Source organism: Juglans regia, chromosome 14, assembly GCF_001411555.2.
Source record: "Juglans regia cultivar Chandler chromosome 14, Walnut 2.0, whole genome shotgun sequence".
Classification (NCBI taxonomy): domain Eukaryota; kingdom Viridiplantae; phylum Streptophyta; class Magnoliopsida; order Fagales; family Juglandaceae; genus Juglans; species Juglans regia.
In genome coordinates, this window is record NC_049914.1 from 25,167,505 (window position 1) to 25,238,022 (window position 70,518).

The 70,518-nt window shown below is 35.4% G+C and overlaps 8 protein-coding genes across 10 annotated transcripts in view; 6 read left to right on the top strand and 2 right to left on the bottom strand.

The window, feature by feature from the left end:
* Positions 1-1,831: 1,831 nt before the first annotated feature.
* Positions 1,832-8,478, bottom strand: LOC108998727 (calcium-dependent protein kinase 7-like). The gene is made up of 9 exons (XM_018975402.2): positions 8,158-8,478; positions 7,321-7,840; positions 6,146-6,269; positions 5,856-5,999; positions 5,424-5,576; positions 5,186-5,301; positions 4,730-4,897; positions 4,220-4,450; positions 1,832-2,424 (listed from the first exon to the last, which is right to left on the bottom strand). Exons 2-9 carry the CDS (start codon positions 7,828-7,830, stop codon positions 2,272-2,274), a joined length of 1,599 nt encoding a protein of 532 aa, XP_018830947.1. The 5' UTR covers positions 7,831-7,840; positions 8,158-8,478; the 3' UTR covers positions 1,832-2,271.
* A 4,989-nt stretch (positions 8,479-13,467) lies between these two features.
* LOC108998679 lies at positions 13,468-15,166 on the bottom strand. Its single transcript, XM_018975330.2, has 2 exons — positions 14,772-15,166; positions 13,468-14,046 (listed from the first exon to the last, which is right to left on the bottom strand). Exons 1-2 carry the CDS (start codon positions 15,070-15,072, stop codon positions 13,832-13,834), a joined length of 516 nt encoding a protein of 171 aa, XP_018830875.1. The 5' UTR covers positions 15,073-15,166; the 3' UTR covers positions 13,468-13,831.
* Positions 15,167-16,659: 1,493 nt separating this feature from the next.
* Positions 16,660-20,457, top strand: LOC108998739. Its single transcript, XM_018975430.2, has 5 exons — positions 16,660-16,859; positions 17,679-17,993; positions 18,613-18,814; positions 19,744-19,972; positions 20,070-20,457. Exons 1-5 carry the CDS (start codon positions 16,761-16,763, stop codon positions 20,329-20,331), a joined length of 1,107 nt encoding a protein of 368 aa, XP_018830975.1. The 5' UTR covers positions 16,660-16,760; the 3' UTR covers positions 20,332-20,457.
* Positions 20,458-23,992: 3,535 nt separating this feature from the next.
* On the top strand, positions 23,993-24,637 carry LOC108998685 (protein FAR1-RELATED SEQUENCE 8-like). The gene has a single exon (XM_018975337.1). The coding sequence runs from the start codon at positions 23,993-23,995 to the stop codon at positions 24,635-24,637; it is 645 nt and encodes a 214-aa protein (XP_018830882.1).
* A 277-nt stretch (positions 24,638-24,914) lies between these two features.
* Positions 24,915-27,377, top strand: LOC108998686 (protein FAR-RED ELONGATED HYPOCOTYL 3-like). The gene is made up of 4 exons (XM_018975338.2): positions 24,915-25,100; positions 25,191-26,114; positions 26,206-26,345; positions 27,260-27,377. The coding sequence occupies exons 1-4, from the start codon at positions 24,915-24,917 to the stop codon at positions 27,375-27,377; spliced, it is 1,368 nt and encodes a 455-aa protein (XP_018830883.2).
* An 11,072-nt stretch (positions 27,378-38,449) lies between these two features.
* On the top strand, positions 38,450-44,056 carry LOC108998710 (putative disease resistance protein At3g14460). Of its 2 annotated transcripts, none has more exons than XM_035684965.1 (4): positions 38,450-42,503; positions 42,696-42,965; positions 43,296-43,357; positions 43,722-44,056. In XM_035684965.1, exon 1 carries the CDS (start codon positions 38,682-38,684, stop codon positions 42,429-42,431), a length of 3,750 nt encoding a protein of 1,249 aa, XP_035540858.1. In that variant the 5' UTR covers positions 38,450-38,681; the 3' UTR covers positions 42,432-42,503; positions 42,696-42,965; positions 43,296-43,357; positions 43,722-44,056. The 2 variants fall into 2 exon arrangements, with proteins under 2 accessions (XP_035540858.1, XP_018830917.1); XM_018975372.2 differs by having other exon boundaries at positions 42,702-42,965.
* A 15,589-nt stretch (positions 44,057-59,645) lies between these two features.
* On the top strand, positions 59,646-65,443 carry LOC108998711 (putative disease resistance protein At3g14460). The gene is made up of 3 exons (XM_035685622.1): positions 59,646-63,410; positions 63,606-63,864; positions 64,668-65,443. The coding sequence occupies exon 1, from the start codon at positions 59,646-59,648 to the stop codon at positions 63,336-63,338; it is 3,693 nt and encodes a 1,230-aa protein (XP_035541515.1). The 3' UTR covers positions 63,339-63,410; positions 63,606-63,864; positions 64,668-65,443.
* A 4,621-nt stretch (positions 65,444-70,064) lies between these two features.
* Positions 70,065-70,518, top strand: part of LOC108998709 (putative disease resistance RPP13-like protein 1) — a 4,524-nt gene continuing 4,070 nt past the window's right edge. For both annotated transcript variants that reach the window (XM_035685025.1, XM_018975370.2), the window contains exon 1: positions 70,065-70,518. This exon is cut by the window's right edge and continues 3,576 nt beyond it. In XM_035685025.1, coding sequence (XP_035540918.1) covers positions 70,069-70,518 — 450 coding nt within the window. In that variant the 5' untranslated portion in view covers positions 70,065-70,068.

Sequence of the window (70,518 nt, forward strand, 5' to 3'; positions counted from 1 at the left end):
CTTGCATTGCCTTCCCCGACATCCTGTCACTCTTATTTTCGACTTATTCTTCTACAAATTTACTTGTTTTCCAACTACCGAAACTATTTAGGTTCCCCCCACCTCCTTTGGAAGGTTCTTTCTTGCTGGATTTGGCGAAAAGTTCGAGATTTTGGAAATCATATGGAGTTTACTGTTAGAAAAGTGAGAAGTACATTGACAAAGTGTACTTATCATATGCCAAATAACTTCTTTAAAACAATTTATGTTTGTTTATTTTGTAGTATTGTGTTTGTTTATTGTTAGTTTCTATTTTTTTTAAAATACATAAAAACCACTTTAAAAAAATTACACTGTCAATATCGAACTCGATACCTTTTCTCGGTAACTCTAGCACCACCCTTGCTATTACATGTTTTTAATAATTGTTTAGTTTATACTTAACCATTAAGGTTACGATATAAAAGATAATTCTGATATGCTTTCCTATTGCCATATCGTATATAATAAATAGGTCACCCATTTAAAATGCATATTTAATATTAGAAAAGGCAAAATAGGCATACTTCATTGCTTTTCACTGGTAAATATTTTATGGAAGGAAAGATTTTCCCAATTACTATATAAACTTGGGTAAAAAAGTCATTAATTGTTTTGTAAGTGAGAGATACGGATACCCCATCAAGCGAAAGTCACATATGCAATATTTCTCAATTGCTAAAATGTAAAATTGATGAAATTAGATTATCACGTTTGTAACCTTTGAGAAGCAAAAGGATTTTCAAAAGCTGAAAATAAAAGAGAATACTAGGCACAAGTTTAAGTGTGCAAGTCTCATACAAGCCTTTTATAAAAAAATAGACCTTTACATGGCGGTGTTCATTTGTTAGAAACACTAGTAGCAAGGAGGCGTGAGATCCCACAAAAATATCATAAATAGTTTTTATCCGAATAGATAAAGATAAATGATATTTGCGTTCTAAGAATGCACAAGTATTATACAATTTTTAAAAAAATTGAGTAAATATAAAACTCACAAGAAAAAAATTAATTAATTAATAGTTGACCCATCTTTTTCAAAACGATTGATTTGCACACTCCACATTGGTGTAATGATCAATCATTAAATACCATATCGTGAAATGATGTAAATTCTATTTGCCATCATTTTTTTTATTTGTAAATTCTATTTGCCATCATTTTTTTTATTATCCTTTCAACCTGCATTAACATGGAATTAAATTATTAGTCCATAAATAGAATATAATAAATAGTCTCTAATCATTAAATACCACATCATGGAAAGATGATAATAAAAAAGATGGTAGGTAGCATTGGCAAGGTTTGGATACTGAGTTGAGATGAAAATTAAAAATTGAATAAAATGTTATTTAAATATTATTTTTTAATAATATTATTTTTTTAAAATTTGTAAAAATTGAATTGTTTATTAAATTTTATGTAAAAATTTAAAAAAATTATAATGATTATATGAGATGAGTTAAAATCATCTTTATATCCAAACGAGATAACACCTTCAATTTATCGTAATTAAAGTCGAATGATATTGTATAAGATCCCAAAAATATCAAATTAATGTTCAACTTTAAACACAAAATTAAATATTTAAAAAATCATAGATACCCATTTTGTATAGTTAGAAAGAATATAAATATTTAGCAGTATTTGATTTTTTTGTCAATTTATTTTCTTGGCAACATGACAGCACTTCCTCAACAAAATAAAGGAAAAAAAATGTGACAGACGAGAAAATTATTGTGAGGGCCGTGATATTAAAGAGAGACGAAACAAAATGAACAAACAAATATTCACACAATGCAAAAGTAAAAAGGGAAAAAAATGAATAATTGCATGTGACAGCTTCTGCTATTAAACAACATGTCTATAAAGAAAGGGGCCTGAGTCGACATATTTACAACCACGTACATGTTTCACCATAACATTAACAACACTTGCATGAAACTCTCCCCGACGATAACATTAAATTCTTCTTTCTCCTGCAACTACCTCAAAACAAACAAATCCTAAAGATGGCTATTTCAGAAGACATCGAGGCTTAGAAAAGAAAAAGGTTACACCCAAAAAGGAAAAAACATTAAGGGTCCCCTAAAGCCGATCAACCTATTTGAAGGTCTGGAGGAAATAAAATGAAAAAAATAAAATGAAAAACCAAGGATTGCATAAACTCCAACAAAAATAAAGAATATGTTCATTTCCCAAACATCACTATTTATTTCTAGTAATTTCTAATAATCGTTGGTTCATCTACCCTCATTGGCTACCTGTAGGCTGTAAGGACCCATCCCTCATCAACCTCAAGCTGAGACTGTTGAATCTTTCTCGTGAATATTGCCTGGATGCTTTTCTCCAATCTGTACCAGCTTTCATCATTGCAGAAAACTCCTCATAACTTATGCGCCCATCCTGCAAGATTAAATCAGAGTATAGTTGAGACACCCAATACAGCAAATTATTTAAGAATTCTATAAGACAGAGGCTGTATATGAAGTGTTAAGCACTGGTATATTGTTAGAATCAATGACGAGAAGAAGCACAAAACCAGTGGCACAACTGTACATGAGGAACCATTTGTATTGTACTTGTCAGCCATCTATAACGAGAGACAAAAGATGTGGGATATGGAATAATTGATGAAATGAATATATCAAGCACAATAGCTCCAGGGAATAGCAACCCTAGACTACCACGTGATAGGAAAAAAAAGGGAGGCATCACGAGGGGGGAATTTATGAGACGACTAAAAGAAAAGCTCATGCTACAGAAAGAGAACATGATATAGGGTGCTAAAAACAAGCAAGTTATTATTATTATTTTTTATAAGTAACAAGTAAGTTATTAAATTAGCGGTTCCAGTTTTTTAAAAACCAAGGAAAAATGCACCAACGTGGTTATTTGAACCCATAAATTCTCCCATATTTGGCACATATGATGTTACACTTGCAACTACTTCCACAAAGCTGGGATTGAAGCAGTCTCTCGTCATCATCCTTGATTTGTTCACCAGCTGATTAATACAATTCTATTCGTCAAATGGTTCTCAAGCGGTGTGGCTGGGCGTTTTTATGAGGTTTAGGTCATTGATTTGGTTGCATGAGGCCTGCTTTGTTAATGGATGTCAAATCTGGTGCCCGATGCAGTGGTCAGAACAGTCACCAGCTGGGAGTTCAAGAGAATATGTGTGGGTGTTTTGGGAGGTCTTGTGGGTGATGTGTATGCAACTTGGGTGCTGATTGGTATGAATGAGTTCTCCGGGGGTTGTTTGCCACTTGGAGAAGTGGTGAATTGGCACTTTTGGTTGGCAGGAGTACCAAATCTTGGGGTGCATGTCTACGTGAAATGGAGAATGAGGTCTTGACCATGGATGGTTGAGGTTTGGTTTTCAAGTATTCATGGGTTGCAATGGGAAAAGTGGTGGTGATAATTTCTTGCCAAATCTAGAATGATCGTGGAGAAGATGGTGGTGTCACGTGTTGGAGGAAGAGGACCATGAACTCGAATGGGTAAGAATATTGGGCTTGGGTGTGGGCACAATTGGAAAGAAAATTTCAGTTAATAACTTAACAAAGGAGGACAGAAGTATTTGGTTAGAATAAATATTTTTTTATGTAAAAAAAAAAATTCTTTATTAATAAGTGCAAAGGTGCAACCCAAGTACACAAGTAGTATACAAGAGAGACACCTATCCACTAAAAGAGAAGGATACTAAAAAATCGTGTAAATCAAGTACATAGGAGAGACAACCAAAGATAATAGCTATTTGTTTTATTTGTAGAACAAAAAGCTGTGTACGATTAGAAAAATTGGAAACCTATGTGGCAGTAGTACTGAACCAAACCACATACGTGCATTTCACCCTAGAGACAACATAAATTCCATATGAATTCCATGGAAAGGTAGCATCAATAGGAAGCCGAGCTTGGAATGTCCCAATATGATATTATCACCCACAAAAGTAACCACCAATTGACCATAGCAATATATTGGAAGTTTAAGAGCTCTACAATAGCCAAAAGACTAGAGAAGACTTTGTATAAGATATTGAAAGAAGACAGCGTTTACTAATTAGTCCAAGGGTATGGCCCTTATATAGAGTGAATGTCAGAGGAAGAAAAAGGGTTTGTTGCAGCAAAGCTTTTCTAAGTATTAGTAATTCTACACTACGTAGTTTTGATAAATTCACATGCAATTCAACACTAACCTTGTCTGTGTCCACATCATGCATAATGGCAGTGATAACTTCCTCACTGTTAGCTTCCAGTTCATCACTCAAAGCATCCCGCAGCTCTTCAATTTCTATGTAACCACTCTGGTTTCTATCAAAGAATGCAAAAGCTTTGTGCAGATGCTCGTCATTGCCCATCTTTTTAAGGTGAACTGAAACTGCGACAAACTCTCCATAATTGAGAGTTCCATCCCCGTCAAGATCAGCCTGTTGAAACCAAATTTCAAATATTTTACAAAAATAATTTGATCATATTTTGGAAACAAAACATTCCAACCTTTGTTGTTTTTCTTCTTTCTTTTATTTTCTTCTTTTTTGGGGGGCGGGGGGGTGGTAGAGGGGAACATAAACAAATCTATCATAGGTCAGCATCTTCAGTTTCTCAATATTATCTGGAGCTAGATTATAACAGTGAATATACTTCAAAAGGGGGAAGTGGGAGGGGGTGCTGGGATCATGAAGGATAGTTAGTTTTGCAAGGCTTACAGCTTCCATTAGTATTTGAAGATCTACATCAGCAATCTGTTGGCCAAGCTTTTGCAACCCTAATCGAAGCTCCTCAAGGTTTATCTTGCCTCTATTGCCAGCATCCATCATATCAAAGGCTTCCTTTAAGCCAGCCACTTCCTCAACTGACAAATGTTCAGCCACCACCTAGGATAAAAAACTCAAAAAGCTCAGACATCAAATATGAGGAAATCATGATTTTACAATGATAGCAATCTGGAAAGAACACTATTAGATCTTTGAAAGTTCTCTTGATCAAGAAAGATTTATAATAGGTGAAAAAAAAACTAAAAACAAGAAAAGTGTGTAGTCAAACTGAGCATGTGAAAGAGCTGAGCATAAGATTATCTTCACTCTCACACAGCCATATATTTTTACACACTGGCATTTTGTTCTTTCAGTATCCTGTTCTTTCAAGCAAATCAAGATCATTACCCTTAGAGCTCTCTTTTTGAGCTTGTTCATCACTGAAAATTGCTTGAGCCTGGCTTTCACAGTCTCGCCCAGGGGAACATTTGAAGCCTTCTTGGCATTTTGCAGCCAAGGATGATCTGCATTTTAAAGTATTGGGATAGTTATTTAATAGAGCAATAATTTTTTTTTTTGATAAGTATATAGAGCAATAAATTTTAGAATATATGAAACACATAAAGCTTATGAAGCAAAACATTACCAAGCACTTCCTGAGCTGTAAGCCGCCGCTTAGGATCAGGATCAAGCATTTTCTTCACAAGGTCCTTTGCAGTATCTGAGACTTTGGGCCAGGGGTCCCTCTTAAAATCAATAACAGAACGAATAATAGCCTGGGCTACCCCTTGCTCAGTTTCTGCATGAAGGAACACAATCGTGAGAATGGAGCCCAAAACATAAAATAAAAGGAAGTACATTCTTGAGAACATGTGTAAAATGATCTCAACCAAAAATAGAAATTTTGAAACAGTTCAATACTGTAATTGTAATTTACATACATCCTTAATTTTACACAGGCTCTCAAATAAAACATGTATATATTTTTTTCAACTCTAACACTCATATAAAGTCAAAATAACTAATAAGAAAAAGAAACAAAGAAAGACATTAGAATCACTGACAATAGAAAACTAACCTGCCCAGAAAGGCGGAACACCACAAAGTAAAATATACAAAATAACCCCGGCACTCCAGACATCAACCTCTGGGCCATAATTGCGCTTTAGAACCTCAGGAGCCATGTAATAGGGACTGCCCACAATCTCATTGAATTGCTCACCTGAACAAAATGAAATTCTTCAGGTGGAGTAAATTGTAACTGAAAAGAAAAAAAATGACCGTAATGATGACAGTAATACTTAAATATGAAAGTCCATAAGGGAGGGAAAAGGGCATAAAACAGGCAGGACAGATGTGGTGCAATACCAGGTCTGAAGAATACCGACAACCCAAAATCAATTGCCTTCAAGGGGGATGTCTCCTTCTTGTTAGAAAAAAGAAAGTTCTCTGGTTTGAGATCACGATGCATCACTCCTTGCGTATGACACATCTGCAATGATGCATGTAAACATACGAAATTACATCACATGAACATGTTGAACTAAAGCAGGATTATATATTCAACAACAGTAAGTTCATTTAAATTGTACATGTGAGAGTTTACCAGAGGTAACAAATAATTTGGTCCAACATAGGCAAAATTCAGAGACACACAGAAACATGAGAGAGAGAGAGAGAGAGAGAGAGAGAGAGAGAGAGAGTAAACGACATAGAAAGAAAACCTAAGCTTCAAAAAGTACAGAAAGTTCCTTGCATGAAAAACCAATCAGATTGCATCTGTGACATATCTCACAATAAGTTAGTAATTAGTAATTACATGCACCCATTCACACAGAAGTCAGCCAACTTACAATTTAGAAAATGATGAAAGAGTCCAAGCAATGTTCACGAGGAAGAATAAAAATATTCATCAGACAAAACAATGACAATGCTGTTAGTGTCAGCTTTAAAGTGAAGCAGGTATCAGCACTTGATAGCAACATAGTATCAACACCTTGCTCAACCATTAATTCATTGACCAATCAACAAAGACGGTCATGCCCTGCCTACAGAGAACATCGATGAGAATGGGGGATTTAAAACTATGGATAAAAGGGAAAGGAGGAATTTTTTTTATTGGTAGAAAAAATTTTATTGATCATAAGAATAGGCAAGAGCTCAAGTACACGGGATGGGAGAGAAAAATTAAATACTCAAATTTTTTTGAGCTCGTTACTTGGAGTTCTAAAAGCCTAAATAACCAAGAATAAGAATCGCATCGAGTTCAACAAAAAAAGTAATATCAGAACCATAAACGTTGTAAAAAAATCATATAGAATTTCCTTATACGAATTTACCAGCATAAAATCATAACTACAAGAGGAAAATTTCATCTGACTCAGCCAGCATCATTCAAGAAAAACCCAAAGTCTCACATGCTGGTTCAGGGGGAAAGCAAACAATATTCAAGATTCTACATAGATATCAAGGAACATGACAAGCATAAACTCCATAACAATGTCAAACCAAACCAATAACTCAAAAAGTGATCGAAATGCAACCTGAACAACTTCAACAATGGTTTTCATAACACCCGCTGCAGCTCGTTCCGAGTAATGCCCCCTCGCCACAATCCGATCAAACAGCTCACCTCCCTCGCACAATTCCATGACAATGTGAACTGCCTGGTCATCCTCAAAAGTATCCTTCAAGGTTACGATATTCGGATGCTTAGGCAAATGCTTCATAATCTCCACCTCCCTCCTCACGTCCTCAATATCCACCAAAGTCCTAAGCTTCTTCTTCGATATCGATTTGCAGGCGAACTTCTCGCCTGAAGACACATCGGTACACAAGTATGTGACCCCGAATTCACCTCGGCCGAGCTCACGACCGAGGTCATATTGTTCCGTGATGTCACGGCCCGTCGGATTTTTCAAGACCCAAAACTTGTTCCCGCCTCCAGTTCCATTGGACACGGCGTAATCAGCAGAGAAGGGATTGGGTTTTTTCTTCCGCTTCCCGTGTTGCTTCTGAGAAGGAGAACTGGGGTTTGCACAGCAATTTCCCATGGATCAGAGCCTTCAGGAAGACCCAACAAAGCATAGAGGCAAAGAAATCAGAATCCGAGAGCAAAATACTATAGAATACGAGAATAACCTAAACCATCTGGTAAATTCACAATTTCGGATCCATTTTCTACAAAAAGTATAATCTTGAAAGAATCCGCAAATTCTTCTCAAATTTACAAGAAAACCCATGAATCTTTGGCCTTCAAGACATCCATACAACGAAAAAAGGATGAGTTTTTGAGAAATAAAACTAAAAAACAATCTTCAAACCTACGGCACAGGCTAATTCTAGTCACAGATAATTTTGCTCTTAAAAAAAACACATACCTGCAAAGAGAGCAAGAGGGTATTTTTGTTAACAGTACACAAGGCACGGGAGAGAATATCCCAAAATATTATAGAAGCAAAACCCAGCAAGGAATCATGGGGAATTTAGGTTACAAAAGATTTTCAAGGAAGACCAATATGAATTGTAAGATGTGAAGTCCAATTCCGGACTCCTTAATAATGGGGTTTTGGGGAGTGTGGGGAAGAAGAAATGAAGGGCTAGAGAAAGTGCACAATGCGAAAGGATCAGTTTCAAAGTGTGAATGAATATTGAGAGAGAGTCAAAGAAAGCTCCTCTTTTTTTTTTTTTTTTTTTTTTGGTTGAGGCTCAAACTCTCTCTCTCAACTCTCTCTCTCATGTAGTTTCCTTTTTCACTCCCCTTGGATTCAACTTTGAATGAGACGGACGCATGGACCCTTTCTGGCTTTCTCCCAATCCCTTTTCTTTTTCAGTTTTCAAATTTTTTTTTTTTTTTTTTAAATTTTGGCTTTTCTTATTTGTTTTTACAGACAGCTAGAAGGAAAGCGGCATAAATTTTGTTATATCTAACTCATTTTTAGGTGATTTCTGGTTAATTGTTAAAACAATATATTAAAAAAACCAATTCTAGGATGCTTTGATCCGGTAAAAATGGTTAGTTTTTATTCACTCATCATTTTAATTTTTATTATTTTTTAATATGACATTAAATTATTAAAAATTATTTATTATATTTCACTTATAAATTTATCATCTAATATCACATTATAAAATAATAATAAAAAAATAGATAGTGAATAATTTTTTTTTTTTATCTCAACACATGAAGAATAAATTGCACGACTTTACTTTTTTAATCGATCGCCAATCTAAAAGCTAATTAAATTCTAAAGCTGAGTACTAAAGATCGGTATCTGAATTTTGAAATTAAATATTTTATTACTCCGATGATTTTCAATTTTGATCCAATAAGCCCCCTCTCTCTCTCTCTCTTCATTTTAAAAAGCCCAAAACGATTTTTTAAAAATACCAAAAACATTGGATTTGGCATATTGTCTCTACGTTTTACCTTTCGAGTAAAGCAAATTCTACATTTACGTATTTTTATTTTTATTTTTTAAAAATCACTTTTTTCTCATCAAAATATTAGGAAAAAAAAAATTATTTATTTATTATCAAAACGGAGACAAGTAAAAAAGAGTAGAGTAACGCTGCAGTTATGGAAAAGGGTCTCGAATTTGAGTTTTGAATAGTTTTTTTTTATATAATCATTATAAATATTTTTTAAAAAATATAAAAAATTCAAAATATTATTAAAAAATATTTTTTTAATTATTAAGTAAAAAAAATATCATTTGAGACATAAATTTAAATTCTAAATTTGAGATCCAAAACATTTATCAAAAGAATAAACAAAAAGAAACTGCTAAGGAAGAAAAATAAAAAATAGCAAAATCAGCTTTTTGGACGAGTCTTCGTTGAGCTATAGAACCAATGCACTTTATTGACTTCCCATTGGAAATGACATAATTCTCCTTGCCTAATAGCTTCTTCTTTCTATTTATTTATTTATTTATTATTTTTTTCCTGCTTTTAAGAGGGAGGCAAATGGCATATCCCAAGCATCAGCCTTGCAAAGATCCAAATTCAAAAGCATAATTAATTATTAAGACAGGTAAGAAATTGAAACCATTTTGACATGAAATGACAAGGAAAGCCCTATTCAATCCGTGAAAGAAGCCTATACCAAGCCTGCCTACCCATGATTGACTCATCCCACTCCCTTCAAAGATTTTCTTCAACATTCATGAAAAAGTTTGAGATCTTGGTTACCTACAAAATACGTGATATGCATGGGAGTTCACTCCCCTATGTATCAAACTTTCATTGTTTTTTTTTTCCCTCACGAAGATTGCATTTAAGATTAGGTATAAGAATTTGAGAGAAAGGGAATGAGAAGATGTTGGAGTGAGTTTTGTGGAGTTTATCTAAAATGAGTTTAGGCTTCGTTTGGTAAGTAAACTCATCTCAACTCATTATTATAACTTTTTCAAATCCTAACACAAAATATAATAAATAATTCAATTTTTTAAAATCTTAAAATAATAATAATATTAAAAAATAATATTATAACAATATTTTATTATCTCAACTCAACTCAACTCAGTTCAACATTCAAACATAGCCTTAAATGTGTTTAAATGTTAAAATGAGTTTAGATATATTTATGGGAAGTTGAAAAGGGTTGTGGATCCTGCGTATATAAGTGTTGAATTGAAAAATTTTGTAGGTCACACGTGTAAAGAAATTTTGAGTTCAGATGAATATAGTAATTCGAGAGTTGAATGTTCGGATGTTAGATTTAATTTAAAATTAGATTGAACTACGTTGATCTCAATTGAGTCTATATACCAAACGGGGCCTATAATATGTTCAAAGAAAGTTACCAAATCGGGACTCATAAATATGGGCAGCTCAACGTAAAAAAAGAATGCATGACCCTTACCAAATTGGATTGGATCTTGAAATGAAATTGTTGATGGCAAATTTTAAGTCGGCAGTTAATGGTGGTTGAATGGCCCGAGGATAGTGGCAATGGAGGAATCGTGTAATTAATCATCAATTAATATAGAAAAATAAGCCAATATAGATGAGATGGAGAAGAAGAAGATCCTAGGAATGATTATTGATAGAAATGTCTTAGGAACCCCTTCTTATTTCTACGTCTCTTCTTATATACTGAGTTTCTCCTTTGCTTCTGATGATTATTTTTTCTATTACTGGCTTGTGTGCCATATCTCTTTGATTCGTGGCATTGATAAAGCAAGATCGAGCCTCGATTGTAGGCTGTCAGGTCATGACTTTGTTTGCTGCTTTAGTCTTTAGCATATATATATTGTCTTTCGTATGAGGCACAGTTTAATCTCATCCTCTATATAGTTACCTCCCGATTCTTATATATAGTCGACTAGGCTTTACGAAACTCAATAACGTTGCCCTATCGAGGAATTCATCCTCACATAGGAGATCACTTAGTAATGTTATCTTGTCTAGAAGCTAATTACCCTTGAATGGATTTAGGTTTGTGGGCGCCTTGTCAAGGAGCTTGTCCTTGATTGCTGACTTGCCAAGAACCCCGTATTTGAACCGAGATTTAGGTGCAGATTGAATAGTGAGTTGAGATGAAAATTAAAAGTTGAATAAAATATTATTAGAATATTATTTTTTTAATATTATTATTGTTTTAAAATTTGAAAAGGTTGAATTATTTATTATATTTTATATAAAAATTTTAAAAAATTGTAATAATGAGATGAAATGATCATATGAAACACATTTTATATCCGATCCAAACTGCCTAATCTTAGCAATCATCAAGTCATATTGCATGAGGAGCTTATGATGCATCCTCAAACAGAGGCAACAAATTTCACATCTACTAAGGAGTTTATCCTCAAATGGAGACAAATTAGTAACGTCGGTGCCATATAAAAAATCTTGTATATAGGAAGACTTGGCAATATTTATACCCTACCAAGGAGCTTGTTCTCAAGGAGTTGGAGATTTTCACACTTTGTTGAGGAGCTTGTCCTCAAGCAAAACTTAGAAATGATCTTCACATCTAGCTGAGTAGCAAGCCATGCATCAAAATTAAGGAGATTTGGTAATTCACGTACGCGCGTCTTGCGTTGGAGCTTGTCCTAGAAAAGCTTTTTGGTCAGCATTGTTGGGTAGCTAGCTAGGACGTTGGCGCCTTGGAGTTCAAAATAGACGCGCAAATGTACATGCATGGGCGTGCAAATTGGTAACACTCACCAAACTGCTCATCTTTTTAATACAGTACACTAGACACATTGTAAAAAGTGGCTGCACGTACGACATTATAACCAAAGCACATGAGCTTATAATTTATAACGAGTAATAAATGAGCACGTGTCACATTCATCCCTTCCCCTTAATCTGCATGACGATGCTACCTAGCTGTCGATCATTACGTACCCCTCCAAATGCTTCTGGTCATGCCTTTCATTCATGTGTTTGCTCAGTAGCAGGGCCGGCTCAAGGGGTAGGCAACTAAGGCCACCGCCTAAGGCCCCCCACCTTGAGAAGGCCCCCCAAAAGAAAAATATATATATATATATATATATTATGACTTTGAAAAATAAACTATAGAAAAAATATTAATTAGCATAAAAGATGGAAATATTTTTGTCTAAAATAAAATCAATCTTACCTTGTAAAATTTGGTAAAAAAAAAAAAAAAACAGAATATAGAAGTTTTACTAAAAAACATCTTGCTCAAAATGTACAAAATTTCCAGACAATAGTGAAATTAAAATAGAAGTAGCAAAATGATAATATATTACTCTTGAATATATTATAAAATATAATTTTTATATTGATATCAATAGCCTTATTTATTTTTAAAATGAAGTATTTAAAGAAGTATATATATAAATAAGGGATAATATTCTATTTATAGAAAAATTAGATTTTCTTTCAAATTGTTATAGTACTTATAGATATTATTAATCAAAATAATATTAATTTTTTTTTTGCATCTCATAAATTTTCAATAAAAATTTATTATTTAATATTTAAATATTATTATTATTTTTAAATTAAAGCGTCATGTATTTAATAGTCGCCTTAGGCCACAAAATATATTGAGCCGCCCCTGCTCAGTAGTACTTTCATTCATGTGTTTGGGGGCCGGACTGGGGATCACTTGAGGAGTTTTGATCATATATATATGGCCATGTCCCGGCCACCACCCCATTTCATTCCCATCTCCACTTGCTAAACTGGCAAGTGCGTTGTCCACCATGCAGCCCTAAAGAGGATATTAATACAAGTAGACTCATATAAAAATTTTATATGAAGCTCAACCAAGCCATTTTCTTTTATCTCTTCTTCTTTCGTCTTTGTTTTTACTTAGTTATTTGAAATATAATTAAGCTAGAGATCTTATATTTCGCGTTGTAAAGGTTAAATCTTTCTGAGGATAATATATAAATCCCCCTCAACTACTAAAAAATTTGCAATTAATGGACTGTGTTGATCAATAACATTTATAAGCTTTTTCTCCTGAACTTTTTTCTCAATCGAATACTCTATGCTATTTATAATCTTATGATTGTTTATAAGAAAAGTGAAATTTTTTCAACGTACTACATTTTATGATTATTTATTTTTTTCAAATCTGATGTGGCAAGCGTGTCAGATTTGACGTGGCTTGCCAATAATGTGTGGTATGATATGCGTGTATTAGGAATTTTCAATGTACTAGGTTACTTAGCATAATAACATAATGGTGTATCCCCAGTATCTCTTTACTTGGCGAAATATTTGTCGCTTGCTAACATGAGCGTAAGCACACTACCGAATCACGTTTAATTTATATGTCAATTCTCTTTCATGGAGGCCTTTGATAATGAAAGAGAATTGACACATAAATTAAAGTAATATACACCATAGTTCTTGCGCTCAGCAAAAAAAAAAAGTGGTATACACAATAGTTCTTACATCAGAAACTAAATTCTTGTGGAAGTTATAAGAAATTACAGCAAATCAACAAAAGCTTGCCTATGAGTATTGCTTCTAGGAAACCAAAACTGCATGGCTGAATGGAAACCTCAGGTACTAATTTCATGTGGCAGCTGCTTCAAAACTGCTATGCTCTGATTGATGCTTTTAATTATTACTTGTTTGGTCTTTGGAAGCTTCTGTCACTGCTGTAGTAGCAGGTGCTACCAATGGCATATCTACAGCTGGTTTTATTACTGTCTCAAAAAGTATATTATATAAAATGGTGAAAAGTACAAGACCAATAGCTGAATATGCTAGATAAGAATCTGAAAATTCTTCTTCATCAGTCATTTGCTCTTTAGTAAATTTCACATCTGAAGCTGCAACAAGTCAAAAGAAAAGTAAGTATGTATGTTCCTATAACATTCTAAACATGAATATCTAATTGCAATCCTAGACCCAATGGAATTGAAAATCAAGCATTTCGTTTTGGCTCTTAGTCCAATTTACTCAACCAGAAAGAAAGCCTCTGTTTAATTTGCCATTTGGTTCCTATTTTCAAGCAGGTTAAAGGTAGAAGGCTTGGAGGCTGGCTGCAGTGCGTTAACATCATAAAGCCCCTAAATAAAACTATGATGATAGAATGCAGGATAGTATAATTAAAAGATCTGGAATCTCCAGGCAGGCAAGTAAACAATGAATTGAACAAGTCAGAAACATGGCAGCTGATATTTGAGACAAATTAATATGCAGCTAAATTCATGAAATCAAGTCATTTGTCAATATCTGTATGGGTAAAGAACTGATAACGATGTTAATCTGTAGGTCTTAGGGCTTTCAACTAAGCCTCCATAAAACAGAGAAAGGGATTTCATTTTCATCACACACATATCATCAAAGTCGAATCGTTTTTGGTGGAAAAACGTAGAGATGAGAAAAATAATAACAGTACTGAGAGATTCAGAGGGACAGTAACATATTATCAGCATGATCTACAGGTAGGTAGCATAGAAGAATAAATTACGAGTTTTTTTTTTATTTTTCTGTCGAACTTAAGTTGTGATTGGAAACAATAAAGGAGTGCGAGAGCCTCTATATATAGTACCCCTTATCTTTGGAAGGGTGATTTTTTTCTCTGAGAAGGATTGAAGCTGCTGGTCAAGCTCTTGGAGGGCTTCTCTAGCCTTATCTGGGTCTACCTCAAACTGGTGTGAATCTTTCTCCACTGCACGAACGATATAGGATGAAAAAGAAGGTGGGTGTGCTCTTCCTTTCTTAAACGCAACATCATCACCATATGTCAAGGATTGAGAGATGAATGTATTAATGGGCTTGTTGGGGAGAGATACTGGTGGAGGTGACAATGGTGGCTTGTTGAGAAATGAGAGAATTCGCAGAGAAAGCATTTGATTGTTGGAAATGCAACCACAGCCACTTAAACAACACTTGGAAAGATAAAACCTGCACAGAGGGATGAACACTCAGGTCCTTGTCTTGTCTGTTTGTAGGAGTGGTGATCGCTTTCCCAGCTTATCTATTACCAAAGTCTGGGAGATGCTAATCTGAGGGCTTTTTTTTTTAATATTTTGCAATTTATTTACAATCAAGATTTGAACTTATCATGTGACTATTATTGTATAGATCTTTCCGTTTTAAGTTAAATGAATAATGTTGATTTGGGATAAAAGAATTTGGATTTATATTGAGAAATTTAAAATCTTGTTTGGATATTGATTTATTTTGGTTAAGAAAAATACTATTGGAAAGCCATATTTTATTTTATTGATACGTCAAGACTTGATTTGTTAGAAAAATTTAAGATTAAAATTTCTAACAAATCAAATCTTACCATATCAATAAAGAGTGCGATTCGCACACTAATTTTCGAGTAGAAGAACTCGTTATCGGTTGAAATTAGATTCTATAAACACCAATGTGCCATTGGCCATGCTTAGAAAATGGAAACATGCATATATCCTCTTGTGATGCATAGGGAAGAAACAATGAACCCACCCATCAAGACAAACACTCAAATGTAACATTGGCCATGCTTAGAAAATGTATTAGCCTTAACCTAAATGATTCAAAATCATTCTCCATCAACACCTTAATTATGTTGGTGGATTGCTCTTAAAGATGAAAAATGTTTGTAACTTATTTGGTAAGAAGTTAAGAAGACTTGCATGGATGGAGCATTTTTGAGTACATGAATTTGTTAAATTGGTCGTTTCCAATTTTATAATTTAATTACCTTCATCATTCTAATTTATTGGGACTTTAGGCACTGTTTAGATTTAGATATGGTTTTATCTCATTTCATAATTATAATTTTTTTAAATTTTTACACAAAATATAATAAATAATTTAATTTTTTTAAATATTAAAATAATAAAAATATTAAAAAATAATATTTTATTCAACTCATTTTACTATTCAAATTATCAGTTAATTGTTCTATTGAAAATGCTAGAAAAATAAAGAATACACGTGGATCAATATCTAAACTAACATTCATGAAAGAAGGAAATATTATTTTTTTTTTATTTTAAATCATGTTAATTTCCATCACATCAAATAACGTGACCCGTTTTAAATAGTTCGCTTCAACTAGAATAATTGAGAATAATAAATTTCAAAATAAAGACTTAAATATATATAAAAATTAGATAATTATAATGAGCGGTACTAAGTGATCAGGTCAAATTGATTTTTTACTTTTTTTAATTTATATTTTTATTATTATTTTTTTAAAAAATATAAAAATATATCCATACATTAATAATTATTTAAAATAATATTTTCTAATTATAATTACAATTGCACATTTTATTTGTTAATAATAATTAATGAAGACAAATAAATTTATAATATAATAATTTTTTAAAAAATATTTACAAATGAATAATACTAATAATATTTTATTTAAACTTACGGAACCGAAAGCTATTTCAGCAATTTTTCTTTTTCTTTTTCTTTTGATCGGAGTCGTAGTATTTCAGCAAAATTAGACCCACAATTCAATCAATAATCCCTGTTTTCCTTCTCGACCCAGAGACACAAAAAAAGAAAGAAAAAGCCCGTAGTACACAGAGAGATGAAGAAATCGGGAGGCGCGGAGAAGAAAAGGGCGCGACGATCTTTAGGAGCGATCCAAAACGGCGCCAGGGATCCCAACGTTGATACTCCTCCCAGGGTTTGCTCTCTCTTTCTCTGTCTCTCTCTGTGATCTAGGGTTTCATATTTGTATTAAATAGGCGATTTTTTTTTCTGACAATTTCATTTTTTTTTTAGTGTTGCTTATCCGGTAAATATAAATGTATCTGAAAATGTAAATGTTCAAAGAAATGTGACGTCTTGATTTCTGTAATACTCACATTGGTTTGCTCCGTTAAGGTAGGATAGAAAATCGAATAAACAAGTTTGAATGTGACTCTATATTATTATTGGGGGCCTGAATTCTGATAATCCTATACACCCCATTGAGCCTTATATAATTATGGAGCCGGGATCTTTACGATTATTGTTTGCTGCGGTTCAAACTTCGAAGTTTTTGAATCAAGGAAACCCCCACATGTATTGCATTCTAGTGGGCTGAGGTATGATTTCTATGGATGCCAGCACACCTTATGCTAATTGGTTCCCATGTGTTGTGTTTTAGGCCTCGTTTGGGTATTCTCGGGTATACCGCATTATTATTTATTATTTTATTATTATTTTTCACCTATTTTTTACTGCTATCCATTATTATTCAATATTCTATCATTAATTTTTCACTACTATTCACATAATACCTGAGAATACCTCACTACCCAAATGCAACCTTAGTATCTAATCTAGTTTGTTTGCAAGGACTTTTTGACGGTGCATCATTGATCTCTATCTGGTTTATTCTGGCAATTCTTATTGGGAGGACATGCTCTGCTGACAAAATTTTACTGTGGATAATATTTTGTAGACTTGCGTGTTTTTCCCTGTTTTGTTCTGATGGTCTTGTTATTATTCTCCTTTTCAGAAACAGCCTGCTAAGCAGGATGTTTTTCAGTTGTTTGCTGAGAAGGTGAGAGACCATAAGAACTTGGTGTCTAGGTGGGCTGTTTTACAGGAGACTCGTGTGGAGTACTTCAGAGGGAAGGATTTTTCTAGCTTCTTGAGAAATCATCCGGAGCTCAAAGATATTCTAGAATCGGATAAGAACCTAGAGACTGATGATATTGCTAATGCTCTTTTACGAAAGAATCTTTTAGTGCGTTGTGATCGTGTCGTGAAAACAGTTCGTCCTGGGAAGAAAAAGTTGTCTACTTGGCCAGCTCATTTGGAGATTTTTCCAGTATGTAGTTCTGATATCAAATGTTTAAAATTTTCATTGAATCGATTGTTTTACAGTTGGATGTTCTACTTTTTAATTATGCCTCATGCATCACAGCTAGCCTCCTGCTTTAAATATTGTTGATTTAAAATCCTTATCTTCTTGATACTATGAAGGCAAGACTATTTTTGGCCTGGTTAGTTGACTTTTTAGAGCTCAAACCTGTTTTGAACGTTTGTGCATCAAGGCTGAGTAGTTCTAATAAGTCTCCTCCTTTGAGATCACATAAAGTGAGTAGTTGGGAGTTCAGTATATGGGGGGGCCTGTTTTATGTTCTTTATGAAGTGACATGACCTTTTTGTTTTTTGCACTATCTAAATAATCTTTGTAGTTTTTTAAGATAGGATATCTTGTGTAAGTTTTCATGTGCAAGTTGGACATTTGATGAATGTTGGGGAGGAGAAGGGGGATATCACTTGAGAAGACTATCCAGAGTATATTTGAAAGTATACCTTTCAAGTGATATTGATTCAGTTTGAAGAGCATCCCATCATCAGATTGGTCTATTTTGCTTTATATACTGAGTTAGGAGCATATTTGTTTCCGTAAGCACTTCTCAGTTCTTGAATCTGTTTTGCAGGAGCAAGTATTTTCTGAAAATGATGCCTTTTTTGCGTGGACATTTGTGAAACGGCGGCCGCTTTGGCAAACTCTTCTATCATTTTTCTGGCCTGTGTTGACTCTTGCAATTTGCTTGTTTCCTGTGTATCCCCATCGGTGCAAGCTACTAATACTCTACTCTTGCGCAGGAGTCTTGCTACTTATCCTATCGCTGCTTTTGTGTAAGTTCTACTACGCTTAATCATATGAGATTCTTCCCCTTTATCTCGTGTCACTACTAGAACCTTGTTGAAGTGTTATGATCAATGCTTCAAGAAATATAAATTGGGATGTAGGGAGTTATGTTTTGTTAAATGCTGACTTTATTACTGTCCTTATTATGTTGGTAAACTTTACCTCTTCTGACCTTCGCAAGTTCGTTGACTTGAATTAAAGGTGCTTTATGTGCAAGTAGTTGTCCTGAAAGAATATTTTCTATGGTACAGTGATGGTGTAAGGAGGCTTGCATGGGTTTATGGGTCATGTGGTTGTAAGTTTTTTTGTTTGTGAGGAGGCATTTGGCATTTCTCTTTGTATCATCGTTCTTTATGCTGATTGGTTGACCTTTTTCCTATTATGTTGTGGGTCTATTAATCCCCTCTCTACCTCTCTCTATAAGGAGATAAATTTCCTTTCCTTGATCGGTGAATTTGTTTACTGTTTATCCACAAACGGTGCAGTCACCCTGAGTACCTGGATGTGCCTTTTGCACAGTTTAATAAAGGTTTATTACTTAGAAAAAAAAAAAAAGAGTGCACTCACCTGGTTACAGGCTTTTTGAGTTATGTAATATAACTGCCCATATATCTAATGGGGGTTATGTCATAGGAACACCTTTTCCCTTAAAAGGTGTCTTGAAATCCTGGAAGTGCATTTTAAGTATTATTTGTTTCATTACTTATAAAAAAAAAGTATTATTTGTATCATGGTTACGAGTGTATTTCAAGCTTTATTATATGTTGTTTTGTTTCCTAGGTTTTTCTCCTTTTTGCTCGACTCCTGGGTGTTTTGCCGTTTTACTTCTCGCTATGCCATTATATGTACTCTTGAGCCTAAATATTTATTGCATTTTTCTGCTGGATTTCATTGGGAGTTCTTTTTTAATTTGCAGTGAGAGCTACTATATTTGGTACTCTATATATTGTTCTTGGAAAACGTGTTTGGTTCTTCCCTAACATCCTTGCCGAGGAAGCAACATTGAGGGAGTTATTCCGTTTCTGGCCCAAGAAAGATGAGGAGGAGCAACCCAAATGGACAACGAGGCTTTTCTATGCAATAGTAGCTGTCCTTGTCATATTGGTGCTGCGGCACCATGCTCCTGATGAGGCTGCTAGAGCAAGGTTATTTCTGAATATAAAAAACCTAATATATAGAAGGAAAACTACTCTCCCCTGTTTCCTTGCATGGATCTGAAATATCATTCAACTAATCCTGCAGGTATCAAAAGCGGGTCTCCAACATAATTGATGATGTTCTCGAGTGGTCTCCAAGATTAGCCCTCTCTGTAATGATGGAGAAGCAGCAAACTGTCACTAACGCCACAGAACCAAACAGCAGTTTCCCGGATGCCAACCAAAGTCCAGAGGAAACAGCTCAATCCGAAAGCATAGGCGAAGAAACTGTCTCAGACCAAAACGAGGCAGAAGTTTTTGAGAACGTAGAGGATGTTGGTGAACATAAACATGACGATCTTATATGAATAGAACGTGCAGTTCCTAGTGAAGCACCGTCTTCTTTTGTTCTTCCCTTTTGGGTTTTATTTTATGATTTCGAGTGTAAACCTTGTATCAAACAATCACAATAAAGCAGTTTATTTCAAGTCTCAGATTTTTAATATTATTATTATTATATAGATATGTTGCAATGATGTTTGCTTAATGCATTGGATAAATTACTCATTAGGTCTTGTTCATCATTCTTAATCAAAATGTTTCTTCCCGGCTATCGTCAATGACTATTAGCATGTCAATATCAGTAGAATTGTCATGCATCTTCAAGAGAGCCCCCCGAGTCGAGTCTCTCACATGTGAAGTTTGTAAATCTCCTTTTGGATCTTCGTCCTTAATTCCATACGGGGTTCTATTCTCAATAACTGGCGTCATGTGCTTGGAATGAAAGTGTGTATCCCCAGAGGGGGGATTGTGTCTTAAGAAGAGTCCTATCCTCTGTTATTGAACAATGGAAATTCCCCAGAACCTGAACTTGTTGGTAGAACAGAAGACAAACGCCAGTAATTGAATGATTGGCCTCGGGTACTAACTTCTTTGCAATATTTGTTTGATGACTAGCTCATTGTTTCATCAATCCTTTGCCTTGATTTTTGTTCAGAATTGCATAGGCAGCCTCGTTTGTTTTCCAACTGCTCGCAACTCATCTTATTTTATCTCATTTAATCATTATAACTTTTTCAAATTCACATACAAAATAAAATAAAAAATTCAATTTTTTCAAATCTCAAAATAAAAATAATATTAAAAAAATATATTCTAATAATATTTTATTCAATTTTTAATTTTAATTTCAACTCATCTCATCTCATATGTGAAAACAAACGAGGCACTCGTTCAGTATTCCTAACATAATATGAAGCATAAACACTCGACCCTTTTAAATTTTTAGCCAAGATCTTTGCTACCATTGACTTTAGAAATGCTCTGTGCTGTTGTAACCAGTTAGACTTGTGAGGTGTTGTGAATTTCCATTTTAGCACCTTTCTCCTGTAAGCTGCTTTGCTGTAAAGGTATTGAATTCCGATCCTTGTTATGAGGATTGATGGTAAATGTTGACAAAATGGCAAGCTGCATACTCTTCAGTGGGCATTTCACTGTTCCCGCTCTTGAACTTCGGACTAACTTCAGCCATTAGGATTTTGAGACGAGATACTAAAATTGCCGTGTCCCATATCCTTTCATAAGCTCATCTGAAGCTGATCTCCTGCAGTTCTCTCCCGTGCATCAGCAGTATCTGAAGCTCTGGCTTGTAGTTGCAACAAAATCTTGGAAAGGGGTTTTGCAGGTTTTTTGTAGCTTCTCTTGTTCTTATAAAACCTTCTTTTTGACCAACCAATAATGCATTTGATTGTTACATGTTTCAATCAAGACTCGTGCCATTTGTACAGGATCTACCAATGTCATGCCATGCCTAGAAACAGGACTGATTTCATTCGACACGGGGTGATTAGGTACATTAATTGTACATTTTTGCCTGTATTTGTTATTTTTGGAAATTCTCATATGGTTATACATCTGACATTCAACATCACGAACTAAGACTTGGACAAGATTTAATATTCATTCTTAAGCTGAGTTAATAGGAAAAGCAAGGCAAAAATTATTACTTATTTGTGGCGATCACATATTGCCGCAAAACTCTATTCCGGCAAAAATTACCTTGTTGGGAATACATTATGGCAACAATAAATAATTATTAACTAAAAAAAAAAACTAGTCAAATGTGGCGATTTCAAGTGACTAGCTAGCTACCAAATAATACTAGAAAATATCGTGCTGATTATAGGATTCTGATCTGATCACTTGAAATGCCTTTGTAATTCTTATATGAATATGATCTTTAATTGAGTTGTAAAAGTTTATATTAGATTTTTTGGGCTAGCTAGCTAGAGTTCTTTGTATATGTTAGTCAAAAAAATGAAAATGATACCGAACTTATATTTTCTTTTTGAATGTGATCGCAACCGTTAAATATTCTTATGAAATGAAAAATAAGATAATTTGATAGTCATAATAAGAAATTTATTGCCCAAAAAAAAACCCAACTTAGATTATTCGTTGACCCCTTTTCTCTTTTTCCATATATTTGAAAAGAGTAACGATAGTAAAAACAAGCTTCATTTATAATTTGAAAATAAATTTTTAAAATTGAAAAAAAATAGTTGTCTTACATCACTTTTCATCTAAATGAAAAAAAGATTAACTGGCTTGTTGCTCGCATTTACAAGTGGCCTCTTTTATCTTGAATGAGACTACTTTTAGTGACTTTTTATGCAGGTTTTTTCCTGCTCTTAGCTTCTAATTATATGTCTCCCTAATTAATTATGAGGATTAATTATGAGCCTGTATGATCAATGCATAGTTGTTAGATATCTGGAATATTTCCTTCTTCTTTTATGTATATAAACTATACTTTGTGAATGTAGGTTGAGGGATTGTTTATGCTAATACACATTTTGTAATACTCAATAGTTATTGAAGAATAGTGTGATGGGCGAAAAGGAAGATGGACCACCTAGGCCTTCTACATCGATTGGACTCACCCAGGTATGATACATATTGGTTATTTGAAAATATCGTAGCTTCAGATATTGTAAGAGAATAGTTAATCCATTATTTATTTGTATATTATAGGGATATTATAGAACTGTAAATCCATATAACCTGCCATATATGATGCCTCCAAATACATATCCACATCCAAATCCATATGCTTGGGGTAGCCAAGTAAAGTTATTTTAGTATATTATTATTATTATTATTTTTTGTGCGTTGGTTTGAGTCATTCTAACAAAGTGAATTTTTTGCAGCAACTGCCACGGCCACCCCTTCTGGAGAGTAATCCGAGGGAGTTGAATAGATGTGAAGATAGAACTCAGGTAGTTTATTTGAGTCTCTTTTTATGATTTTTTCTTCTACCTTCGTATTTTCCTGAATAGCACGCATAGTTAAAAATGCAGGCTTCGGCGATGCCACCATGTGTGCCAACTATGCCCTATCCATATTGCGCAAGTGAGTCATCAACTATGCCATCCAATGCTGTAGGTGAAAAGTTTTTAGGAGGTACACTTTTAACCATATGGGTTAAAATCCATTGTATATATATATATTAAAAATAGCAATGTTCCTAACCATGCAATCCCTCTTGTCAGAAACATATCCATATCCACATCCATATCCATATGCTTGGAGTAGCCAGGTAAAGTTATTTTAGTATATTGATTTTTTTTAGTGCGTGGGTTTGAGTCATTCTAAGAAAATGGATTTTTTGTAACATTTGCCACATCCACCCTATCTGCCACAGCCACCCTTTGGACCAAACATGCCATCCCCTTTGTCGACTAATCCGGATGAGTTGAGACGAGGTGAAAATACAACTCAGGTAGTTCATTTGAGTCTCTTTTTATGATTTTTTCTTCTACCTCCATATTTTTCTTACGTGCATTCCGGAAAAATCCAGCATTCGGCGATGCCACCATGTGTGCCAAATATCCCCTAGCCACATTGCGCAAGTGAGTCATCAACTCAGCCATCCAATGCTGTAGGTGAAAAGAATTTAGGAGGTACACTTTTTTATTTATATGAGTTAACATCCACGGTATATATAATCATAGGATAATGTTCCTAACCATGCAATCTTCCTTGTCAGAAACTTCGTCCGACATAAATATAGAGCCAGATGCAGAGGGGATGAATGAAGTATCAGATGATGATAACAGAGTCGAGCCTCCAAAATTTGGTATGCAAATTTCTAGTGATAAGGAGGTTTTAGACTATTACAAACGATACGCCAAACAAGAGGGTTTTGGTGTTATCATAAAAAGGACGAAGAGAGATCTGGATGGGGATTCGAAGTATGTGACCATTGGTTGTGCACGTGGCGGCAGGTACTATCCTAGTCACAGTAATTTATCAAAGCCACGACCAACGACAAAAACTGATTGTAAGGCAAAGATAAATGCCCGCTTTGTGAATGGGGTATGGGTGTTGACCAGTGTTGATCTTGTTCATAATCACAATACAGTTAGCCCACAGAAATCTAGATTTTTTAGATCTCACAAATGTTTGGATGAATATAGTCAGAGAATGCTTGATTTGAATGATAGAGCGGGTATTCGGATGAATAAAAATTTTCAAGCACTTGTGACTGATGCGGGGGGCTTTGAGAATTTAGCTTTCCAAGAAAAAGATTGCAGAAATTTTATTGACAAAGCTAGATATTTAAGAATGGGTAAAGGAGGCGGTGAAGCACTAAACGACTACTCAAGAGAATGAGGAAAATTAATGATGAATTTGTTTCCGTCATGGATGTGGATGATGAATCTAGAATTAGGAATGTGTTTTGGGCTGATGCATGAAGTCGGGCGGCATATGAGTATTTTGGGGACGTTATCACGTTCGATACAACGTACCTAACAAATAGGTACGGGATGCCGTTTGCTCCTTTTGTTGGAGTAAACCATCGTGGACAGTCCATACTCTTAGGGGCAGGCTTGATTTCAAGCGAGGACACAAGCACCTTCGTGTGGTTGTTTGAAGCTTGGTTAGAATCATGAATGGTAGGGCACCCGCAGCCATCATAACTGACCAAGACAGGGCAATGAAGAATGCGATTCAAATTGTATTCCCTAATGCAAGAAATAGATATTGTCTCTGGCATATAATGCGGAAACTGCCTGAGAAATTGGGATCCCACTCGGCATATAACGTAGGGTTGAAGACTGCAATTCAGAGTGCAGTCTATGATACACAAACTTTCGAACAATTTTAGGAGAAGTGGGTGCAGTTAATTCATAAGTATGACCTTATTGATAATGCATGGTTGCAGGGGTTGTACACCGAGAGGTCATTTTGGGTACCAGTTTACTTGAAAGGTGTATTCTGGGCTGGTATGAGCACTATCCAACGGTCTGAAAGCATGAACGCCTTCTTTGACGGATATGTGCATTCCGGTACGATATTGAAAGAATTTGTCGATCAATTCGACAATGTCTTGAGGAAGAAGGTGGAGGCAGAGACGACATCTAATTTTCAGTCGTGTAACCAAACCATCCCATGTGTATCCCTATTCAAAATTGAGAGCCAGTTTCAATCAATGTACACAAATGAAAAGTTTAAAGAAGTCCAAGCAGAGGTTTGGGGGATGCTTTTATGTAACCCTTCACTTGTGGGCACTGAAGGGTGCATTTCCACCTTTGATGTTTTCGAAGAAATCTCTACACCTGATGGACAGTCCAAAATTGTCAATTACATAGTTTATTTTAATGAAGACGAATGCGAAGTTAAATGCACGTGTGCCCTGTTTGAGATGAGGGGGATTCTCTGTAGGTATGGATTGAAAGTCTGTCAAATGAAGTACATTCATGTGTTGCCAGATAAATATGTGTTGGATAGATGGAGGAAAGACTTAAAGAGAAGATACACACTTGTTAAGAGTAGCTATGATGATTTACAGGTCAATGCGGATGCACGACGGTATGAGTTTGTCGTTAAAAGATGTCTAAGATTTGCGACGCGTGTATCTCGAAATGATGAGCATGTGAATGCATTCTTTCATATGTTGGATGAGTTTGAGCATAAGTGTGTAGGATTAGAGCCTGAGTTCGGTTCAACAAAGTTAAAAGAGAACGTGGTCATCGATAAGGATAAGAAAATTTTAAGCCCGAACGTTGTTTGGAGGAAAGGGAGACCGCCAACGAGAAGAAAGGTCCCAATGGTTGAGAAGGCTACAAGGAAGAGAAAGAAAACACAGGTATTACATTTTGCATCGTCAGTTGTGTGGATATTGGAAAGACTTACATATATTGTTCCTAATAGATGTAAATTTTTATTTTCCAATTTAGACTTACAGGAATCTATTTGACGACGATTCATATAATGTTGACCTGCCGGTGTCAGAAGTTGGTGCTACTGTTGACGAGATTGTTATCCCAACCCAGTGTAGTACTCTAACACAAGTAAGGCCTTTGGCCGATGACGAGATGTGAGGTTATTCCCACCTTTTGGCATATATATTTTTCTGTTTTTAATGTAATCTGAGAAATAATTTTGATTTTTTTAATATATTCAGGCTACGCTAAGCTTGCCCCATGGAACGTAGCCTAAATAATGTCCTCTTTTTTTGAGTAGCATTGGCCTGCTAATTGTGTATATGTGTTTTGGAGATCTCAGTCTTTTGGGAACTATGGTGGAAGATAGAGTTTGGGCATTTTGTCTGAAAGCGAATATGGTGGAAGCATCCTGAGTTCTGTAGTTTACTGTTTATGGATTTTGACTTGAGCATTGGCCTGCTAATTGTGTATATGTATTTTGGTGATCTCAGTCTTTTGGGAAGTATGGTGGAAGATAGAGTTTGAGCATTTTGTCTGAAAGCGATTATGGTGGTAGTAATAAAGATTTATGTAGTTTATTATTTCCAGCTACATTGCAGGGTAACAGTTTACAAAAGTTACTAGCTTTTTCTGCTGTTGGTAAGTGTGAGACACTACACATAATTTTGTACTTTGGAGTTTAAATAATTCAGACACTAACATTGCTGATTTTGATAACTAATTTGTTAGGCTCTCAAAGTTTATACAATATTGCTGACACCCAATTGTACCTAAGGAGAAACACTTATGTTTCTATCACATAATGACATGGAAGAAGTTCAAGTTTCAGAACTTACAAAAGTAAGTTCCCGGAACCATGCCACCTTGTTTTGTTTATTACTTTCATGTTTTATTTGTTACTTGGGCTGTTCTTCTTGATTTATGCTTCTTTAACTAATTTATTTTGTGTTGCACTATATTCTGTTCAAACTCAGTAGTTACAGGGAGGAACTTCAAAGTTTGTCTGTTATTTCTTCAGTTACTGTATTTCATCTCTTGTTCATTCTGGTTGTTGGCTATTCTGAAGATTGGCTAGAGGTGACTGCCTGATCTCTGCTGATTTTCTTTCAATTCAAGTGCCTTATAGTATCAGCATTATGCCTTACTGTTCTGGTTGTTTGGTCAATTATGGTGTCTTCTTGTAGATGGGCAATCCTTGGGAAATTGTGAGAAATGATGTCTCATATCCTTCAAAATTTTGTTGGAGTGTTTAAAGTGGATCACATGTCACATTGCACTGGATTGGAGGAGAAGATATAAAGGCTGTTGCTTATGATGGGCAACCTTCCAGGATACAAAAAAAAAAAAAAAAAACCCCATATCAACATGCGGCTTTGGTCAGCCAAGGCTCCGTCATCAGATGTGGACTTACATGCTTTTAATACTGGAGAGCACACCAAAGCATACAAGGCCCTAGCAAATGCTGAGAAGGTATGGATGCACTCATCATTGTACAGACTTTTTTTTAATGATCTCAGCTGCTGTCAACCACTATTTTTTTAAAAAAAGTTATGATTTTTAAAATAGTTTGGGGCCATAGATGTTCAGGAGATTCTGAAATCCTCAAGTTGGGTGATAGTGTTGGAATGGACATTAGTAGGTTTATGGATACTGAGCTTGCATTTCTAAATTCTAAGTATCGTCTTTATATGATGGCAACCTTGATCACCATGAGTGCTAATTTTCGGATTTTGTCTTGATCATGTGTAATTTTTTACCACTATGTGAAGTGAAGATGGTAGAAAGGGTTGTTTGTGTTATGATTTGTTTTAATATCAGATTTGTTATGTACTCTACTCTGGGGATGAATCGATGGAGGGGAAAGTCATTCGGATGGGAAAAGGCAAATTACACTTTATGTTCAACTTCCCTACAACCTTCGGATGGGAAAAGGCAAATTACCAAGAATTTTCCTTTTCGGAATTGAAATTTATTATACAGTAGAGTGCATAAGAATATTTGACAATGGTATTAAAAATTCCAAGCAAGCTCTTAGATTGACTTCTTCTCTCAACTCTGATAATTTTAAAAATGATCAGGCATCCTCATTTAGTTTGAGGAATTAATTAAAAGAAAATGTTGATGTAGCTTTATAATATAGACATAGGGTAGATTGAAGGCTTTACAATTGTTTGACCAAGTTAAATCAAAGATACATGGTCCTGTATTGCCATAAATTCTGGGTTAAAGCTATGACTTTTGAAATCAGTTGGTAGTAGTATTCTTTGGAACATTTCAGAACCAACACTGGAAAGTCCTATAGTTAATAGAGACAACAAGTCTGAAAGGTAAAGGCATTTCCATCCTAGATAGATCTGTTTCTGTTCAGGAGATTCTGGTACAAATATTTTCTACAATTCAGAAAGAGAAAAGACAGTTTATGGATACTGTATGGGTTTTACCTCTTTTCACGTATCACAAGGTGAAGCAGTTACTATTTCCAGATTTTGGGAATGTTGTCAATGTCCAAGGGAGGCAATGGTTATTGCTCTATAGGTGTGAATCTCATTTGCATAAAAGAAATGGATCTTCCTAAAGTTGTATAGTCTTTCTACACTAAACAATAATGGTACTTTTTCCTGACATATCTATTGTCCTTTGTAGTAGATGGAGGCATGGCATATCACTTTCAACCTTGTACCGAAGGAGCATGCTTTGGCCCGGGCTCATGGTTGCTGGTAAGTGTATATATCATTGTTTTTTTTGGATATTAACTCTAAGTTTGGGATTATTGGATGTAATACTGCATGGAAAAGATCTCTAGAATTTTGTTTAAAAGTTCAAAGTTTTTAGGGAAAGATGTTTTCCTTGGAATGGAATTCATAGGCAACATTGGATTTTACCATCTCCTGAAAGGTTTTTTTTTTTTTTGAGGTCATTATACTCAATTTGACTATAAGAAGATATGCACGAGAGGTGTGCTTGATTGGAGTAACTGGCATCTTATAGGATGTTTCTTGGATCTGTAGCTCCTAACTAGGTGCATTCTCTTGTATACATTCTATTTACTTGGTTTATGCCTATTTCTCGTATTAATGAAAAAAAACTATTTTCCTTATAAAAAAATCATTAAAAAGAAAAAGTTGTAGTTCTTGGTGGTAGTAATGGTAGTTGTAGTGCTTGGACAGCGGTGAAAATAGGAGAAAGAAACGGTCCTTTTGTACGAGTAAATGATATATCATGTGACATGTAGGAATTATAATCCTCTAACATGAAAGAACCAACACGCCATTCAATGCAAGGGAAAATGACATGTCACTCAGTGCAAGGGGAAATGAAAAAAAATCTGAATGAGTAATATTTTCAGTTTAAAAAATTACCCATCACTAGACATAGTGTTTGCACTAATTATTAGGTAAGATGACTGCTCTACTTGTCTTGTTTATGTGGTATGATTTGCATTGACTAGCTTTAGAACATGATATTTATTAAGTCTAGCTATTGTGTATTGGAGCTATTTGGTTGGATGTCTGATTTAGAAGCCAAAGAGTCACGCCTCAGAAAGAAGTGATCTGCTCAAATGCTCATTGTAAGTACTTATCGTTTCTATATAGAAGGATCATCCTTTCATATGGCCTAAATCAATTCACAACTTGGACTGATTAAATTATAATGAACAGGGCTTGGAGACTCAATCTATAAGAGGATTACAGTAGAGTACTTTGATCCCGGGCAATTCCTACCAATTCCTCTCAACCATGGAGATGTTTATTACAGTAGAGTGCTGTCATAGTTTATATGCATGATCCCGGGCAATTCATGAAACTATACTAATGGAGTAGAGTCTGGAGATGTTTTGGCGAATTTGTAACAAACTCTTGAACATATATTGAGTAATATTGTCAGTTATGTTCTTGAACCTCTAATTGTGTATATGGGTTGTGATTGTACATTGACTATTTCATTTTAATTGTTTTTTACATTTTGAAGTAACTGGAGCAAGTGGATCGTATGTATGTTAGGATCTGGAATCATTTATGTTTACTTGAATAATAGCTATTTTTCTTCAATTAGGTATGTTTACTTGAATGCATTACCAGTGATGGATTATCTTCCATCACTCAAGAGTTATTTTTAGTAGAATCTGCCTTCATGGCTTTATAGCAGTATTGCCACTGTAGAATTCCTTGAACTTGTAGTTATTGTTGTGTGGATGGATGTGGTTTGGCCGTATTTCAAAGACTTTACGGGTGCAGGTTTCGTGATGCTCATGATTTTGATAGGAGAAAAAAAAAAGTAAGAGGATTAATGTATTAGCTTTGTAGTTTGGAGCTTATCCACCAAAGACTACTAAAAAAAGGTCGTGATGATGATGATTCAAGGGTGATCTATCATTACTTTTATAATTACTGAATCGTTAGCAACCAAAGAAGAAAGAAGAAGAAATGGGTGGATTTTATTTTTTGTATTAGTGTTATCTGTATTTTTTTTTTCCAATTCACTTCGTTTACTTTATTATTAACTTGTTAGTGTTGGCATGATTTCTTTATCTGGAGCTATATTCACCAAACCGAAATTGAACATTTTGGCAGGTTTGTCAATGCCAACAAAGGCATAATGTGCTTCAGTTTAAACACAGACGAAGATTATACCTGTAAACATGGATATTTTTGTGCAGTTAATGTCACATGTTTCATGAGTCATTCCAAATCATATACTGTTATTTGTTTTAATTATCATTGCTTGGCTTTTTTCTTTCATTATGTTATTTTATACCATTGATGGAGTAGCTTTCGAAAGCTACACGAAACTAACTATATTCACCTTTGTTTTTACTCAAAAATTATTGCCAACTCTAAATATCTAAACACAAAAAATCTTTCCATTGCAGAAAGTCCATGTAAAAAATGGCTATGCCAACTACACATGCAAAACATTGAACTTCATATACATATAAGCTGTCATTATTATATTCATAGATAATATATCATACATGTTAGGATTCCATCAATCTATTTTCATTTAAAACTAACATGATACATCTACATTCAGAACCAACCAAAAACAATTACAAGTGATACAATCCAATATAGACACAACAAAATATGTACAATCCTATTCTCTACTATCCTTTTATGAAGGTCGTCATCTTGCTTCTGCAGCGTTTTCTCTCTCTCTAATAGTTTGTCTTCTTTTTTTTGAGCTTCATACTCACGCAACAACAAAACATCCTCCCTCTTCCGAATTTCATTCTCTCTTGTCAGGTTTTTCTCAGATAATACTGATTGAAGTATATCTGCCCAAATGAAGAATTGACATCTTGTTTCTCCCTGTGTATAATTCAAGAATTTAAAATTTCATGTAAATAAATATTTTGGTACATTCATTCAACTGCAATACAAAAAATTGGCAAATTATTTACCGTTCCATAAGTAGGACAAGCATAAAATTTTCTTCCAGGGTTTTTGTGGGTGTGGGAGATCTTTAATGGCGCTTTCAAACCACACCAACAACTCGGTGATTCCATTTCACTATCATTAACTACACATGATGATGATTGACTCGATGCCATAGTCGATCTACGTGATGAAAGAGAGATGACTACTTTTAAGTGCAACACTAAGTTATTACCCACACGCTTCATTATCAGAATTATTATGGGGTAGGAGCAGAATATTCCACATCATATAAACCACAATCATATATTATGATAACATTTTGCAGACATTATAGGGGAATGCTAACAACAAATTTGGGTGCTTCTAATGTTTGACATTATTATTTTTTTTCAAACCAAGTATAAATCTATCTAAAAGCAGTTAAGATGCATGTTAATATGCTAACAAGATGAATAGCATTAAAATGCTAACAACAAATCTGTGTGCATCGTCAGTTGTTTGACATTAATTGATTTTTTCCCAACCAAGTATAAATCTATCTAAAAGCAGTTAAGATGCATGTTGGAACATGCAAACAAGTTAAAAATGCTAACAACAAATCCGGGTGCATCTATTGTTCACATCAATATGTCTCCCTATTTTTTCAAACCAAGTATAAATCTATCTAAAAGCAGTTAAGATGCAGTTTAAAATGCTAACAACAAATCTGGCAGCTTCTATTGTTTGACAACATTTAAAAATTTAATCATCTAACATGATGTCAGGTCTGCAGAACTGTAAATTTTAGTGTGACATATAAAGTTCTAGACATTATTTAACATGTCTAAGATACTTGTAGGTGCATTATCTATACATTCCTGTGTAGATATTTGGGCAGCACCCTTATAGCTTTTCTTTAATAATTACATTAACTTACTTATCAAAAAACTGTGACTATTATATGCACAGAAATATAAGTATTTGATGAAAAGGTATGATTTTGATTCTGAAATTACAAAATCAATTCTATTAAAAAGAAAGAAAGCCAGAAATTGAAGAGGTATTCAAAGTTAGAATTTATTAGGTTATTGAGAGTCAGGACTCTTGTTTCTGATCTTTGCCATTAACCATTTTTTACTTAATATATCCCCAGCCTTGCGAAGTAGACATTTTTACACTTTCATGAAGAGAGCTCCAAATTTGTTTTGTTTGTCATTGTTTATATTGATATGCAATCTTGGTAAATGCAGTCTCATTGTCATTTTACAATATAAAACGTATGTGTGTGTATGACATAAATAAATAAAGTAAATATATTCAACTCTATTGACACAGTGCCAAATCTAAAAGGTTGGTTGAAAATACGTTCTTTTGTTCCTATAATGTCATTCATAAATTGTTCATTATTTATAATTTTTTTTCATAGAATTCTGGTCATTGTTTATCTTTGTCTTCATTATTTAAAAAAAAAAAAACAAAATTAAAAAAAAAAAGGTTTTGGTTTTTGTTTGGTAGCTACAATTGAAGTGGAACCCAAGAGTCCTTTGGGAGGTGGAAATCAAAAGGTCCTCTGGGAGTTAAAAACCACAAGTTCTATTATGGAACAAATGATCATTTAAATTGTAGGGGGAGTGTAAGAGATGGGTAAGTGAATGATCACAATGGGTGAAGTGAAAATATGGGCATTGTCGTTAAGCGGATAGTAAAATTAAGTAACCGATATAAGGGTGAAAAAACTAAGGTAATTAGGAAAATGATGAACTGGCTCAACTAGAGTAACAAAAATGCTTCAAAAACTATATAGGTCATAAACTGAAACAGTAAATAAAACCCGGAAATGATTTTTTTACCAAATTACCATTCATTAGTTTTATAGGGACGAGAGTAATTTCTGTGGATACTTGGAGTGCATCTTTATCTGTGATATCTTTCACATGTTTCTTTTAACAATTCCTTCGTTATTTATTTTGGAGTTGATTGAATATTGAATAGATTGAAAATATATGGGCTGTCTACCACAGAGAATTATTTGATTTTTTCATTTCAAAGAATTTATACGATACACCCAAACAATCATTGCGAGGATTTAATGATTCCTAAGAGCAGATTCTTAACTATTTTCGGTCATTTTTTTTTTATTTGGTAATAGTAATAAAGATAATAACAAATAGAATAGAAATAAATTAATGGCTTGAATCATGGATCAATGGCTAATATCTGTTAGAGGTAGAAAAGAAGGTTCCATCGGAACAATTATTTATTTCTATTTCAGGATACCTCGTCTCTTTTTTTTTTTTTTTTAAAAAAAAAGAGAGGAAGTGTGGGGAGAGAAATGACAAGAAGATATTGGAAAATCAATTTGGAAGAGATGATGGAAGCAGGAGTTCATACACTGGTCATGGTATGTTACACAACATAAACAGATCAAAAACTGACATTGTTTTGTACCTATACACCACTTAAGTCTAACTAAATTAGATAAATGAGAAATTCTAAGAAAATACAACTGAGGTTAAGCGTCCTCGACTAGGAAGCACACAAAGTAGAGTCCAAAAGTGTGAGGATAACATATTGGAAACATGGTGCACCAAAGGGAATAACAAGAAAATATTATTACTGGAACCAATTTGGTTTCCAGTTTGACAAGGATTGAATATATCCAAATAGACCATGAAAATATATTGATGAAGTGTCACTAACTCTGAAAGTTAAGTGGATAAGAATAGTTAATTCTAACACTCCCCTTCACATATGGGCAAAAAATCTCCCCTCAATGCTAACATTTCGAAGTTCTTAACCATAACAGAAGCTATTGAACAGAGATAAGGCTCATCAACGATCACATGCTTCATGTGGTCGCAAATTACTATATTTATAAATGCTTAGGTTTATATGAAATAGTCAATTTCTTATTCTAATAAAGCTTCTAATTTATAAATCCTAGCAATGACCAACTCACCTCTATTTTAGGTCACATATTCAAGTTCAAGTTTCAAATGCAAACACAATTGAGATTAAGTACCCCCATACAAATTGGGTATTAGGCAATATCGACATGTCTTAATGGTTTTTATCAATGTGACTTTCTTAATCTACTATGTTGTTCATGCATGAAGAAGAATCAAAAGAACAAAGAAAAACCTATATGGAATTATACATATGAAAAAAAGGGCACTATAACATTGCTCATGTACAAGCTGTGACAGCTATGATTTATGTTGTTTTAAAATCTAAGATGCCAAGTTATCCAAGCCACTATCGAGCACATTAGCTTCTCTGGCATAAAATATTTTGGCAAATTGCTAACTGTTTACTTGGCAATTATTTTACATTCAACATTTAACATAGTTCATAACAGAGATCTTTTACAAAAACAAAATGTAATTTACAAGGGATGTAACCTAATTTCTAAAGGGTTTTTTATTTGGAGTCCAAAAAAGTTTTCAGTCGGCTTTTGCTTTTATGCATTGTACCATAGAAATGATACATGGCCATTAACATTTGAATTCAGACGCAGAGCATAAAAAAAATCCAATGTTTAATGTGTAAACATTTGCGACTGAGAAGTGAGTCCCACTAAAGTGTGTCTCCATAAAAATGCAGCAACTCTGAGCGAACAAAGGAAGACATTTCAAACGAATTGCAAAAAAAAATTACCTTTCACGGAGATTTCTTCAAACTTAAGGGGCTGAGGGAGATGGGTCTTCAAAAGGTTGTGCTGAATCGGTCTGCGTGTACCTAACAAAAAATGCAGAAACTCTGAGAGAGACAGACGTAGCATTGACACAAAGGCAGACATTTAAAATGAATTGGAAAAAAAAAAATACCTTCGTCGAAGATTTCTTCTACTGAAGGGGGTGAGGGAGATGGGTCTTCAGTGGCTTGGCGCTGAACGGGGGAGAGAGAAGGGGTTAAGGAAAGAGAAGGTCTTCGAGTTAGATGTTGCTGCTGAAATTTTCTAGGGTTCGGGATTTTGGGGATTTTCTAGGGTTCGGGAGATTTTGGGGTTAGGGCGTCGGGGTGAGAAAGAAGGGGTGAGAGAGAAGTCTATGAGGTTCGAGATGTCTGATGGAGAACGAGGGTGAGAGGTCTGATGGAGAACGAGGGTGAGAGGTCTGAGGCTCGTAGAAATTTTCTAGGGTTCGGGATTCTAGGGTTCGGGAGATTTTGGGGTTAGGGCGTCGGGGTGAGAAAGAAGACGTGAGAGAGAAGAGTATGAGGTTCTAGATGTCTGAGGGAGAACGAGGGTGAGAGGTCTGAGGCTCGTAGACGATTCAAATCGTTGTGCCAATGTCACTTTGAGGGAGAAGAGGGAGAAGAGGGAGGGAGATGCGTTGCGTCGAGTCACTCTGAGGGAGAAGAGGGAGAGTAAGCAGCTCGGGATCTGAAATGAACCGTGACATTGGCGAGAACCGGGTTCGGCCACGTCAGGAGTGTGCCGTGCGGTTACTGACCCGGAGGTTGAGTAGAGTTTTTGTATATGTATATATAAATATATAGTAAATACCATTACCCACGCCACATGATTTTCGAAGGAAAAGATCTTTTATGTTTCACACCCCCTCGAGACCTTGAAAAATAGAAAAATCCTTCTGTTTCTTATAGGAACACACAAGACTTATCACTATAAGAAAAATAATGGTGATCACACTATTAACTCTTTCATTTGTGAATTTCATAGTAATAGTTAATAGAAATACATGTCCTGCAATTTCAAAGTTTGTAATTTTCTATCCTTTTTCATAGCAGGCCGCAAAGATTTATGTCTTTGGAAAAGATGATCCGTGTCACGGTTTATTCTTTTTTACATAGAAATTGAATAAATAATTAAACTAATAATATTAGAACAAGATTTTTCTTTTATCAAAACTTATAATATCTCTTATAATTTTCGTCCATCTGAATCCATTTCTCTTATTGTCCCTAAAGTTCTCGCCCGAGATATGAGCATTTCACCTCAATTGTGCCTTTGCTTGCCAAAGGGAGAGTTATTATACCCATTATGCTTGTCTGATGGCGAGTACTATGTTGTGGTATTGCTCGCATATCGTATGGCTTATCCATGTAGGTTGCTCGCCGAGATAATGAGCACCATTACCCTTTATGTTACTCGTCGAGATGGTAATTACTATTATAACCTACATTGCTCGCTAAGATGACAAGCACTATTATTCTTTGCGTTGCTTGCAACTAATCCTCATATTGAGGTGGGCACATTACCTGTGGTAATGCTCGCCTACCATACACTTCATATCACTCCCTAAGAGGGTGAGCACCATCATTTACTACATTTCTCGCTATGTGGCGAGCAACTGGGTCTTGTAATGCTGGCCTAACACTCGAGCAACATCCTTCCTTCTTTATGCTACTTCATCGAGCTGGCGAGTAATATCCTTTCTAATTTGTTCACCAAGTGACGAGCACTTACATTCTATAATGCTCATCTCGTTGCGAGTACTTTATACAAATAACTAATGGAAATGAATATGTCAACCATACATAACAAAATAAAGGATGAACAATATATCAAAAAGGTGGATTGCCTTTGAGTGGCTAATGACCAAGAAAAGATAAATTTCTTATATACAAAAGGATTACATCACATAGTTTTTCATCTTGGACAGACGCGAAAATAGTCCTACCATTTCTATGGATAAGTCCCACTCAATCCCATTCTTGGAGGGACAAGTTCTAGCTGTTGGAGGGGTAGGGATTACTATGACAGGGGCAGCTAGTATACAAGAACATTACAAAGCAGCTAGCTGTTGAAGATTCAATTGATCCTCAGAATTGATGGGTTTAGTGAGTGGCAATTAGCAATGTTAATGAACTTGAGATGACAAATCTTTCAATTAATTTACTAATAATTTGGTCAGAACTAAAAATCTCAAATTGTTTTCCAAAGTAGAAACCTTCACATAATTAATATTCGAGTTTGGAGTTTGAGAATTCTCACACACACACACATACATATATATATATATATGTATATATATAAATATGTTAGCCATGCATATAATATTTTTTATAAGATTATAATTCTTGTTCCATAGATCAGCACTGCCATATGGTTTTAATGTCTATAGAAAGGTGAGTAAACACGTTTCTTGTTGCAAGACTCGTTCCATCGAGAATCTCTGTCAAGATTTTCTATCGATAGTGTAAATTGTACTTTGTTTTTTTTTTATAAATATTTTCTAAACATTAAAAAAATTTACAAACTCATTAAAAACACTTTTTTAATCGTTAAGTAAAAAAAAAAAAAAACTGTAGATGTAATCGTTAGAAATTCTCAGTTGTCACTGGCTTTATCATTTTCCATTGCTACCACCAGTCACTTTAAACCAGAAGCCTGCGAAAAGCACTCTTCTTTTTAAGTTAACAAAGCAAAAATAATACTTCAAAAAAAACAAAAAAAAAACAAAAAGAAAGAAATAAACTCAGCTACTGGGAAAAGCTAATCTTCTCGGAGAAGTGAACAAATCAAATACATGAACCTGCCCAAAGGGCAGCCAAATTACGTACAATGATTGAATGGGACACAGTACCCAAGCCTTATGCTGCTTTTAGACATTGAAAAAACATCACTCATTGTTGCAAAACCACACTAATTGTCGTAACAAAAATTCTATACATAAATTTTACATTTTTGTAGTCGCATATTTTAAATTAAATCAAATATTTAAATATTAAATTTTTATATTATTAAATTCATCTCAACTCAAAACTGAATCGATAACTTAACGTTAAGTTTGGTAGGCTGTAAAGTAACATTAAAAACAAAGAAAGAATAGGATGCTCACAATGCCTTTCATTCCAAGTTAAGTTCCGTTTGATTCCTCTACTTTTCTTTGTTCTTTGATTACTTTCAGTCACATGGTAAGGGTCTACACAAAGAAATGAGATGCTCTCCAGTAACACTATGCCTCTCATACCAAGTAATATCTTCAGCCATGTAGGTCCATCACTTCCCTGGAGGCACTTTCTTTCCTGTATGACCAACATAGACCAGTATTTTAGCACACCGTATAAGCAGAAGAGACCTTACCATCTGACTTTACTCTGCTGTTTGTGATCTCTTCCTTCTTTCATTTCATCTCCTTTGATTTCTGCTATTTCATCCCAGAAAATATGGCTGAGGTTGTAAGCCTACTTCTCTCCCCCTTCCTCCAAGTATTCTTTGAAAAAGTTGCTTCTCGTGAGTTTGTTGACTTCTTTCGAAGCCGAAAACTTGATAGTAGACTCTTGAAGAGGCTGGAGATAGTCTTGTTGTCTGCGAATGCAGTGCTCGAGGATGCAGAAGAAATGCAATTTACAAAGCCTATGGTGAGAAAGTGGCTTGACGAGCTGAAAGATGCTGTCTATGATGCAGAAGATATCCTGGACGAGATTCATACTGAAGTCTTGCGATGCAAGTTGGATGCTGAATTTCAAACTACTGCAACTAAGGTACGAAAAACTGTCTCTACTTTTCTTAATCCCTTTGCCAGGGAGATCAAATCAAAGATAAAAGACGTACTTGAGACATTGGATGATCTAGTAAAACAGAAGGATGCTATAGGTTTGAAAGAAGGCGTTGGAGGGAAATCTTCCGGAAGATCGTCCACTACTTCTTTGGTTAAAGAATCTGATATTTTTGGTAGGACTGATGATAAGGAGGCAATAATTAATTTGTTGTTGTCAGATAACGTAAATGTAAATGAGTCATGTGTGATTGCTATTGTTGGCATGGGAGGACTTGGGAAAACAACCCTTGCTCAACTTGTTTACAACGATGACAGGATGGAGGGGCATTTTGATCTTAAAGCTTGGGTTTGTGTTTCTGATGATTTTGATGTGTTAAAGATGACGAAAACAATTTTAGAGAAACTTGGATTGTCAATTAACAGTGATACAAAGAGTCTAGATTGGCTTCAAGTTACACTACAACAGAACCTGACGGGGAAGAGATTTCTTCTTGTTTTAGATGATGTTTGGAATAAGAATTATTCAGAATGGGAGGCCTTAAGCAATCCCTTTAAATCTGGGGCAGAAGGGAGTAGGGTGATTGTAACCACACGGGAGAGACGTGTTGCATCAATCATGCACTCTACTGCAATTTACGATCTAAAGACATTACAAGACGATGATTGCTGGTCACTATTTTCAAAACACGCGTTTCATTCTGGTAACTCGGATGCCCATCCAGAGTTGGAAGTAATTGGTAGACAGATTGTTAAAAGGTGTAAAGGCCTACCTTTGGCAGTCAAGACAATTGGAGCTCTCTTGTGGTCTGAACTAGACATCAGGGAGTGGAATAAGATAATGATGAGCGAAATATGGGACTTGCAGAGTGATATTATTCCTGCTCTAAGATTAAGCTACAAATATTTGCCCTTACATCTAAAGCGTTGCTTTGCTTACTGTTCAATATTTCCTAAAGATCATGATTTCAAAAAAGAAGATTTAATCTTATTGTGGATGGCTGAAGGTTTCTTGCCACAACCAAAAGACAAAGCAATGGAACAAATTGGTGATGATTACTTTGCTGATCTTGTATCAAGATCATTGTTCCAACAATCAAGTGAAGATGCGCTAAAATTCGGAATGCATGATCTTGTCAACGACTTAGCAAGATTTGTGTCTGGACAATTTACCTTCACAATAGAGGGTGAAAATTCTCTCGAAATTGTGAACAAGACACGCCATTTGTCATTTCTCATAGAAAGTAGTGGTAATGTTGAAAAGTTTGGGGCACTTCGTGAGGCAAAGGGGTTGCGAACTTTCCTACCAATAGATTCGTGTAGTATGCCGAGAGCTAAAGAACTTGTGCATGGTTTGCTGCCAATGCTAAGATGCTTACGAGTTCTTATTCTGCCCTCTTGTCTAAATTTGACCAAATTGCCCGATTCAATTGGCAAAATGAATCATCTACGGCATTTGGATGTTTCTTGGACTTCAATTAGGAAACTACCTGATTCCATATGCAAGTTGTGCAATTTGCAGACTTTGAAAATATCGTCATGTCAGAAGCTTACTATATTACCAAGAGATATTTATAAACTCATTAATTTGCGTCATCTTGATTTCCGTTATACTCCCATAAAGGAGATGCCAGTACAATTGGGTAGACTATGTTGTCTTCAGACCTTGACCAAATTTATTGTTAGTAAACAAAGTGGAGCGGGCATAGGAGAGCTGGGGAAACTGGCAAATCTTGGGGGGAAGCTCCTCATTTCGGATCTCCAAAATGTTGTATCTCCTATAGGTGCTTTGGTTGCAAACTTGAATGATAAAAAGTATCTGGAGGAGTTGAGGTTAGAATGGAATGATGATGATAATAATATTTCAGAAAGTCAAAGTGCCGTATTGGACAATCTCCAGCCCCATGCAAACTTGAGAAGTCTCTCTATCATCGGCTATGGTGGTAAAAATTTTCCGGACTGGATCGGGCATCATTCATTTTCTAATATAGCATCTCTTTATCTGGTTAAGTGCAAGCATTGCTCTGTCTTGCCACCACTTGGACAGCTACCTTCTCTGCAGTCCCTTTCTATAGCTCAGTTTGATGGAATTGATGCCTTGGGTCGAGACTTTTATGGCAATTCTTCTTCTTCAACGAAACCATTTGGAGCCTTGAAAGTTTTGGAGGTTAGACACATGCCGAAGCTAGAGAAATGGTTTGCTTTTGGTGCTGAAAATGAAGGTGGAGCTTTTACTCATCTTGAAGAGCTTCAGATTGTTAGCTGCCCCAAGTTATCAGGAGAGTTGCCCATCCATCCTTCTTCTTTATCTAGACTTGTGATAGAAGAATGTCCATTGTTGGTGACTTCACTTTCGATTGCTGCTACTCTACGTCAACTGGAGCTAAGAGATTGTAATGAGGCTCTCTTCAAGGAATTGCCAATGGGATTGCAGAAACTTGAAATCGAAGGATTTGATACCCTAGAGTCCGTACCGGAGAGATTGATGGACTTCAGCAGTTGTCTGGAACGGCTAGAAATTAGTGGTTGTCACTCGCTTACATCGCTGTCCAGTGGTGGTCTACCTTCTACATTAAAATTCCTTGCGATCAAAGATTGTAGGAAGTTAGAGCTTCCAATGCACCGGAACTATTCATCCCTTGAAAGATTGTCGTTATCTGGTAGTTTTGATTCTCTAAAGTCCTTTCCATTGAACTTATTCCCAAATCTGACGTCCATCGATCTAATTGGATGTCTGAATCTGGAGTCTTTTAATGTTCCGCAACAACTTGAACTTGGTTTAGTTGCCTTGTCATCATTAAAAATATATGATTGCCCTAATTTTAAAACATTTCCCAATGGAGGATTGCGTGCACCTAACCTTGTGGAGTTTGTTGTCTTCAATTGTCAGAGTGTGACGTCACTGCCTAACAAGATGCACATACTCTTTCCGTCTCTTTGGCGGTTGTATTTATGTAATTGTCCAGAAGTTGAGTCATTCCCTGAAGGAGGCTTGCCTTCCAAACTAGCTTATATTTACATCATAGACTGTGACAAACTCATCGCCAATAGAAGGGGTTGGGGCTTTCAAAATCTCCCCTCTGTTCAACACATTAATATCGAAGGCAATTGTAAAGATGTGGAGTCCTTTCCAGAGGTGGGGTTGCTTCCTACTAATTTGGTTTCTCTTCGGATCGGTAAATTTCCAAATATGAAATCTTTGGACTATAAGGCCCTTCGACACCTCACCTCTCTTGATGAATTGTCAATCTCTTCCTGCCCTAAATTGAAGTTTATGCAAGAAGAAGGGTTGCCTGCCTCCATTTCTACTCTACGGATCATCGGATGTGATTTGTTGGAGAAACAGTTGCAAAGTAGAAAAGCAAGGAGGAAAATTGATCACATCCCCGGCATTTATATTGATGGTGAACTGATTTGACCTAACTACAAGTCTAGCAATAGTCCCCAATTTCAGTTATATTATCTACAGCACAGATGGACAACGACAAAGGTATGTGCATCTTTAACTATATTAACTAATTCCTCAATATGATTTTCCATTCCTGTTTAAGGTTTGCTTTAAAAACTTCTCAGAGTGAAACAGAATGCTTTGCCGATTGATTATTTCAAGAAAAATTAATATTGATGTTTGTTGAGTCTCTGTCATGTCATTGCTAGATACTAACGTGAAGTTCGTATAAAGTTGCAGGTTTGTTCCAGTGATACATGTTTCTAGACATGATCTCCTTTCGGATGTTCTTCCTCAATTCCTTAATACGGCCAGCTTCCATTGGCAAAAATCGGCGTCATGTGCTTGGAATCAAATTGAGTATCCCCATGGTGATAATGTCTTAAGAAGAGTCCTATCCTCTGGTTATTGAACAAGGACTTGTGCTGTGAATTCCCCCGAACCTGAACTTGTTGGTAGCACAGAATTAAAGACAAACACAATTGATTGAATGATTGGCCTCAGGTACTAACATCTTTGCAATATTAATTGTTTGATGACTAGCTGATTGTTTCATCAACCCTTTGCCTTGATTTTTATTTTCAAAATTGCATAATGTTTCTCACATACAATCAACCCTTCAAAATTCTTTTAAATTTTTAGCCAAGATCTTTGCTACCATTGACTTTAGAAATGTTCTGTGCTGTTGTCCTTCATCATATAGTTGGCTGATAAGGCTTAGTGGTTGTGCGGGTTTTTTTTATAGCTTGTCTTGCTCTTATACAACCTTATTTTTGACCAACCAACACATTTGATTGTTACTTGTTCCAATCAAGACTCGTGCCATTTGTGCAGGATCTACCTATGCATCCCATGCCAAGAAACAGGGATAGTTTCATTCGACACGGGGAGATCAGGTACATTAATTGTACATTTTTTTTCTGCATTTGTTATTTTGAAAATTCTCATATCGCTTTACAATTCAGACTTCGATCAACTAGATTTAAAATTCATTCGCACGCTGAGTTAAGAGGAAAAGCAAGGCAAGTTGGAATATATTATCCATCATACTTTTCTATAATTATTGAAACAGTTCTAAATTATGTTTCTGCAATGCTTTCCTTAAAGTTTAGCATCTCTACCAATTGGGTGATATTCACTCTTCCTCCCACCAAACATCCATGAAAAAGTGTGTTCATGTTTTTAGTATGTTTGACTAAAGGAGTAATTAAATAACTACCTAATATTTGGTTGGAGCTAATGATTTTGCGGCTCTTGCAGCAAACAATGAAAGAAAGAAGGCTTCCATGAAGATGGCTTGGTTATCGGAATGACAACTTACGGAGCCGTACGTGGAAACATTATTGTTGGGAAATTTGGTGGAGGCCGTTGCTCTTGTAAGCCTATGATTAATGTGAGAACCAGAATGATTTCCAAAGTCGGATATGTGTGGTAATGTATAATAACCAGCGCTGCTAGTCCCATCCCATCTTCTTCACGAGGATTGCATTCTCTGTCCGTGGCTAGAAATCTTTCATCGGCTGCTTTGTATATATACCATTCCCATTATTCAATCGATAGCTGTAATCTCTGATAATTAAGTTTTCTTATAATTAAGCTAATTTTATTAAATTTGAACTCAAATGAAAAGTTCCATCCTCTTAAAAAAAATAAAATGTAGGAAAATTCTCATATGGTTTTACATCTAACATTCAACCAAAGAAGATTTTTGACAGACTAAAAAACTAATATCTTGCTGCATTCACACTTGGTTTGCCATTCGAGGAAAACAAATAATTTTTTATGCTTTCTAACCTTCTGAGAATGATATTTTAGACAGCTTTTGGAAATCCCTCTCAACTTGGAGAGTTTTTGAACCATAGACGTTTGGTGAAATGTAAATAAAAAAAAAAAAAGGGTTTAAAATGCTCATGATTTTTGACAAACAAATATGCATGCCATTTTTCAAAGATGACAATGCCTTAATTTGATTAATAATAGTCTTTTAAAGCCAGAAACTAATATGTCAAAAAAGTAAAAAGTAATAACCTGATCCTCTACATGATTAAAGATAATTCAGAGAGATCTAATATTGAAAGTTAGTAATCCAAGTTTATCAACATATAGCAAAATACACAATTCAATGAAGGGAAAGCCCCAACATTCCCTCCATGGTACTTTTTCCTTCCATTCTTTCTTGTTTTAGTGTAAATAAGACACCATGCGGTTGATACAATAAAGCGATTTTTCTCTTTGCTGATGTGGCAAGGCGATTGTTGCTTCTAGGGTTTTATGTTAGTTTTGCATGGCAGCCGCGGGGGGCCCCATGCCAGTAGCCAAACCACAATCCTTTGCAGACCTTGTGTCTCCTACACCATAGCCAATCCCAGAGATTCAGTTTGCCATGAGGGCTCCAAAACTTATGGACAGAGAAGTTTATTTCCAATTTTCGAAGGAGGAGATTCAGAAATCTGCAGAGCCTTTTAGGTCTTCTTTGGTATTGAAGTTTTTGAGACAACGCCCATCTCTAGATGCAATCTGTATTTTCATTAAGAATAGATGGGGACTAGCGGGTGTAGCAGTGGTCTCTTCCATGAGAAAGCACTGTAATGTATTTGTTCATCTTATGATTGAGGAGGATTTCAATAAAGCTATTTTGAGAGAGGCCTGTGATATAGATGGTGTTCCTTATAGGCCATTTCACTGGACTACGGATTTTGATGAAGAGGAGGAACCCTCAGTTGTTCTGGTTTGGGTATTTCTTCCAGGATTGGCTCCGAACTTTTACCAGTCTTCTATCCTATGTACCCTCATGACTCATATTGGCAGATTTGTTCGAAGCGATAATTCTACTAGATGTGCAATGCGAACAGATGGTGCAAGGGTGTGTCTGGAGTTGGATGCAGCACAGACGCCTCTAATATACTTTTGGATCAGTGCACCTTGATCTAGTCCTTCAAGCCATTTGTAAGGAGGTTGTCTATGAAGCCCTCCCAGCGTTTTTGCAAAAAACATGGGCATAACGTTAAGACGTGCAAGAAGGGGAAAATTCGAAAGGATAAGGAGAAGCAGATCGTGAGATAGGAATATCAATAATGTTACATGCAGTTGTGAAGTATGTAAGTACTATGCAGTCGCTTTAGAAAAAAGTGAGGTCTACTATTAAAAAATTATTATTTTTTCATGTGGGTCCCGTATTTATTCACTTTTTTCAAAGTGATTGCACGGTACTTGCGCACTCACGACTGCAATTGTCATTTCTCACAGGAATATAAGGTGGTGCAGAAGCCTATGATAGATACTGGCCTATCTAGTTCCAAGGAAGAGGAGGGGAAGGTTGATCATGTGGTGGTTCCGAAAGATTCCAACTCTTTGGATCAGATAAGGGTTGAGGAAGTGATCGTTGTGCCGGAAGCGGCAAAATTGAATAATATGGAAGGTGGGGTTGTTTTCAATAAGTCCCTAGATACTCAACTGGGTGATTTAGAGAACTGGGACAGGGACTATGAGAGAGGCATTCAGGTTGTTGATACAGAGGATGGTACCATTAATGGAAGTAATTTGCCACCAGTTTCGACTATGGTAAGCAAGACATGTGAGCATAATGCAAATGTAGTGGAGTGTTCAAGTGGGGTTCTTATATTTTGGGAGAGGGATCTTGGGGAGTGGGGACAAAAAAGAATCTATTTACACTGCAATGGAAGAGCAATTGGCCAGTTTGTCGGATAGTGATAGAGCGGTTGAATCCTTGCACCTAGGTAAGGATGTTTTGTCTGATTCAGAAGTTCCGGATAAAATGAAGAAAAGAGATGAAGACTTGATTTTGAAGGGGCGCAGTACTAAACGGGTTATTAGCCGGCCATCCAAGTTAAATTTATGATTAGTCCAATTTTGTATTGGAATGTTAGGGGGGTTGGTACGTCTAGAGGCAGATTAAAGAAACTTGTTAGGAAACATAAGCCGAAAGTATTTGCGTCGAGCCGTTTTCTAATGATGATTCTATGGAAGTTCTTAATTAATCGGAGTCTTAGTTATGATTTTGTATTTCGAGTATCGAAAGACACGATTTGGATTTTATGGATGCAAGAGGTAAGAGTTAGTGTTTAGACCATGGGTAATTAACACATTATTGTCATTTTTTTTTATGGTTTGGTCGAGTGCAAGGTATCTTTTGTTTATGCAAAATGTAGTTATGAGCATAGACGGCTACATTGGACAGATTTGGAGAGGGATGGGGTTTCTAATATCCTTTGGATAATCATGGGGGGTTTTAATATTATTGCTAATGATCTGAAAGAAGAGGTGGGAGGCCTCGATCTATGGTGGCGATGGAAGACTTTAATACCTGGATTCATACTTGTGGCTTGATAGAAATGAAGTTCCTGGGCAAGAGTTTTTCTTGGTGTAATGGACAGCATGGATTTGCTGGTAGTTGGGCCCCGTTGGATTGCATGTTGATGGACCAGAATTTTTTGAATTATTTTCCTGATTCCTCCATGCGTTATTTATCTCGTTCTACATCTGATCATGCACCAAGGTTATATCTTTGTCTCACAATGTTAAATTTTTTGGTCCGTCTCATTTTCAAATTCAACAGATGTGGGTGGATCATTTGAATTTTAGTCGATGCATAAATCACTCATGGGACCAAGAGGTGTTCAGTAATGAACTCATGAAGCTTGCGTTTAAAATGAAACGTCTTAAGTTGGTTCTCAAAGCTTGGAACAAATTAGTGTTTGGCTGGACGGAGCAGCATATTCACGAGTTGGAGATTCAAATAGAAGAGTTAGAGTCTCGTTTTCAGGAGCGCTATGGAGAGGGATATTGAGCAGGATTTAATTGCTTCGAAGCCAGAGCTCCAAACTTGGGAAAAAAATGAGAAGAGTCTTGGTTGGCTCAATGTGCTAAGGTTCGTTGGTTGAAGCAAGGATATCAAAATTCTCGTTATTCTCATACTTTGCTTAAAATTAGGAGAAAGCAGTCTTAGGTTTTGGAGATGAAGCTTCAAAATGGAGTAGTTTTAACTCTCATCAGGAGGTTCATGATGGTGCGGTTTCATATTTTTTGGAGTTCTTAGGGCATTCTACTCAGGTGGAGCTTCCAGAGTTGGGAGCGGTCTCGGAACCTCGAAATAAAGACTCTGGTCTTTGTTAAAAATTCATAAACCAAAAATGCTTATGGTGGCAGAACATTTTAGAAGTGATACTGAACTTTTATGTTGTCAAAATATATTTCGGTTTGATGCATCTTTCTCAAATGGAATCAATGATGGAAAAAATTGAATTTTTTGGCAGGATGATATACAGGTTAGTGTGCTTGCTGCCTCTAGTCAACACGTAACTTTGTTGATTAATTCTTCTGTGGTGGTATCGGCTATGTATGCCAAATGTAGATACTTGGATAGAAGATCACTTTGGTCTGATTTGGTCTCTATGGGTGTATTGGCATTGCCGTGGGTCATCATAGGTGACTTTAATATTATAAGGAATGATGGCGAGTGAAAGGGTGGGCATCCTAGGCTGCCTTGTGCAATGGCATATTTCTCTAATTTTATTGATGCTGGAGGACTTATTGAAGTTCCTTTCTCTGGAAATAATCTTTCGTGGTGTAATGGCCAGAGTGGGTTGGCGAGAAGTTAGGCTCGACTGGACAGAGCTCTCTGTAATACCAAGTGGTTGGAGTTATTTCCTACCAGTTCCCTTCAATATTTGGTTTGCAGGTCATCTAATCACTCTCCTTTGCTCCTTAGGTTGGCTGAAAGTTTGGCGAGATATTCTCCTAGTTCTTTTAAGTTCCAACAAATGTGGACTACACATGATGATTTATAGAGGTTAGTTACAACGTTTGGTAGCAGAATGACAGTGGATCGGGATTTTTAAAGCTTGCTTCTAAGCTCAAAAGGATGAAGGTGGCACTTCGGTAATGGAACATAGAAGTGTTTGGCTGGACGGGGGACCATATTAAAAGGCTTGAGGAGAGAATTGAGGAAGGCACGAGGAGTTTACAGGTGCAATACTCTAAGGACGTTGAAAGTGATGTTTTGGCATCGCAAGTTGAGCTAACATCCTGGTTAAAAAGAGAAGAAGTTAGGATTGCTCAAAAAATCAAGCAGGCATGGATTAATCATGGGGAGGTTTCTTCATCTTTTTTTGCAGCATTGTAGGCAAAGAAACATAATGTAGCTAAGGAGATGCATCTTAGTGATGGACGAACATTATCAACCCTGGAAGGAATTCATAAGGAAGCTGTGATTTACTTTGAGGGTCTTCTTCAGGCATGGTCCAGTACTAATGCTCCCAATATATCACATATTATTCAACATGAGGTATCGGAAGTGGAAAATCAATCTATATGTTGGGCTCCATCAGAACAGGATATTAAGGATGCTCTATTTTCAATACCTGTGAATAGCAGCCCAGGTCCAAATGGGTTTGGCTCTGGATTTTTCAGGCATTGCTGGACCTTGGTGAAAGCTGAGTTAGTGGAGACTGTGCAAGAATTTTTCTTGGGCTATTCTATTCCAAGGTACTATACTTCTTCTTTCATTGTTTTAATTCCTAAGGTCCTGAATCCTTCATCTTTTGGCAAATTCAGACCCATAAGCCTACGCTCAGTAGTTTATAAAATCTGTTCGAAGCTGTTGGTGGGTCGTCTTACATCGGTTTTGAGTAGATTAATTTCTATGTAACAAGGTGTGTTTTTGTCGGGAAGAAGTACTATCGAGAACATTAGCATAACCCAAGAATTAGTGCATGCTATCAATTCGCTGGTTAGAGGAGGTAATCTTATGATGAAGATTGACATGGTCAAAGCCTATGATACGATTGATTGGAATTTTTTATTCCAAGTTCTTCATGCTTTTGGTTTTTCAGTTGAGGTTTGTAATATTATAAAACAATGTGTTACTACTCTTTGATATTCGATGGTCATGAATGGAACGACTAAAGGTTTTTTTAAAAGGGAAGGGATCTTCGCCAAGGCGACCCAATATCGCCTTATTTATTTTAGTTGAGGAGGTGTTTCCACGTCTTCTGTAGTAGAAATCTCAGGATGGCTTTATTGTTTATATTCCTAGCTACGTGGTCCGTTAATTTCCCATTTGCTTTATGCGGATGATATGATGATCTTTGCCAATGGAGGTAAGCCGTTTGTCAAGAGGATTAAAGTTATTCTTAATATATATGCTTCTTGGTAGGGTCTGGTAGTCAATGAAGCAAAATCAACTATATTTTTCTCTACCAGAATATCTCCTACTAGACAGCGTCAAATATTGGAGCTTACAAGCTTTACCGCTGGCAATTTTCCAATTAAATATTTGGGAGTTCCTATCATTGATGGGCATATGAAGACTCTGTTTTTAGACGAATTGGTTATGAAAATTCAGAAGAAAATAGAGGGATGACTTGATTTTTATCTTCAGGGGCTCGATTAATTCTATTAAAGCATGTGTTAGCAAGTCTGGCAGTACATTTGTTAGCTGTCTTACATGCACCGAAGTCGGTTTTTACTATGTTCAATCAACTCTTCAGCACTTTCTTTTGGGGTTCAGCTAAGAGGAAACCAAAAAAGAAATGGGTGAAGTGGGAATCGATGTGTTAACCAGTAGGTGAGAGAGGTGTTGGCCAATAGAATCTCATTGAGGTCCAAAAGTCTTTACATTCAAAGTTTGCATGGAAACTGCTTACTGAAAATTCTTTGTGGGCTAATTTTTTTAATGCTAAGTATGTAAAGGAGCAACATATTTCACTAGTAATTCATTGAGAGGGACTCATTTCTGGAGGAGTATTGTGGCGCAAATCCTATTTGTGATAAGCTGATCCAAATGAATTGTTAGAGAAGGAAATATTTCATTTTGGCGTGATAATTGGCTAGAATCTGGGCCATTATGTGCTGAGTGCAATCTGAACATCCGAAGTTGAAAATTAAGGAATGCATGGTAGAGAATTGCTGGGATGTGGATTATTTAGTGCAGATAGTGGGAGCGGAGATTACGGAGAAGATATTAACCAAAGTAGGGGGTACAAAAGATGGCTCGGACATATTAATCTGGTTGGGAAAGTCTGATGGAAAGTTCACAACTTCAATGGCTTGGGATCTTGTGCGTGTTGTTGCTCCAAAAAGGTAGTGGTCTGATTGGATCTGGCATGTCACTTTACCAAAAAAAATTTCCTTTGCCATGTGGAAAGCTTTATCTCATAGTGTGGATGATAGGATTCGATGCATTGGCATTCTTGTGGTTTCCAAGTGTGAGTGTTGTGAAGAAGGGGCAGTTGAAGACTTGAATCACGTTTTATATGCTGGGAAAATTGCCAATAAACTAGGGCAGACTTGTTCCATTTTTCTAGAAATTCCATTTGTTTCAAATAGAACATGGGATCAGTCAATGGAGGCATGGTTTCAGTGCACAAAGAAAGCCTCACAGGTGGGTAATTTTATTAGTTTGGTCCCATCTAACGTGGAGTCTGTGGTCTTGGAGGTGTGCGGCTCGTATGGAAGGTAAAAAGGACTCATTTGATGTTTTATGGCGCAAAGTAAAGTACTAGATTACATGGGTGGCCAGTAGGTTGCGAACGTCTCATAGATTGGACAAGAGGGATTGTGCGATTTTGTCTACACTGAACTTGCCGATAATTCATGCACGTCCAAAGCAGTTGAGAGCAATTTATTGGCATAAGCCAGTACATGGTTGGTTCAAGCTAAATGTGGATGGGAGTAGCCTTAATAATCCAAGAGAATCTGGTGCAGGTGGTGTGCTTCAAAACCATGAAGGAAAATTGCAGTTTGCTTTTGTGGAATATACGGGTATCGGTTCGAATAATAGGGCGGAATTGATGGCATTATTATTTGGGTTGAGACAAGGTAAGACACATGGTTTTAACAACATTATAATTGAAATGGATTCCCTTTTGTTTGTCAACTGGTTGAAGGAAGGTAGATGTAATTTATGGTACCTAGAAGATTTTTGGGAAGAGATTTGTAGTCATATAAGGGAGTTGAATGTGCGGTTTCAACATGTTTTTAGGGAGGGTAATTCTACAGCTGACTGGCTTGCGTGATTGGGTAGCCAAGGATGCAACGGCGAGTATTTTGATATTATTCCTCATTTGCTAAAAGGCATATTGAGAACCGACCGAAGTGGTCTTCCAAATTTGAGGCTCTGCTAGATACAAGGGTGGTTGGGTCCTTTTGTGCTTGATTTCTATTCTTTCAATATTATTGTAATTAGCTTGGTAATAAGGTTATTATATGGAATGTCTTGTAACCACGGTATTCTTCTGCCTAAAGTGAGGGTTTTAATAAAAAGTCTAGGCGTCGCCTAGTTTTTTTAAAAACATATATATATAAAATATATTCCAAAATACTTAGAAAAAAATTAACAAATTAAATTCTTCAATAATACTTATTAATCCAAGTCTTAAAAACATACATTTCAGGAAAAAAAAAATGATACTATTGATATGCTTAGTGTGCATGTAGGACACATGAGAGAAATTAGATATTAGATTCAATAAAAAAAATTGAGGATAATTTGCCTTCTTGAAAGCCTATGTGGGTAGGTGAAAAAGAAATAAAAAATAACAAGCACATCCTAATTTTTCAAAAAATTTACCAAAATGTTGTTAACATTCATTCCGGACCGAAATGCATATTACAGCCAGAATATCCTGAAATGACCGGAATTTTACCTAGAACGGAATACCTAACTAAACTGTATCGACTACTGTTTCGGCACGAAAAATTTTGAGCGAAATGAAATTAAAAACCTTGTTCTGGAATGTTTTCTGAACATATATAGAGAAACAATCGTGACGGGGTGTAGGCCTGCAACTCGATCAGAACCAACCGGGTCTAGACCTGGACTGACCCGACCTAATCACAATAACACGCCAAACCGACTCGACCCATAATTTTTTGGTCGGATCGAGCAGGTTCTTTTTTTTTTTTTCAACTGCATTCCGCAATGGGGGAGGTAATCATAAAAACAAGTGAGGAATGAAAAGTAAGTTGGTTAGGATATGAATATTGCAATCATAAAAACATATGCATCGATCATTCCACAGTATTCACTCACGCCATTATTGTAATCATAAAAATAATTGTATTAGCTATTGTTTTGGCATGGAAAATTCCGACCGGAACGAAATTAAAAACCTTGGGCTGGAGTGTTTTCTGAACTTATCTAGAGAAACAATCGTGACAGAGTGGGTCATGGGTGGGTTTTGAAAGAAACAATAATCCATTGGTCTAGCATATGAATAATTCTATTTAAAAGCCTTTACACTGCACACTATATACATGACATCATTTGAATTGAAAGATAATTTTTAAAATTTAAATATTTCACATTAGTCTCTCATCTGTACGGACAGAAACTTTGTGAAAGCAAACGGTCATTTTTATCTCATCTTTACAAATCTGAAGTTATTCGAACACTGTATATCAATTTTACTTAACACCAGCAGCTGATCAACAGACACACCCACGTGCTTCTTCAATTTTTCTCTCCTGGTAAGCTGTAGCTCCCTTCTAGTGTTGCCCTAACTTTTTCCCTTTCGTAGAGCGCCTCCCTTTCTCCTTCATTCCCCAAGCCCGACATCTGCAAACCCTAGCTGCCCAGACCTGCATCACATGGTCCGACGACGCCGTGTGAATCTCCCTCTACACAGTGCAAAAATTTCCTTATAGCCCTAGCGAAACACAGTCAAATGGTCTTCGCCCCTCTTCAAAAACAATACAGTCGCAGGGCTTCAAACAGCTCAGATTCTCATGCCTTCTACAACGGCAGTGGGTTTGACTTTAACTACAAACCAATTTCGGGGCCCTTGCCATTCCTGCTTTATTTTGGGCAATGGGTTTGTCGAGAATCACGGGTTCTTCTATGCTTAGTGAAGCCTAAGTTATTTCAGAACAAGTCTATATATTGAAGATGCCCAAGCCGAGCATATCCACTAGAACCAATCTCACCTCACGGCGCACCACTATCATTTACTCTGGCCATAAATGGCATATCACCCATAGGTCAGCCACGATGACTAAGAAGACTCGGTCCTACCAGGTAAGCAGATCTCGTGTCCCATGTTGGATTTGCATTTTTATTAACCCTGGGTATTTTCATTATTCTAGAGCAAAAATATGTCATTAATCCTTGATATTTTTTTCATTTTGTTTCTTCATGAGACCATATATTCAATTTTTCTTAAATTGATTCTTTCTCTTGTGCCTCCCTCTCTAGAGTAGTCTCTCACTGTATGGTTGGATTTGACTTCGTGACTAGTGAGATTGCAATCTCAGACCTTTCAATTAGGCCCAACTTCAAGATTTTCATGTTTTCTTCTTTGGCCTTTTTGGATTTTTCAACTCTTCATGTGGAGCATGTTTTATTTTATTTTTTTTTTATTTTTAAGTGATTTGGTTGTTTGGTAGAAGTCGTTTCGAAAAGATTTTCATGTTTTTTTTTTTTTTTCCTTTTTGGATAGTATTTCGACCGTTCATATTGTGGATTTTAATTTTGGGACGTTCTATGTATGGCATTGGGTTCTTGATTTATGGGGATGTTCTTCTGAGATTTGGTTCATCAGGTATACCCAACCCATGTACCATGCTGGTATTTACGCTAATTCTTCACTCCTTAATGCCTATTATAAACATGTTAGCACAATCTAATTATTTTAACTTCTTTATTTTTTAAGATTTTTCCAATTTATATTGTATTTGGAGTTGGGTTTTTGAGTGAAGCATAGGCTATCCATAAATGTTGGTGCAGATACGACAACAAACTAGCCTGAGCGTGTAGGTCCAGAGACTAGATACTGAATAGAAGTGAAACATTTATGAGTTTGAACATTTTAGATGTTTCCCATTTAGTATATAGAATTCAGGGAAATGTCTTAGCAGAACTATGGAAAATGAAGTTCATAACTAGAACTGCCATACATAGAGATCTAGCTTATTGAGTATATGTTGTCATGTTGAGCTTTTTTCAAAGCATGGGCTGGAATGGAGCAAAATCAAGTTAATTGACATCATTGTACCTTTGGTAGACTATAAAAATCTTCTGTATGGTTTACTTAAAGTTGGAATGGTAGTTGTTTTCAAAGAGTTTGCCTATTGATTTGTAGACTAATCATTACTAGAATGGGTGCAATTATTTTTATAGGCATTTTCTACTTGCACATGTGCATGTGGGTGGCAGGTAAGGTCGGCCTGTTTTTGTATGATCTTCCTTTAATGATGTCTCAGTTTCTCTCCTAAAATAAAACAAAAATAAAAAAGGAGAATGATTTCTCTGCAGCAGTGAGGTGTTTTGAATAATTGTTGACATTATATGTTCTTAGTTATAAGCCTATGACAAGTAAGTGCCTTATTGTGTGTGTGGGTTTGGTGTCCATTTCTATTGTTGTTTGTTGTGTGCTGTAAAAGAGATGTGTTGTTGACTACCTAGAAGTTTAACTACTGAAGTTGTAAGGGATTAGTTTTGTATTAGTGGTGAAAAATAAAAAAACTAGTTTTCTAACGGTTGAAAATAATGTACATGCATGATCCTGTACAAGGAAATAATCATTGAGCGTGACTCAAAGTAAGCATGGGTCTTTTTGCATAAACCTTTTTGAGATTTTTTTTTTTTTAATAACAAGAATACATCACATGAAGGGTGTAAAACATATGATTAATTTACTACTTTAGAAAAATTAGGAGTTGGAGTTTTCAAATACAAGATTTCAACTATTGGGACAAAGGTTGTGAATCAGAAACCTTTTGATTACCCATTGACCCAAAAGGCCTTGGTTTTCACCTTGAAGTTGCAAATAAGCACCTTTATAGTCCTCTACTGCCAATATTGTCTTTCAGATAGTACTTGATATCTTTAAATTGCTAGTTGGTGTTTTCTGAAGAATCTATATTTTGTTGTTTTCCTAGCATTACAACCTACTCTCATGTCGCATAACTCACACTCGACAGGTATGTCCCACTTTCGTTGTTGTTTAAATTTTTAAATTTTGTCATCTTTTCATATGCATTAATTCATATTACTTGTTGCAGTTCTTCACTAGCCTATGTGTCATTTTCATCAAACCTGTAACTAATGTGCCTTTTGTACTTATATTACACACAATATCTTCTATATATCCTTTATGTGTATTTTTAACTATTTCACATGGATGATCTGGAAAATACACACACTGTTGTGAGAGATGGGCAGATGGGATAGATGATATTTTCATTGAGATGTTGTATGGGGACGCCCTTACTAGTGCACTACGGGCAGAGAAGATCACAAGTAGGGACCCCGCATTCTACGCTCAACGCCTTACTGTTGTGGGTATAAGGGCTTATGATGCGAACCAAGTAAAGGGCAAACTACAAAGGCTTAAGAAGAGGCAATGAAATTTCACCGACTTGATGAGCCAAACTAGTATCGGATGGGACCCTGACACCAAAACGATGATAGGTAGTGACGAGCACTGGGCAAATGCCATTAGGGTAAGGATATATCACTTGTCATAAAAAATTAAATCTCATACTAATGCGAGAAATAACATGTTTCCTTATCTTTTTATGTCTTCGTAACCAATATCTAAAAATCTATTGATATATTTGACCTAAGCAAAGCCACAATTGAATTGGTTCCAGACCATAGGCTGTCCAAAACATGCGAAACTTTGCACTATTTTTGGCGAGTCAATTGCCACTGGTACACTCCACCATGCGTCAACCCAACCACCCCCAAGTAGTGATGAGGAATGTCGACTTGATGCAGAGATGCGACGTCGAGGTCTCGCATTGGCACGCAACAGAGAGTGGAGGTTAATATTGATGGCATAGATGTTTCCATGGACATGCGGACACCTTCTACGAGACTGTAGACACACTTGTCACGTTGGTGTAAAAAGGGGGGGGACAAAGCAGGCAGGTGGATCTTGTCATCAAACTGCTCGATGAGATGAGGCGTACATCAGTCGCACGATGGAAGTGCTATAAGGGTAGAGCTAAGTTATTGGCTGGAAAGCGTAGTAAAGGATTGAGACCAACCATGCACAACAATGACAGTTGGGATCCATTTGGTCATTGTGTGGCACTAATGCATGCACTTCAGTCTCCATTGCTGGAAGAGAACATTTACTGTGCATTCGACTGCTTACTTGATCCCATGGTCTAGAGGCGTTTTCTGGCTATGGTGACGTGCAAAAGCGATCGTGGGCTATGCATTGTTGAGGAAGTTGTTTTTGTGCCTTTATGTCATTTGATATTACATCTGTATTAGATATTATTAGTTGCTATTTGAACGTATTGGATGAACATGGTATTATGCTTGTCTTATGCTGGTATTAATGTAATGTTGTGTTTCTTGATGTGTTTTAAATTTAATGGTACTATTAGAAATTGTTGACAAGGTAATGTAATTAATATATTACCCATGTATGTATTCTAACATAATTTTGACAACAGCTTCATTGAACGTTTTAGAGAATGGATGATGATAATTGGTCATCGGGAAGTCCAACAATATACGCAAACGTCGATGGAGAAGATGTTAGCTATGACCAAGAAGGGAGTTCTAGTGGTGATGAGTACGATCCGCTTGAAATAATCACCCTTATTAGGATCGTAACCTTTAGACTGGGATGAAATTGTAGAATGCCACAACACAATATAGGCTTTTGGGAAGATCAATATATGATAGAAATTTTGAATTGACATCAAGAAAATTGTAAGGACTTGTTCCGAATGGAGGTACCTACATTTCGCGCATTATATTATATTCGAGCTAAACAATTAATAAACATGTGAGAAGGGTGATGAAGGCACTATGTGAGTTTGAGAGACATATTATATGGTCAAATGTCACAGACGAGATGCATCCCTATATTGCAGGCAACTATCAAAATTCTCCTTGGTTTGGGGTAAGAAATTTTCCTTTAAATTTTCCAATATTGACTACAAATAATTAAGATGAAAGTGGTGTATTTGAAACCATAATTAAATATATCTAAGGTAGTTTTTTTATTAACGATTTTATTTCTGTGTTGACAGCGATGCACTGCTGCGATGGACGACACTATGATGGACGCCGAAGTACAGCTGAAGTACGTGAGACATTTCGAAACCGGCATGGGCGAGTTGCCCAAAATGTATTGTGTATATGTGACTTCGATATGAAGTTTACATTTGTATACACTGGATGGGAGGGAACAACACATAACGCTCGTGTCCTCCTCCATGCGTTGAGTGAAGGATCTGCCCAATTTTCATGACCACCTGAGGGTAAACTTCTTATATTATATAATGGAAAAATGATTGATTTTTTGTGATGTTTTTTCCCTTTCAAGTAATCTTACTGTGTGTTTTGGATGAGATTTGGCCAGGTAGTTATTATTTAGTCGATTTTGCTTTCCCATGCACTTCAGGATTTTTGACCCTATCACAGATAAAGGTATCATAGAAGTGATCATCATAGTTAGCTTCAATTTCGGGGGTACAAAGACTATTTTAATTATTGTCATTCCTTACTTCGTAATGTTATAGAACACACATTTTGTGTACTGAAAGAATTTAAAATTTTAAACTTAATGCCTGCAATTACACACATCTTTAAAAATCATCTCATCTTAATTCAAATATCTAAATACTATTCACACATCTAAAAAAATCTCATCTAAAAAAAAAGGCCATTTTCTCCCAAGCTCAGCTTTTAAAGCACTCAAAAACAAAGGCTTGCACTAGCCCATGTTTGGATATATAGAGATAATATATTGATCTATGGTAGAGTTATTTTTTATCTGTAGTAGATACTTCTTCCTAATTTTTTCCAAAGCATACAAAATTATTCATCTCAATCTGTTTTACTTTTTCATTAAAAAATAAATTAATTTAAAAATAAATAAAAAAACCTCAACTGAATAAATAAATAAACTCTTTTTCAAAATTAAGAAATTTATTATTTAATTTTATTTAAAAAGTGGGACTGAAGTTTTCATCAAAACAAATAAAACTTTAATCTCTACTTCATTCATCCACCATGCATAAAAAAGAACAAAAAAAAAAAAAAAACCAATATAGCTTTTCATCTCTACTCCATTTATCAATTTATTACTATAAAAATCAAGTCATTTCGATCTTTTTAAGAAATCGTCGAAACAACCAAGTTGGCCAAAAAATTATATTACTAAGTAAGAAGTATATTTCTCCTGAGCATACTTAGCAAAATTCATTTCTCCACATTCTTATGCAAATTTGAGAAAGTCTTTATTTGGCTCATTAAAGAAAAGAAGAATTCCTTCTAAGTAATTGTTTAACTTTGTGTGAAGTGAAGTCGGAAGATGGATGGCTTTGCATAAGTCATACGACCACCAAAATATAAAGAAAGAAAAATTTTGAATTTTTATGTAAATTGATGGAGTGTGTATACGTCAATTTGGTAGATGGCACCTTCAAAATCGATGACAAGTCGTAATTTGATTAAAATATTATTTTTTTTAAAAATTAATTAATTATTATATTTTATGTAAAAATTTAAAAAATTATATTGATGAGATAAGATAAAATACTTCTTATATCTAAACGGTACCTTACTAAAAAATAAAAAAGAATATAGAAAACGTGGTAGGTTTATTTATTTGTAAAACAAAGTTTTTTTTTTTATAAACCGGAGGTGAATTAAAATAATATAATTAAGAACACAGTTATAAACTCAAGCAAAGGTGATATTGGAGGTGAGTTAAGGAAAAAGCAGCGAAACATACACACACATATCAGGGAGATTAAGATCAATAATTGTTACAATTAAGTCGTTTTCGTCTAATTGTTAGGAAGTCAAGTTTGGTAGGCATTAGAAATGATTATTAAAAGGGCGTGAGGGACATAATTAAATTAATTTATTTATTTATAATTAACAACAAGAAGGTTAGGTTACATGCATTTGGCCACATTCAATGACTGTACGTATAGCAAATATTAATAATAAAAAAAATAAACGAGAATATAAAACGAAAAGCTCACACCGTCTCTCTCACTCAGCAGTATTGCAGGCAGCTCCATCGCTTATGTCTAGGCACTCTCTTGTATGACCAATACAGACCAGTATTTAATTATATAGCACACTGTCTAAGCAGAGACCTTACCAATTACCATCTGACTTTGCTCCGCTATTTGCCATCCCTTCCTTCTTTCGTTTACTTTGATTTCTGCTCTTTCATCCCCGTAAACATGGCTGAAGTTGTAGGCTTACTTCTCCCCCCCTTCCTCCAAGTATTCTTTGAAAAATTTGCTTCTCGCGAGTTTGTTGACTTCTTCAAAAGTCGAAAACTTGACGGTGGACTCTTAAAGAGGCTGGAGATAGTACTGTTGTCTACGAATGTGGTGCTCGAAGATGCTGAGGAAATGCAATTTACAAAGCCTATGGTTAAAAAGTGGCTTGATGAGCTCAAAGATGCCGTCTATGATGCAGAAGATATCCTGGATGAGATTCAAACTGAAGTCTTGCAATGCAAGTTGGATGCTGAATTTCTTACTGTCGCAACTAAGGTACGAAAAACCATCTCTACTTCTCTTAATCCTTTTGTCAAGGAGATAGAACCAAAGATAAAAGACGTACTCCAGACGTTGGATCATCTAGTAAACCAGAAGGATGTTATAGGTTTGAAAGAAAGCGTTCGAGAAAAATCATCCAGAAGATCGTCCACTACGTCTTTGGTTAAAGAATCTAACATTTTTGGTAGGACATATGATAAGGAGGCAATTATTAATTTGTTGCTGTCAGATAAGGTCGGTGGAAATGAGTTGTGTGTAATTGCTATTGTTGGTATGGGGGGACTTGGGAAGACAACCGTTGCTCAACTTGTTTACAACGACAATAGGATGGAGGGGCATTTTGATCTTAAAGTGTGGGTTTGTGTTTCGGATGATTTTGACGTGTTGAAGATGACGAAAATAATTTTAGAGAAACTTGGATTGTCAACTAACAGTGAGAGTAAGAATCTAGATTGGCTTCAAGTTACACTACAGCAGAATCTGACAGGGAAGAAATTTCTTCTTGTATTAGATGATGTTTGGAATAAGAGTTATTCAGAATGGGAGGCGTTAAGCAACCCCTTTAAATCTGGAGCAGAAGGGAGTAGGGTGATTGTAACGACACGAGAGAAACGCGTTGCATCAACCATGCATTCTACTACGATTTACGATCTAAAGAAATTACAAGAAGATGATTGCTGGTCAATATTTTCAAAACACGCGTTTCATTCTGGTAACTCGGATGCTCATCCAGAGTTGGAAGTAATTGGTAGACAGATTGTTAAAAGGTGTGAAGGCCTACCTTTAGCAGTCAAGACAATTGGAGCTCTTTTATGGTCTGAACTAGACATTAGGGAGTGGAATAAGATAATGATGAGCGAAATTTGGGACTTGCAAAGTGATATTATTCCTGCTCTAAGATTAAGCTACAAATATTTGCCCTTACATCTAAAGCGTTGCTTTGCTTACTGTTCAATATTTCCTAAAGGTTATAATTTCAAAAAGGAAGAGTTAATCTTATTGTGGATGGCTGAAGGTTTCTTGCCACAAGGGAAAGACAAAACGATGGAACAAATTGGTGATGATTATTTCGCTGACCTTGTATCAAGATCATTAATGTTCCAACAATCAAGGGAAGATTCTCTTAGATTTGTAATGCATGATCTTGTCAATGACTTAGCAAGATTTGTGTCAGGACAATTTACATTCAGACTAGAGGGTGAAAATTCTCCTGAAATTGTGAACAAGACACGCCATTTGTCAGTTGCTAAAACAATTGTTGATACTACTAAGAAGTATGCGGCGCTTTATGAGGCTAAGGGGTTGCGTACTTTCCTAAAAATAGATTATTACCTTATAATGATAGGTAAAGAACTTATGCATGATTTGCTGCCAATTCTAAGATGCTTACGAGTTCTTAATCTATCTCTTTCTCCTAATTTCGCCGAATTGCCTGATTCAATTGGCAAAATGAAGCATCTACGGCATTTGGATGTTTCCTTGACTGCAATTACGAAACTACCTGATTCTATATGCAAGTTGTGCAACTTGCAGACTTTGAAAATATCGAAGTGTAGGAGTCTTACAGTATTGCCAAGAGATATTCATAAACTCATTAATTTGCGTCATCTGGATTTTAGTTCTACTCCCATAAAAGAGACGCCAGTACAATTGGGTAGACTATGTCATCTTCAGACTTTGACTGAATTTATTGTCAGTGAACAAAGTGGAGCGGGCGTAGGAGAGCTCGGGAAACTGGCAAATCTTGGGGGGAAGCTCCTTATTTCTAATCTCCAAAATGTTGTATCCCCTGTAGGTGCTTTGGTTGCGAGATTGAATGATAAAAAGTATTTGGAGGAGTTGAAGTTGGAGTGGAATGACGAAAATAATATTTTAGAAAGTCAAAGGGATGTATTGGACAATCTCAAACCCCATATAAACTTGAAACGGCTCTCTATCATCGGCTATGGTGGTAAAAATTTTCCAGACTGGGTCGGACATCATTCATTTTCTAATATAGAATCTCTCAATCTATTTAACTGCAACTATTGCTCTGTCTTGCCGCCACTTGGACAGCTACCTTCTCTGCAGTCCCTTTCTATTGTTCAGTTTGACGGAATCGATGAAGTCGGCAGAGAATTTTATGGCAATTGTTCGTCTTCAACGAAACCATTTGTAGCCTTGAAAGTTTTGAAGGTTAGAAACATGTCGAAGCTGGAGAAATGGTTTGCTTTTGGTGCTGAAAATGAAGGTGAAGCTTTTACTCATCTTGAAGAGCTTGAGATTAGTAACTGCTCCAAGTTATCAGGAGAGTTGCCCATACATCCTTCTTCTTTATCTAGACTTATGATAGAAGAATGTCCACTATTGGTGACTTCACTTTCGAGCGCTGCTACTCTACGTCAATTGGAGCTAAGAAATTGTAATGAGGCTCTCTTCAAGCAATTGCCAATGGGATTGCAGAAACTCGCAATTGGAGGATTTTATGCGCTGGAGTCCATTCCGGAGAGATTGATGGGCTTCAACAGTTGTCTTAAGGAATTAGAAATTAGTGGTGGCCACTCGCTTATGTCTCTGTCCAGTGCTGGTCTACCTTCTACATTAAAAATCCTTGACATCAAAGATTGTAGGAAGTTAGAGCTTCCAATGCACCGGAACTATTCATCCCTTGAAACATTGTCGTTATCTGGTAGTTTTGATTCTCTACAGTCATTTCCATTAAACTTATTCCCAAATCTGACGTCCATCAAACTAAATGGATGTATGAATCTGGAGTCTTTTAATGTCCCTCAACGACTTGAACTTGATTTCGTATCATTTCCTAAACTTGCTCATTTTTCTATCGTCAATTGTCAAAGTGTGAAGTCACTACCTGACAAAATGCACATACTGCTTCCGTCTCTTCAGCATTTGCGTTTAGAGAATTGTCCAGAAGTTGAGTCATTCCCTGAAGGAGGCTTGCCTTCCAAACTGATTTCTATTCACATCACAGACTGTGACAAACTCATCGCCAATAGAAAGGATTGGGGATTTCAAAATCTCCCCTCTATTCGACACATTAATATCAAAGGCAATTGTGAAGATGTGGAGTTCTTTCCGGAGGTGGGGTTGCTTCCTACTAATTTGGTTTCTCTTGAGATCGCTAAATTTCCAAATATGAAATCTTTGGACTATAAAACCCTTCGACACCTCACCTCTCTCGAGCTATTGTCGATCTTTTCCTGCCCTAAGTTGAAGTTTATGCAAGAAGAAGGGTTGCCTGCCTCCATTTCTACTCTACTAATCAACAAATGTGCTTTGTTGGAGGAACAGTTGCAAAGCAGAAAAGGAAAAGTAAGGCGCAAGATTGCTCACATCCCCTGCATTTATATTAATTATGAATTGATTTGACCAAACTACAAGTCTAGCAAGAGTCCCCAATTTCAGTTATATTATCTACAGCACAGATGGACAACGACAAAGGTATGTGCATCTTTAACTATTTTAACTAATTCCTCAATATGATTTTCCATTCCTGTTTAAGGTTTGCTTTAAACTTCTCAGAGTGAAACAGAATGCTTTGCAGATTGATTATTTCAGAAAAAAAATAATTGATGTTTGTTGAGTCTCTGTCATGTCATCGCTAGATACTAACGTGAAGTTCGTATAAAGCTGCAGGTTTGTTCCAGTGACACATGTTTCTAGACATGATCTCCTTTCGGATGTTCTTCCTTAATTCCTTAATACGGTAGCTTCCATTGGCAAAAACTGGCGTCATGTGCTTGGAATCAAATTGCGTATCCCCATGGGGATAATGTCTTAAGAAGAGTCCTATCCTCTGGTTATTGAATGAGGACTTGCGCTGTAAATTCCCCAGAACCTGAACTTGTTGGTAGAATAGAAAGACAAACACAATTGATTGAATGATTGGCCTCAGGTACTAACATCTTTGCAATATTTAATTGTTTGATGACTAGTTGATTGTTTCATCAATCCTTTGCCTTGATTTTTATTTCAGAATTGCATAATGTTTCTCACATATAATCAAACCCTTCAAAATTCAGTATTCCTAACAAATTATGAAGCATAAAAACCCAACCCTTTTAAATTTTTAGCCAAGATCTTTGCTACCATTGACTTCAGAAATGTTCCGTGCTGTTGTCCTTCATCATATAGTAGGCTGAAAAGGCTTAGTGGTTGTGCAGGTTTTTTCTATAGCTTCTCTTGTTCTTATACAACCTTGTTTTTGACCAACGAATACATTTGATTGTTACTTGTTCCAATCAAGACTCGTGCCATTTGTACAGGATCTACCTATGCATCCCATGACAAGAAATAGGGATAGTTTCATTCGAGACGGGGAGATCATGTACATTAATTCTACATTTTTTTTCCTACATTTGTTATTTTTGAAAATTCTCATATGGTTTTACAATTCAGACTTCGATCGACTAGATTTAAAATTCATGCATTCGCACGCTTGAGTTAAGAGGAAAAGCAAGGCAAGTTGGAATATATTATCCATCATACTTCTCTAAAATTATTGAAAAAGTTATAAATTATGTTTCTGCAATGCTTTCCTTAAATTTTAGCATCTTTACCAATTGGGTGACATTCACTCTTCCTCCTACCAAACATCCATGAAAAAGTGTGTTCATGTTTTTAGTATGTTTGACAAAATGAGTAATTAAATAACTACCTAATATTTGGTTGGAGCTAATGATTTTGCTGCTCTTGCAGCAAACAATGATAGACAAAAGGCTTCCGTCAAGATGGCTTGGTTATTGGAGTGATAACTTTCGGAGTCGTGGAAACATTATTATTGGGAAATTTGGTGGAGGCCGTGGTTCTTGTTGTCATCCTCTTAATTGGGGAGATGATTAATGTGAGAAACAACATGATTTCCAAAGTCGGACACGTGTGGTAGTAAGGCAGGAAGTTCACTCAGTAAGTGTAGAAGAGAATAGACACATATGGCAGGTACCAAAGGCTGATTATGTGAAGGTTAACTGGGACGCATCATTAGATTTAAAGAGGAAGAGAATGGGGATGGGTATTGTGATTAGAGACGAGAAGGGAGAGGCACTGGTAGCAGCCTGTGATCAGAAGAAGCACGTACAGGATCCATTAGTGGCAGAATGTCATGCACTTTGGAAGGCTCTGGAGCTATGTAATGAACTGAACTTTCAAAAGGTAATGTTGGAAGGAGATGCCAAGAACATTGTTTCAGCCGTTAACAGTGAGGAGGAGGATCTGTCCTGTGTTGGTTTTATAGTTGATGATATACGTTCAGTGTTCAGAAACAGACCAAATTGGTCTTTACATTTTGCTCATAGAGAAAGAAATATAGTGGCACATACATTAGCAAAAGAAGCTTTGAAGTTTGAAGAAGTTAAGATTTGGATTGAAGAAGTTCCAAGTGTTATTGTAAATTGCTTGGAAAAAGATAAACGTTGTATTACTTAAAGTTTGATTAATGAAGTTTTTGAGGTTTATTTCAAAAAAAAAAAAAAAAAACCAGCAGCGCTGCTACACCCTGCATCCCATCTTCTTTCAACAAGCTTGCTTGCATGCATGCCCGTGGACGTGGCTAGCAATCTTGTATTATATATTCAATTGATATTTGGAATCTCGAAGGAATGAGTTTCACTGTCTCTCATATTTTCTGTGAAGGTAACAAAGTTGTTGATTTATTTGCTCGTGATGGTGAGGCTGGAACCAATAAAATATATGGAGAATGTGATAGACTATCGCAGACTGTAAGAGGAATGGTTAGACTTGATAAAATAGGCCTCCCTTCTTTAAGATGTTAAAGTGTTGGTTTTGTTTGTGTGGTTTGATTCAGGTTTCATTTTACTTGGATTCGATCCTTTGTTTTGTGTGGTTTGGGAGTTTGGTCTTTCTTTTTCTTTTCAGGAGTTAGATACATGGGCTGTGTTTTATTGTCTATGTGTAAATCCCATGTGTCATGTCTGTTACCACGGTATTATTCTGTCATAAATGATGGTTTTTTAATAAAATTGAAAATGAGTCACTCTTGGACATGTGACCTGTCTCTTTTTAAAAAAAAATAAAAAAATAAAATCTCAGACTAGATTTCTCTCACTTTTGCACCCAATTAAAAGGGTAAAATTGCTTTTAAGTTTTCTTATAATTAAGCTGGTTTGATTAAATTTGAACTCAAATGAAGATTTCCGTCCTGTTAAAAAAAATCAAATGAAGGTGGAAGTTTTTTTAACTATTTTCATTTCATAATGAGAAATACTTTACTTACAAAAAAATTACATAAAAATAATCCTACAAATTATATGGTTTGATGTAATTCGTCAGATTATAAATTTATTTTTATTGTAAAGTAGATCTAACGAATCACATAAAATTACGTCAATTTGTGAGATTCCTTTTATCTAATTTCTTTAGGGTTATAACACTCTTCTTCTATAATTATCTTCTGACAATGATATTTTAGAAAGTATTTGGAAATCACTCTAATTTAATTGTAACTGTCCATTACCTTTAAACCTGATCCTTTAAAAATTAAAGATAAATTACTGAGAGAGATCTAATACTGAAAGTTAGGAATCCGAATTTGTCAACACAAAGCACATATTCAAATGAAGGGAAACCCCCAACGTTTCCACGGTGGTACCTTTTTTTTCCGTTCTTTCTTGTTTTAGTGTAAATAAGATACCATGCATGTGGTAATTGTTTTGTTAGAAATATTTTTAAAATAATATATATTATATTTATTATTAATAATATTTTAAGATTTATTTTTGAAAATTATAAATTATTTTGAAAAAAGAGAAATTAAGGAAAGATTATAAACTTATACTAATTATGATTATAATAATTTGGGTCCACCATGTGAGTTTGAACTCATGCGAGTTGTTTGGTGGAGAAGCGTGGTGACCATAACTTTTCCGTTCATTTTAAAATTATCTTTTTCTCAAAAGTTTTCATTTCTTCAAAACTTTTTAGTAGGATTTGTTCTTTCTGCATATAACAGATTTATAATCTCTTAGTTAAATAGTAAAATCTATGGATATTCGAAATCTAATTTCATGTATACGTAACGTAGTTAGACAAACAGACTTATTCTAAACTTTATTATATCTTAGAGGTAAATTCGCTTGTAACTCGTGTGCATACCGTTATTAATAGAGACAAATATTGTTTTAAAGAAAGCGACATTGTAATGCGTATTGAAGCAAAAATTTTTCTCACTATTTTTTGTTTTGCAACCCCTTTTGCACCAACATTTTTTCTTTCCCTTCTTTTTTGGTTTAGGGTAAATAAGACACCATGCATAGAAGAAACTAAAAAGCAAATAAGAAAGATCATCTTTTCATAATATAATCAACATCGTTTTGATATGTTCCCTAGCCTCTTCCCAAGTCTCCCTCAAAATTTGCGTTTCACTGATTTTGCTTGTCATTCATCAAGCTCAATATTCAAACAAATTTACATGTACGATCATGAATAATTAGCCATTTGTAAATCATTAAGTAATTTAGGCACAATTTGTTGCACGCCTCGTTCTTCATGTGCCAAATATTTTTACCATTTTTGAAGGAATTAGAGATACATCCCTTTTCAATTTCCATTTCATGAGATCTTATGCGTTTCACAGCCCCTCGTGACCTTGAAAAATAGAAAAATGATTTTCTTTTCTTATAGGAACACATAAGATTTATCACTATAAGGAAAAGAATGCTCATCTGGTGTTGTGGTATTATTCGCATAATGAACGGGCTTATCCCTGTAGCTTGCTCGCTATGATGGCGAGCACCATTACCTATTTCGTTGCTCACCGAGAAGTGAACACTACTAGTACAACTTAGAGCATTAGTAATGGATTAGTCAAATGTCAATACAAGTCCAAACTTTAGTTAGATGTGAGAAAAAGTCTCCACATTGGACTAGCCAATAGTCTAAAACTTAAGACTTGATAAATAGTAAATCTTAAGTCCTCTCCAAATATGGTTAGCTATTATTCACAATGGAAAGTAATATTTAATTATTTAATCACTTCCCCTCTCTTTGAATGGTAAAACATGCATAGTATGCACATTATTTCTATTGATTGATAGAGTAGACACATTATTTCTACAAAACATGAAGATCTAAAAAATATATAAATTGTATTTACAAAAAAAAAATAAAAAAAAAATATAATATAATATTATTATTTTAACTTTATAATGACTAGTCCAATGTGGACTCACCTAATCAAAAATTGATATTATAGCCAAAAATTAAGATTCTAACTAAATTTTAGACTTGACAATGACTAGACCATTGCCAATACTCTTACGTTGCTCATTGAGATGGCTAACACTGCTAAAACTTTAATCTCAACTCTATTTATCCAGTATTCATAAAAAAAAAAAAAGGAAAAAAAAACAATATAAAACCATTTCAAAACAATAGGTGGGGTGATCGATTCGTCTTATTATATATCAAATTGAGGAATGATACTTGCAGTCGTGAGTGTATAAGTGCCGTGCAGTTGCTTTAAAAAAAATGAATAAATATGAGATCTACATGAAAAGAAATTAATTTTTTAATAGTAGATTCTACTTTTTTTCAAAGCGACTGTACAGCATTTACACATTCTACGACTGTACGTGATATTACTCTTGATGGGTTTAGTGAATTTATTAAACTGATTTATCAATTAATGCAGGAATTTGGTCAGAATTAAAATTTTCGATTTGTTTTCCAAAGTAGAAACCTTCACATATTTGAGTTTGGAGTCTCTGAGAATTCTCACATCATATTACCCATTATAATATTTTTGACAAGATGAATTCTTTCTTGTGCCATTTACCTGTGAATGGAATGATGGATGTTTTCCTTTGGAGCGGTGCTACTCTCCCGCATTGTTACCGCCAGTTGCTTTTGCAACTTCTTATTTCTTTTTCTTTTTTTTTTTTTTATTTATTTATATTTTTTTAATATATTTAAATATTTTTAAAAAAAATTAAAAAAAAATACACCAATATACTTAAAATTACTTTCTTAATAATAATAATTAAAAAAAAAAAAACCAGCAATCAACTAGAACGATCAAACATAGGCGGCAAAGAAACTTTTCCCTTTCCCTTCATCCATGGAGCATTGCGGTTTATGTCTATATAAAGGTGACTGTGACTAAACACGTTACTTGTTGCAAGATTCATTACAGTTACAAAAAGTTAGATTTAGATAGTAAAATAAAATGAGATAATTTTAGATGGGCTGAATAAAATATTATTTTTTAATATTATTATTATTTTAAGATTTAAAATTATTAAATTATTTATTATATTTTATGTAAAAATTTAAAAAAATTATAATAATAAGATAAAATAAAATTATTTTTGAATCCAAACAATATTGCATGGGTGTGTTAATAAGCAGAATGGAAAATAAACATTTTTTATAAAAAAATTATTTTTAAGTCGTTGCATAGAACACACCTATTAAATACTTATATATCATAATTTGATTATTTAAAAGATAAATTTTAAATTTTAAAATTTACAATTTAAATTTTAATATTTAAATTATGTAAGTGTTATACTCTATACACCTACTTGAAAATAAAACAATTCTTTTATAAAATGAGGGGATACAATTGTCACCAATCACTTTAAGGTTTGGTTTGAATGTTAAGTGTATCTCATATCAACTATGAATAATAATAAAATAATTTATAAATAATAATAAATAATTTATTAATAGTAATAAATAATTTATAAATAATAATAAAATAATTTAAAAATATAAAACAATTGCATAAATCAAAAGCTGGAAACAAATGACTCTTCTTTTTAAGTTAACAAAACCAAAAAGAAAAAAAGAAAAGCTAAAATTGTCAAAGAAGTGAGGAAATCAAATAGTCTAAAAGTGCAGCCAAATTGCAATGATGGAATGGGACACGGCAAGGCCTACGCTGCGTTTAGACATTGAAAATACATCACGAAAAGTAATATGGTGGTAGAGACTAGACAGCGACCTGACCCCACAACGCCAAAACTAACGTTAATTTCCAACAAATAATGAAAGAGATTATTACCCCTTCTGTCCAATGTCTCATTCCTTTTACTTTTTTTTTTTCTTCTTCTTTGATTTCTTCGTTCAGAGGTCACATGGCATGCTCTCTCCACTGACACAACGCCTTAATTTCTTCAGCCCTGTAGCCTGTAGGTGGTCCATCAGTACGTTCTTCCCACTTTCCAGCATTTACTTACCACACTGTATAAGCAGAACACACTTACCATCTAAACTTTCCTCTGCTGTCTCCCATCTCTTCCTTCTTTCATTTCCTTTGATTTCTGCTATTTCATCCATGGCCGAGGTTGCAGGCCTACTTCTCTCCCCCTTCCTTCAAGTACTCTTTGAAAGAGTTGCTTCCCGCGAGTTCCTTGACTTCTTTCGAAGCCGGAAACTTGACCGTGGACTCTTAAAGAGGCTGGAGATAGTACTGTTGTCTGCGAATGTGGTGCTCGAAGATGCAGAGGAAATGCAATTTACAAAGCCTATGGTGAAAAAGTGGCTTGATGAGTTCAAAGATGCCGTCTATGATGCAGAAGATATCCTGGAT

Bases quoted from the DNA above. Each gene is read 5' to 3' on its own strand.
- LOC108998727 (XM_018975402.2), bottom strand. From the start codon at position 7,830: ATGGGAAATTGCTGTGCAAACCCCAGTTCTCCTTCTCAGAAGCAACAC. The intron at 5,577-5,855 runs GTTAGTTTTCTA...TCCTTCATGCAG, and splicing joins TGTTCCGCCTTTCTGGGCAG to AAACTGAGCAAGGGGTAGCC. The intron at 5,302-5,423 runs GTAATGTTTTGC...TTTAAAATGCAG, and splicing joins TACAGCTCAGGAAGTGCTTG to ATCATCCTTGGCTGCAAAAT.
- LOC108998679 (XM_018975330.2), bottom strand. From the start codon at position 15,072: ATGCTTTCTCTGCGAATTCTCTCATTTCTCAACAAGCCACCATTGTCA. The intron at 14,047-14,771 runs GTACTATATATA...GACTTGTTGCAG, and splicing joins CACCCTTCCAAAGATAAGGG to CTTCAGATGTGAAATTTACT.
- LOC108998739 (XM_018975430.2), top strand. From the start codon at position 16,761: ATGAAGAAATCGGGAGGCGCGGAGAAGAAAAGGGCGCGACGATCTTTA. The intron at 17,994-18,612 runs GTATGTAGTTCT...TCTGTTTTGCAG, and splicing joins CTCATTTGGAGATTTTTCCA to GAGCAAGTATTTTCTGAAAA. The intron at 18,815-19,743 runs GTAAGTTCTACT...TTTAATTTGCAG, and splicing joins TATCCTATCGCTGCTTTTGT to TGAGAGCTACTATATTTGGT.
- LOC108998685 (XM_018975337.1), top strand. From the start codon at position 23,993: ATGCAATCTTCCTTGTCAGAAACTTCGTCCGACATAAATATAGAGCCA.
- LOC108998686 (XM_018975338.2), top strand. From the start codon at position 24,915: ATGAATGGTAGGGCACCCGCAGCCATCATAACTGACCAAGACAGGGCA. The intron at 25,101-25,190 runs GTCTATGATACA...GCATGGTTGCAG, and splicing joins AGACTGCAATTCAGAGTGCA to GGGTTGTACACCGAGAGGTC. The intron at 26,346-27,259 runs GTGAGGTTATTC...GCTATTCTGAAG, and splicing joins CCTTTGGCCGATGACGAGAT to ATTGGCTAGAGGTGACTGCC.
- LOC108998710 (XM_035684965.1), top strand. From the start codon at position 38,682: ATGGCTGAGGTTGTAAGCCTACTTCTCTCCCCCTTCCTCCAAGTATTC.
- LOC108998711 (XM_035685622.1), top strand. From the start codon at position 59,646: ATGGCTGAAGTTGTAGGCTTACTTCTCCCCCCCTTCCTCCAAGTATTC.